Source organism: Ursus maritimus, unplaced genomic scaffold (genome assembly GCF_017311325.1).
Source record: "Ursus maritimus isolate PB19 unplaced genomic scaffold, ASM1731132v1 scaffold_16, whole genome shotgun sequence".
Classification (NCBI taxonomy): domain Eukaryota; kingdom Metazoa; phylum Chordata; class Mammalia; order Carnivora; family Ursidae; genus Ursus; species Ursus maritimus.
Window position 1 is genome coordinate 8,819,134 of NW_024424008.1, and position 70,578 is coordinate 8,889,711.

General features: G+C 42.2%; 4 protein-coding genes and 2 pseudogenes across 12 annotated transcripts in view; 4 read left to right on the top strand and 2 right to left on the bottom strand.

Annotated features, from left to right (window-relative positions):
* Positions 1-1,794, top strand: part of MRPL48 (mitochondrial ribosomal protein L48) — a 53,838-nt gene extending 52,044 nt beyond the window's left edge. The window contains exons 7-8 of the mRNA XM_008707323.2: positions 411-500; positions 1,483-1,794. Of these exons, the coding sequence (XP_008705545.1) occupies positions 411-500; positions 1,483-1,557 (165 nt within the window). The 3' untranslated portion in view covers positions 1,558-1,794. The remainder of the gene's footprint in view (positions 1-410; positions 501-1,482) is intronic.
* Positions 1,795-10,612: 8,818 nt separating this feature from the next.
* Positions 10,613-13,242, bottom strand: LOC103678040 (cytochrome c oxidase assembly factor 4 homolog, mitochondrial). Of its 3 annotated transcripts, none has more exons than XM_008707327.2 (2): positions 13,086-13,242; positions 10,613-11,165 (listed from the first exon to the last, which is right to left on the bottom strand). In XM_008707327.2, exon 2 carries the CDS (start codon positions 11,151-11,153, stop codon positions 10,899-10,901), a length of 255 nt encoding a protein of 84 aa, XP_008705549.2. In that variant the 5' UTR covers positions 11,154-11,165; positions 13,086-13,242; the 3' UTR covers positions 10,613-10,898. The 3 variants fall into 3 exon arrangements, with proteins under 3 accessions (XP_008705549.2, XP_008705551.1, XP_008705550.1); XM_008707329.2 differs by having other exon boundaries at positions 13,057-13,215; XM_008707328.2 differs by having other exon boundaries at positions 12,883-13,213.
* Positions 13,243-13,295: 53 nt separating this feature from the next.
* PAAF1 (proteasomal ATPase associated factor 1) lies at positions 13,296-51,056 on the top strand. 4 transcript variants are annotated; one of them, XR_005834981.1, is made up of 13 exons: positions 13,296-13,397; positions 15,159-15,200; positions 15,994-16,096; positions 19,884-19,973; positions 31,092-31,190; positions 31,853-32,003; positions 36,921-37,115; positions 41,383-41,474; positions 42,816-42,931; positions 43,058-43,113; positions 44,635-44,717; positions 47,506-47,588; positions 50,629-50,733. XR_005834981.1 is itself a non-coding variant. In XM_040630835.1 (12 exons), exons 1-12 carry the CDS (start codon positions 13,351-13,353, stop codon positions 50,704-50,706), a joined length of 1,179 nt encoding a protein of 392 aa, XP_040486769.1. In that variant the 5' UTR covers positions 13,297-13,350; the 3' UTR covers positions 50,707-51,056. The 4 variants fall into 4 exon arrangements, 3 of the variants coding, with proteins under 3 accessions (XP_008705547.2, XP_040486769.1, XP_040486770.1); XM_040630835.1 differs by lacking the exon at positions 43,058-43,113 and having other exon boundaries at positions 13,297-13,397; positions 50,629-51,056; XM_040630836.1 differs by lacking the exon at positions 43,058-43,113 and having other exon boundaries at positions 13,333-13,430; positions 50,629-51,056.
* On the top strand, positions 24,870-26,573 carry LOC121102880 (annotated as a pseudogene).
* LOC121102879 lies at positions 48,206-50,622 on the bottom strand (annotated as a pseudogene).
* Positions 51,057-61,194: 10,138 nt separating the features above from the next.
* DNAJB13 (DnaJ heat shock protein family (Hsp40) member B13) overlaps positions 61,195-70,578 on the top strand; it is a 12,961-nt gene continuing 3,577 nt past the window's right edge. Inside the window, exons 1-4 of one of the 4 annotated variants that reach the window (XM_008707330.2) lie at positions 61,195-61,310; positions 66,205-66,308; positions 67,307-67,468; positions 69,735-69,892. In XM_008707330.2, the coding sequence (XP_008705552.1) occupies positions 61,243-61,310; positions 66,205-66,308; positions 67,307-67,468; positions 69,735-69,892 (492 nt within the window). In that variant the 5' untranslated portion in view covers positions 61,195-61,242. Of the gene's footprint in view, positions 61,321-66,204; positions 66,309-67,306; positions 67,469-69,734; positions 69,893-70,578 lie in introns of all 4 variants that reach the window. The other 3 variants (XM_008707333.2, XM_008707332.2, XM_008707331.2) reach the window with 3 other exon arrangements.

Genomic DNA, 70,578 nt, shown 5'->3' on the forward strand with positions numbered 1-70,578 from the left:
CTTTGACCCCCCCAGGTAGTGATTTCTCTCGTGGGTTCCTGCAGAGCCCCCTGCATGCCCCCTTCTACCACACATCTGATTCACCTCTGGATTCTCCACACAGGGTCTGACACTAGTCAGGTCTATGTGGGTAAATCCGAGTTGAATCAGAAAGTCATCCTGGACTTGATAACCTCTTGGTCCAGTTATGACATCCATTGTCTACAGGGGCAGATATTGGCCACGACTATGTCGGCATGCAGACACCTTGACTGATGGCAAGAGGAATCCTGTAGAGGCTGGGCCCTGAAGCCAGCTCTGTACGTTAGGCCCTGTAGCTCTGCGGAAGCTGACGTTTGAGCCCATGCCAAATCTGCCCAGTCACCTGGTTTCCAGTACCCTCTCTCAGAGCATCTTCTTTCCTTTTGCAGATCAGCGGTTTGAGTGCTACATTTGCAGAGATATTCTTGGAAATAATCCAAAGCAATCTTCCCGAAGGAGTCAGATTGTCAGTGAAGGAGGTAGGTGCTAGTTTGAGAAGAGGCCCTCTGGTGGCCCACCGGTGCTCAAAATATGGATAAGAGCATCTGGCTTTAGAAACAAGACAGAAATGTGGGTAATAAACAGGAAAGCTGTGCAGACCGGTATTACGGTGATCATTTTCCTGGCCCTTCCAGTGCATCATGGCTGATGCCGTATGGACCACAGGAGCTGAACTCCATCACAGTATCCTGATGTTAGGGGTGAGCTCATAATTGTGTATAGAAAGAACATGATTTAAGATTACATACAGTATAATTCATCAGAACACAAATACGGAAATGTACTTTAAAGAGGAGTTTCCCGGATTTTCAAGGCTTGACTGTAGCCTGACTGAGAAAAGAATGCCAATCAGAAGGAAGTTTGGCATAGAAAACTTGGAAAACATTAAGAACCTCAGCCTAAATACTGAGTATTTGGGTCCATTTGCTAAGGTAAGCCTTGTTATGACAGATCCATCGGGTCGTTTTAGACTGACGCCATTTGTTTCATCCGGCTCTCCTTGTTCTGAGCCCACGCTTATTAATCCTCTTCTTGTTGTTTGGGTTTCACGTAGATCTGTATACAGGAGAAAATGTGCTCGTCATGCTGACTTAAATATTCCAGACCCTGGGTCTGTTATTTCCGATTGCAGACGGAAAATTTGGGCGTTCTCTCTCTTTAAGTGCTTCTAATGAGATACTCATAGCATTTGACATTCGTTCTTTATATGTCCATGTTCTCTCACCAGACTCTAAGTTCACTTAAGGCAGGGAGGAAGTCCGATTCAGAATCCTTGGTACCTATTACAAGTCTGGTGTATAGTAGATACTCAATAGAAGTCAAATCTGAATCATTCTCTGCAGAGCTGTCTGGATTTTATTTATTTGTTTATTTATTTAAAATAATTTTTTATGCTGTGTATGTTTGAGTAACTGAAAGCTCTGCAGTGATTCCCCCTTACTTTCTTTTTCTTCTCCCCAGCACACCGAAGAAGACTTCAAGGGACGGTTCAAAGCTCGGCCAGAACTGGAAGAACTGTTGGCCAAGTTGAACTAGCTCATTGCAGACCCTTTCATGTCAGGATGGGTGATAATTGAGTGCCAAGGGGAAGATCTTGGGTGGTCAAGTTAAGCAGAAGACCCTGATCCTATTTAGGGTCTTCATAACTACCCATCCCCATTAGCCAGGAATGCCTCCTCTCTTGTATGGAGGAGTGCTTGCCAATTGTCACCACTTTCCTTCGAGCCAACCTAAGACATCCTCCATCTAATAAAAATCTGCAGCTGGTGGGCATGTGTGTGTATGTGAGAAGTCAGTCCATCCTGTGGGAGGTCTTTTATTTTAAGATTTTATTTTTGAGTAATCTCTACATCCATTGTGTGGCTTGAACTCACAACCCCGAGATCAAGAGTCATGTTTCACCAGCTGAGTCAGCCACGCACCCCTGTGGAGTATCTTTAAGGGATTATATTTTCTCTTTAGCACAGAAGCATGTTTCCCTTCAGTATTTCCCCAATTAGAGTGATCCCATCCTTTCAAGCAATCTGGCATTGAGTCTTTTAGTGAAACAGAGGATCATAACATAAGTAAACCCCCTCTGGATAGAAGGCATAGGGATGGAGATTTTGGCTTTGATTATGAAAAAAACTCCAGATAGAATCAGGGTCTGTCCATAGTGAAAAAATATTGCTTTGTGGGTAGTGAGTGACTCGTCATATTGAGGCAGATGTTACATAACTGCTAATTAGGGTTACCTGGAATGAGTTTAAGCAAAGAATTAAGGTTGATCTTGGCCAGAGGTCAGAAAACTCCTGCTTGTGAGCCAAGTCCCACTGACTGCCTGCTTGTTTTTTTTAAAAGTAATGTACTGGGGTAAAATTCACAAACTACAAAAGTAACCATTTTAAAGCAGACAATTCAGTGGTATTTAATACATTCACAGTGTTATACAACTACCACCTATATTTAGTTCTAAGACCCCATTGCCTGTTTATTGGAATAGAGCCATGGTTGTTCATTTACATATGGTCTGTGGCTGTTTTCACACTGGCGGAGTAGTTGTGACACAGACTGTAAAACCAAAACATGCGTTATGCATCCTTTATAAAAATAGTTTGTCAAACCCCTGATCTAAGTCACTGGTTCTCAGCTTAAGTGTGCATCAGAATCACCTGGGGGAGCTTTTTAAACACAAATTGTTGGACTCTGCCCCCATTTTTTCTGATTTAGTAGATCTTGAATGGGGGCCTAGAATTTGCGTTTCTTACACGTTCCCAGGTGATGCTGATTTCATGCGACTGGTCCAAGGTTACCTCTTTGAGAACCACTAGTCTAAGTGACCGCTAATGTTTTTCCTATTTCAAGCATTGGTGAGTTCATACTTTTGCACGTAATAGCGATCATTTATTGAGCGAGACCCTGTGCAAGGTACTATGTGAGCTCTAATCTTTACACCAGTCTTTTAGGGTGTATATATGAGTGTGCCTGTGGATGGGTATCTGTGTGTGTGAAAAGGTTATGTGTGAGTGTGTTATCGGAGTATGTATGTCACATTTACTGAGCCCTCATTATGCTATGTACTTTATAAAAATTATCCTTGAGGTTGATGGTATTATCCCAGTTTTATGATGGAAAAACTGAGGTTTGGAGAGATAAAATGACTTCCTTCTCCCGAACGGTTACATAACTAATAAGTGGCAGATCTTTCTCTCCTGTACTCCACTGCTGCTGTGGGGTACCCCTAGAGGTCTGTGGGAGCCCAGAGCATTCTTAGCATTGCATGTGCTTTTCTAAAACTCAGCAGTTTCAGTCCCGAAGTTATTTTGGTTTCTTTGCCTCAGTCTCTAAAGGCAACAAGAAATCAGATTTCCTTCTAAGGTGTAACACTAAGGGAGAGCTGTCAAGATAGCAGGAACCTTCAATTAAAATACTTCTCTCAATTGACACGGAAGGTTCAGCAGGCCACTACTTCCAAGTGAAGTCCAATGGGAGCGTGGGCAGAATTTTTCAGGTGAGGACTGGTATTTTGGTTGTAGAATTACTCATTGCTGAGTCTCCTTTGGGGAAGATAAAAGAGATGTTGCTAATGGATGTGTGTGATTTGGGGGCATGTATAGTGACAGACAGATAAAGATGAATAAACAGATGTTTACAAATACATATACATGGCCCCCATACCATATGGACTCTATTTAGAAACCGGGAAAATAACATTCTTTTCATTTCTCACTTCTCCTTGTTAGTGATTTGTGGAAGTAGGACACAGGATTTCATAAATTGACAAGACACTAGAGCTGAAGGACATTAAGACCCAGCCAGCCTAACCCTCTCTTTTAGCAAGTATAGGTTAAGGGCCCAGGAAAGGGAGTGCTTTTACCCAAGGTCACGGCACACCTCATTGGCGCAGCTGGGAGCAGGATTCAGATCTCTTGATTCCCAGTCCATCCCTTTCCATTACATCACTGTGGGATGAGTCAGGTTTAGCTCTTAAATAGGAGGCAGCTGGGTTCTGTCACCTTGGAGCTCTTGTGTCACTGACCTAGTTGATGATTTATCCTCTTGCCAGAGTCAAAGAGCTTTTGTTACTCCTCAGTCTGCCCTGAGATAAATGGAAATTGCCTCTAATGCCGTATCCTGGCAAGAAGGATGGGAGATATTCTGATTGCTAGAACCTCAGAGTTACAAAACAATTATGAGCTTCATCTGACTCTCTAGAGTGAGATCCAGAAGGAAATGGACTTTCCTAGAATCATATGGCAGTGAAATCAAATGGAGTGCAAGTCTTCTTGCACAAAGTTGAAAATAACTTTCCACCCTCCCTGAGACAACTTACTATAAAGAGTCAGACAAAACTGGGCTATTCCTAGTTTCTACACTTACTGGTCTTAAGGCTTCAGGTGAGTTATTTGAACCTCATAAACCTCAGTTTTCTGATCTGTAAAATGGGAATAATCCCTTTTTAGGAATTTGAGATGGAGATAATGTATATAAATGGGCTAGCCGGTGTTCAGTAAATGTTGGATTACCTTCCCTTCTAAACTTCTTCAGCATACTTCTTAAAAAGTTTTTTTTTAATTGAGATATAATTTATATTTATAGTGAAACAACAGATCTTAAGTGTATATTTGATCAATTTTAAAAATGCTCAGGGCACCTGGGTGGCTCAGTCAAATGTCCAACTCTTTTTTTTTTTTTTTTTTAGATTGTATTTATTTGACAGAGAGTACAAACCAGGGGAGCTGCAGGCAGAGGGAAAGGGAGAAGTAGGCTCCCTGCTAAGCAGGGAGCCCGATATGGGGCTCAATGTGGGGCTTGATCCCACGACCCTGGGATCATGACCTGAGCTGTAGGCAGACGCTTAACCCACTGAGCCACCAAGGCACCCCAAGTGTCCAAACTCTTGATTTCTGCTCAGGTCATGATCTCAGGTCTTGGGATTGAGCCCCGCATCAGGCTCTGCACTCAGCCCAGGTCTGCTTGTCCCTCTCCCTCTGCTTCCCACCCCCACCCCTTAAAATAAATAAATAAATAAATAAATAAATAAATAAATAAATAAAATCTTAAAAAAAGTGCAGTCACCCATGAAACCTATACTTCTATCAATATAATACTTCCATAACCCCAGAAAGTTCCTTTACATTCTTTCAGTCATTCTTCTTCAGAAGCAACCTTTTTTTTTTCCCCCAAAGATTTTATTTATTTATTTGACAGAGAGAGAGACAGCCAGTGAGAGAGGGAACACAGGCAGGGGGAGTGGGAGAGGAAGAAGCAGGCTCCCAGCGGAGGAGCCCGACGTGGGGCTCGATCCCAGGACTCTGGGATCACACCCTGAGCCTAAGGCAGATGCTCAATGACTGAGCCACCCAGGCACCCTTAGAAGCAGCCATTAATCTCATTTCTAGTGCCACAGATTAGTTTTGCCCTCCTAGTACTGCATATAAATATCATACGATACGTGCCCTTTTGTGTCTGACTTCATTTACCCTGTTTTACCCATGTTGTTGTGCCTGTCAGTGGTTCATTCCTTCAGTGTACTTAGTTTTGAATGTTCCCGTTACGGTTAAACTGTGCCTAGAATCGCTGTGATAACACGAGGGGTAGGCAGGAGAGACGAGAGCGAAGTTCAGTGGATTGGGATTCAGAACAACTGGGTGCTAGTTTTGGCTCCATCAATGCACAACCTTTGGGATAAATTATCTGTTTTGGTCTTCATTTTACAGCTGAGATCATTGGCCTAGGAGGGAAACAGACCTGTCCAAGGTTAGCCAGTGACAGCCAGGGATTGCTCCAGTTCACTCAGTTCCTGGGTTAGTGCACGTTACTGAGACTTTGAGGAATGACTTTATGTAGATCAGTAACTTCCAAGAAGACTGAATGTCTGGGTTGAATGGACAGTCTTCCTAGTTAAGGCCAACAGATTCCTCGGCTTCATGTTTTAGTTCCCCTCCTCTGGCTAAGGATGCCTTGTTCTGCCACCATCCATGGTAGAAATTGGAAATTTCTGGAAATTGCCAGCTGTGGACTCTGAAAGGGTAAGTTTTAGCTGCAAAGGAAGAAGTGAAATCTGGACATTTTGGCCACTGAGACACTGTAGCAATGCCCTGAGACCCCTGTTTCTAGGGTGTAAATTGTACTTACGGAAGGGAAGCTCTCTGAGCATGCATTGGGTGTGTCTAGAACTAGACCTGCTGGCAAGGCACTGCAGACAGAGGTGGCCAACGTGTCTTGTGCTGGTTTAATCTGTACTTTGATCTCTTTGTGCCATTTTTGTCTTCAAAAGTGTGATCTCCCTGGAGAATCTTAAATGATTCATTTAATTCTTATAAATCCCCCTGGAATAACTTTCATTCCCAGTCATTTCAGGTTTAGCTCACCATTTAGACAGAATGCCCAGGCTCTGAAAGATGCCCAAGGTCCAAAGAATGAAAACTCTTCAGAAGATAGCTGCTAAAGAAGTAAAGAATCCCTCCCATTTCTGCCTGCTTTAAGTCCCTGCTGGAGCAGAGTAGGAAGCCCTATCATTCTATACAGTGGAAAGTATACTGGCTCCAACCTGGACTGGCTCCAGTTCTCTTTGGATTTCTAGTCAGCAGCCCAAGGACTTAGCCTGGCAACTTTACCTGAGGGAGGGAGAGTGGAAGGCGTCTCTTATTACTCATCTAGTAAAACACATTACCATGCAACTTTGTACGGAGCACAGGTCAAGTCCCCAGCCAAGGACCTTGCAGGGAAGGGCCAACTCAGGAGCCACAGGAGGCACCCAGCCAAGAGGTCTCTCCACTCATCCCTGGCACCAAGCCTCTGTACAGAGGTAGGTATAGATTGTTCCAGACAAGCATGGACCACCTTAAATTACAGCTCCATGGCTGTGGGCTCCAGAGCTGAGAGACTAAAAGACATGCCAATCTAGAACACTGTGGGCAATGTGCACTGTTAACCTCCTTTTTGTAAAACACTAAAAAAACCAACCAACCAAACAAACCCGTAATATTTACATAGTAAATGTAGTTACTTACTATTTGTTAAGCATCATACTAGGCAGTGGAAGATTACGAGAGCACAGAACAGAGAACAGCATAGACTTCAGAATAAGACACACTTGCAAGTCTAATCCCCAATCTAACCTTTATTTCCTCCTCTGTAAAGGGGAGTTAATGGAGTTAATGAGAGGAGTTAATGAGAAAACGTAACTCAGAAGAGTGCCTAGCACACAATAATAACCACATTAAGAGGCAACATGTAGTGAATGCTTACTATGTACCAGACACTGTTTCTAAGCTCTTGACCAAGGTTAATTCAACAAGTCTATGAGGAAGGTCTACATTTATTAGTTTTAAGGCCTATGAGAAAGGATTTATATGCATTTTTACAGAAGAAAAAACAGATCCTGAGATGTTAAGTAATTTGCCCCAAACCAAACAGCTAGTAAGTGGCATAGTGGGATTTGAAAGCAGTACGTCATAGAGATTGAGAGCAAACTTTGGAACCAAACAGCCTGAGTTAAATGCTTCATAAATATTGTATAACAATACTTATTATATACATACATTATATATAAATATTGTAATAGTTGTAATAGTTCAAGAATGCTAATAATCTTTATTATTTGCTATTTATATATTACCCCTCATTTAATTCTCTATGCCAAAAAAATAGTTCTCTATGCCTATTAAATAGGAATTATCCCCATTTACTTGAGGAAACAGGTTTGAGTGGCAACAGAGCCCTCTTTGCCCAAATGCATTCTGTGACCCACCCAGTGTTAGCTCCCTGTTAGAGTCCTACAAAGTTTGCATTTAGCTAATTTGAAAGCTATTCCTCCTGCTGGGAAGGTCCTTCTGCCCTTCCTCTCTGCAAGAATCCCACCCACTCTCCCCACAGACTATTATTTCTATTTTAATGACACAAATCAATGCACAGATACATTCCTGTTGTAAAAGATTTGAATATATAAGCAAATATAGTCCTTATTGATGGAGTTTTATATTGTGACCATTTATTCTCTGTATAAACAATGTTGCAGTGAACATAATAGTATATACATCTTATAAAAATATATTCAGGAGGGCTCCTAAAAGAATTGCTGTTGAAATATGTATTTTTAATTTTTTAAGTTTTTAAGTAATTGCTAAACCCTATGTGGGGCTCAAACTCATGACCCCGAGATCAAGAGTTGCATACTCTTCCGACTGACCCAGCCAGTAAATATATAAATATTTAAAATATTTGTAGATCCTGGGGCACCTGGATGGCTCAGTCAGTTAAGTGACCGACTCATGATTTCAGCTCAAGTCGTGAGATCAAACCCCACATGGGGCTCCACGCCGAGCAGAGTCTGCTTCTCTCCTACTCCCTCTGCCCCTCCCCCCATGCATGTGCGCACATTCCCTCTTTCAAATAAACAAATCTTTAAAAAAAAGACAAAGTATTTATAGATCCCACCAAATTGTCCTCCAATAGCTTTATTAATTTATTATCCCTCCAATAGTATGATTGTGCCTGTTCTTCATCCCCACCAATATTAGTTGTTATAAATACTTTTGATTTTTGTTAATAGAAATAGCTAATACTACTTTATTTAACTTTGTTCAGTTTTCAGTTGGGCTGTTTGCTTCTTACTGACTTCTAGGTACTGTCTTTTTTTTTTTTTTTTGAGATAGATGAGAGAGAGAGAGCAAGCTGGGGAGAGGCAGAGGAGAGAGAGAATCTTAAGCAGGCTCCACGCCCAGCGTGAGATCATGACCTGAGCTAAAATCAAGAGTTGGATGCTTAACTGACTGAGCCATCCAGGCACCCCTGATTTCTAGGTACTTTTTACTTGTTGTAGATGGTATTCCTTTCTGTTACACGTACGTTACAAAGAGGTTGTTTCCTTCATCATTACAGGTTCAACTCAACTAACTCCCTTCTTTGAGATTCTTGCTGACAGCTGCGGTCCACACTGCTCTCTCTGATGACCCACAGCACTGAGCAGACAGGGCCCCACAGAGTCATCCCATTCTAATAGGATTTCTTGTTCTTTAAACTGGTACTCCTCTCACCTTCTCCCCTTTTCTCTCTCTCCTCCCCAGTCACCAACACAAAGACTCAAAGTAGTTTTAGGGCCTACTATACTTCAGATTTGTGCTTCTAATACATAGATGTTCAAGAAATGTTACTGATGGGGCGCCTGGGTGGCACAGTGGTTGAGCGGCTGCCTTTGGCTCAGGGCGTGATCCCGGCGTTGTGGGATCGAGCCCCACATCGGGCTCCTCCGCTATGAGCCTGCTTCTTCCTCTCCCACTCCCCCTGCTTGTGTTCCCTCTCTTGCTGGCTGTCTCTATCTCTGTTGAATAAATAAATAAAATCTTAAAAAAAAAAAATGTTACTGATGATGATGAGAGCATATGCCCCTTTGCATTCCAGCTTCTATGGCAGGAGTTACTCTTCCAACTCCTTTCCCACTCCCAAATGCCTTACAGGGCTAGACAGAAAACAGAACGGGCAATGTAGTTCCATGGAAGAAAAATAAGAAGTGATGGCAACTGTTATTTAACTGGAGAATACAATCACCTAAAAGAGGAACTGTTACTCAGTTCCAGCAAATTGTTAAGTAGGAATATAAGCTCCATGATGATAGCTTCTCCATTTTTTAAGAGCTGAAAAATCTGTATTTTATGTTAAACGTGACTTTTATTTTTTTTTTTTTTACGGCATAAATGGGATTCAGCCACTTTTTTTTTTAAGATTTTATTTGTTTATTTAACAGAGAGAGAGTACAAATACGCAGAGTGGCACGCAGAGGGAAGGTGAGAAGCAGGCTCCCTGCTGAGCAGAGAACCCGATATGGGGCTCGATCCCAGGACTCTGGGATCATGACCTGAACTGACCGAGCCACCCAGGCACCCTGTTAAACACGCCAACACTGTGTGTGTGCTGGGTTGTGAGCATGCTGACGTCAGACTCTGCATCTGTCTGGCATATAAGAGGCACTCAATGTTTATTTTCCCATTTGTTTTCTTTCTTTTCCTTTCTTTTTTGTTTCCTTCCTTCCTTTTTTTTTTTTTTTAAAGATTTTATTTATTTATTTGACAGAGAGACAGCCAGAGAGAGCAAGGGAACACAAGCAGGGGGAGTGGGAGAGGAAGAAGCAGGCTCCCAGCAGATCATGGAGCCCGATGTTGGGCTTGATCCCAGGACGCTGGGATCACGCCCTGAACTGAAGGCAGATGCTTAACGACTGAGCCACACAGGCGCCCCTGCCATTTGTTTTCTTCCTTCCTCTAGACTGAATGAAACATCCAGATCAACTAATGAAAGATAAAGGCACTTAAACAATGGCTAGTAATTAGTTGTTCTAATGTTGTTTTATTTCTACCCCTCAAGCCAGACTAAATAACATGAAGGAAGAGATTCTATTATCACATCAGATCATATTATTCATTCACACAGTACCTAGCACATGAAAAAGTCTTAGAAAAACTTGTCAGTCATGTATTGAACGACTGAATAAATGAAGACCTGATTAGGTAACCAATTTACATTTAGATTGTGAATTTATTTTTAAAATTAAACATCCATGTAATCAGTTCAGTACTTGGCACACTGACCCAAGACGTAGGACAGAAGAACATCCTTAACTCCACACTTTATTTGGCAAATGACAGTCAATATTTAATATTGGTGGAACATAATGGGTAAGGATGTGTGGCATCTCACCATGAAAATATCACAGCTCTTTACAGCAGTCATATCCAAATCCATGGCTGCCTGGCTCTCAACATCAGTCTTAGCCAAAAAGATAATCCCCGAGTTTTATATCTCTTGGCCACACTTCCGACGTTCGGAATTTCTTCCCATGATCTCTCTGGGTGCTAGTTTCTGCAGGGCCATTCTCTGGGGATAGGTGGTTTGGGGTCTCAGCGGTGGGCACTGCCTTGCTCTTTCCTCCTCTGCAGCTCCTCCCGCCGCCTTGCCTGCTGTTCACTCATGCAGTCCCTGAAGGCCTGTACCTGTGGCTGACACTGTCGCCAGTCCTGGTGTTGGGCCATGCACTCCTGTACTGCATAATGGGAAGCAGCACAGCCAGAACGGGAGATCAGCTGGTCCAGCGGGTCCTCTTCCTCACCTTCCTTCTTCACCTGTCGGGCCCAGGTATGGCCTTGAGTTGACATCTTTGGGAGTCTCTAGAACATCAATGGAGGCAAGGTTAGAGTAGGGATGTGATTATGAGGTTCCACTATTATAAATAACACTGACCAAACTGCACTGTTATAGCCTATTTATGCACTGTGTCCCTTGGAGACTGTAAGCTTATTTGAGAACAGATACTGGGCCTGATTCACCTTGGTGCCATCAGCACTAGGCCTGGCAAGAGAACAGATCTGCAAAATGGTTTGAACTCAGTGGAATGACATAAAGTATATGAGAATGTTTAGCACAGCACTAAATAAGCTTGAATGGATTCTGCTAATGGAATTTGAATTAGGTGAAATGTCACCTTTTTGGAGCAGCTGTCTTGGATCCACCCCAAAAGAATTAATCTCTCTTCTTTTCTCCTATTAGCCTTTAACTATGATTGGAAAAGAACACAGCTTAATACTTGTACCCAAATATGGGTACCCAAATATGTCCAGGGTTTGACATACAGGAGAAATGGAGAGTTCAGTGTGGCTGTAGCTTAGAGTGTGCACGGGCCAGGGCAAGAGATGGGTCTGTGAGGTGAGAGTGCTTAAAGTGAGGTGGATTTGCCCAGACTGTCTTCCCAAGATCATCTGCTTCAGAGCACTTGGCAGAAAGTAGCCCACAGAAAGAACTTGAGAAAGGTTTGAAGGGAAATAACCTCAGCCTTTACACACATTTCACCATGACAGGCTTTAAAGGAACTAGCACTCTTTAATGCCTTTCCTGTGTCTCTCTGATTGATTCAACAAAGGATCATTGAGTACCTATCATGTATGAGGCACTATGCTAGAGGATACAGGAGTGACGATTTAGTTCTTGCTTTAATGGTGTACAGTCTAGATAATAAACAGATTACAACGCAGTGTGCACAGATATCTAAGACTGGGAACACATTGGAAGAATACCTAATCCAGGCCTGCCAGGAACAGGCATGGAAGGCTTCCTGGAGGAAGTGATTTCTAAACTGAGACTTGAAGGATGAATAGGAGTTAGCCAGAGATAGGGAGAAGGAATATTCCCAGTCAATGGAAGAGAAGGGTCACAGGATTTGACACAGGAAAGGAACTTAAAGTTCCGTATGACTGGAGACTTCGGGTATGAAGAGAACTGAAAAACAAATGAAATTGGCGCTATGAGAAAGTATCTAATCATAGCAAGGTCTTGTTGGCCATGTTAAGCAATGCATAAGTTGCAAGGATTTAAAGACTCCATAGCCTTACCCAAAACTCATTTGCTTTGGAGGCAGTATAACCTAAGGAAGGAAGGGGGAAATAGGCTTTTGAAAACAGACTGAGATTGGAAACCTAGTTTTGTCACCGACTCACTGGGTGTCCTTAAGAAAATCACTTCATAATCTCTCTTGAAAAACAGAGATAGCGTCTACCTCACAGGATTGTTGAAGGCTGAATGAGATAATGCACGTTAAGCCTGGCACGTCCGAAGTGTTCAATAAATGAGTTTTTATTACTGTACAGAAAAAGTGCCCTGGATTCTAAGCTAAGAGATCCAGATTCGAATCCCAGCACCACGTCTTACCATACAATCTTTTTAGCTTCCTCCTTAATATTTAACTCACAGAATTAATGTAAGGATTAATATGATAATGAACAAGAAGTGCATTGACGACAACAGGGCTCAGTTATCAGTAAATGCCACGGTACTCTTTCCCCACCACATCCCGGCTTCACTCTTCCCTGGAGTAAAAAGAGGAAGACCCACACTTGGCGATCAGGGCAGGCTACACGGTGGACAGCTGGCCTGGACTGGGAAGGCACGGGAAAGCAGAGAAATTCAACTGTCCAAGTCACCGGCAGCTTCTCCCTCACTTTAACGAAAGGACGCATGCGCGCACGCTGCAGCCAGCCGCAGCCCGCTGTGCCCGCTACGCCTTACCGCGCAAGGACGCGGTAAGCAGTGCTCACCGAACACGTCGGACACGAGAAACCGGACGCGCGTTCCAGCACGTCAGCGTCCGTTTTGCAGGCAATTGGAACTCTTCCGACCCTAAGGCCGAAAACCGTTCTCCGGTGCGGAGCCTGAGCGCGGAAGTGGGAGGAGAGGAACCCGCCACGCGTATTCATTGGTGGCCTCTCAGTATAGATCCCGCCCCCAGACCTTGTCGCGCCCATTTTGCGACCCACTTCCGGCAAAGAGCGGAAGAGGCGGGCAGGTGGAGGCGGGGTTAAGATGGCGGCGCCTTTGAGGATTCAGAGCGACTGGGCTCAAGCCCTGAGGTGAATGAAGGCCCAGAACCGGGACGGAGGAGGGTAACGCATGTTGTCTTTGCGTTAAGGAGAGCTGTACCCAGTCCAGGATAGGGATTACCGTCATCATTTGTTGAGGGATCACTGGATGTTGCAAACCCACATGGGCCTCTGTTTTCATTCTCAGCACAGCTGTCCTGAGGCCAAGGCAACATGTATGTGCTGCGATTCCAGTATCAAAACTAGGATCAATGAGTTGGAGAAAGACAGGAAGACTGGGAGGCAGGAAGACTCTTGGCCGAGAAGTCATAGTCATTTAGCAAATATTTACTGATCGTCAGGTATTTGCAAAGGTCGTAGTACTCAACCACCTCCACGTTGTCTTTGAGTTTTATGATGAAATCTTTGTATTCTCCTTGGACCCCTAGTGCTGTTAGACATATTGGACAATTCTATTCAGGAAACAGTGTAACACCCACTATGTCCAGGCTCTATGCGTATGGAGTTTAGATGAGTAATCTAAATGTGAAGGGTGGCTCTTGCCTTCAAGAAGCTGACAGCTTAATTGGGGATACACAGCAGATCATTAATTTAGCCTATTTATTGATCTTATACTGTGCAAGTTATTACTCTGCACCAGGATGAGTATAGCAGTGCCATGAATGGCAACTCTTACTACTAATAAGGGCTTTTCAAATTGAAACCATGGTGTAGATGAAAACATTGCTTTCTGCGATAAAGAAGATTACACTTTACTGTGTGAGCTAAAATAAGATACGCATTACTTACTACCACACAGAATGTGTGATAAGTAATAAAGGAAGAACACTGACGTTTACTGAGGGCTGCCAGGTGCCTAGGAGAGAATGCAGGAGAGGAATCAGAGGAAATAACTTGTCCAAGATTTTGCAGCCAATAAGTGATAGAGTGTTACTATCAACCTAAATCTCTCTCTCTCTCTCTCTCTCTCTCGTTAAAGATTTTATTTATTTATTTGAGAGAGAGAGAACATGAGCAGGGGGAGAGGGAGAGGGAGAAGCAGACACCCCACTGAGCAGGGAGCCCGATGCGGGGATCGATGCCAGGACCCCGGGATCATGACCTGAGCTGAAGGCAGATGCTTAACTGACTGAGCCACCCAGGTGCCCCTAAATCTTTCTGTCTTAAAAGTGTAGGTCTTTTTCACTATACCCTAAAAATGTTAGAGTGATGAGATAAGGATTTGGTTGATTGGGGAGGTGCATTCTAAAACATGTAAAAAGTCATTGTGAGCTGGTAGAATGCAGACATTGTGTACTAGTCCCATGTTTCAGTTCCTGCTTTCCAAATAGCTAGGTGACCTTGGGCAGGTCACTTTTTTCTGAGCTTCAGTTTTATCTTTAACATGGGGATAATAAAAGGCATTTTGTTAAATCGTGAAGATTAATGATATTGTTTGCAAAGTGTCTAGCACAGGGCTTGGCTTACAATAATCCTAATAAATATCTAAATATAAAGTATTCGTGATTTTTCAAAGCTGTGTAGCTTATAAATGAATCGTGAGCTCCCTTTTGTTGAAATATTTGAATATTCATTTGACCAATAGACATGTGTGCATTAAACACTTAATCCATGAATATTTCTTTAATAAATAAAGCTTGTCTTAAAATAATCTATGCCTGGATGAGATATTAGACTAGATCATACCTAAGTACTGTCCAAACTAAAAATTATATGATCTTCTTTCTCTCTTGTACCAGTGGCATCCTTTTCAACATTGAATGAGCCTAATTCGTCTTTTGTCTCTCTTAGGAAGGATGAAGGGGAAGCCTGGCTGAGTTGTCACCCACCAGGTAATAGCCATATGCCCAAATTGATATGCCTTCCCTTTAGAGATAGGGGATTTACTATCCTTAGAAGAGAGCTTCATACTTTCTCTTGGCTCGAACTCCTTGCACAGTGCTCATAGTCTTCAAATGTTTTTGACCAGTTTATGTGTAGGATATCTTATTTAGCTTCTATCACTGCAAAAGCAGTGTTCTCCTTAAGCATGTTTTCTAGATTACCGAAGCTTAACTCTTTGCTATGTATTATGTGTATGTACCGTGGATAAATGCATACATGCATGTCGATCTTCATTTTTCATCCTGTAGGCATTCCATTTCACAGTCAGTAAAACTGAGTTCGAGATCACTTTTTTTTTAAAAGATTTATTTATTTATCTTAGAGAGAGTGGGGGGCAGGAGCAGAGGGAAATGGAGAGAAACTCAAGCAGACTGCGCTGAGTACGGAGCACGACGTGGGGCTCGATCTCATGACCCTGAGATCACGACCTGAGCCAAAATCAAGAGTCTGGTGCTTAACTGACTGCGTCACCCATGCACCCCTCTAGTAGCTTTCTCACAAATGCTATAACTTTAAATCTTTGTACCGAGTTTTTAGCTCTTGAGCATATTCCCTCCCAAATAAGGTTCACCCAGGCTAGGGCTTTTTCCACTTCACCTTACTTTACACAAGTACCTTCTTTTCTTTCATGAACCAGTTTCCTGCCATCTATACCATCTCATCTTGAATTGAGTCTTCAAGTAGAACAATGTTAAATTCTTACTATTTTCTTGAGACATGCTTCTTTTGTGCTATGTAGNNNGAAACCAACTTTGTATGGCAGCCTAACTTGTCAAGGAATTGGCCAGGATGGCATTCCAGAAGTTACAGCTTCAGAAGGATTTATTGTGAATGAGATAAACAAGGTAGGTTTTTATGTCTTCTAAATGACACTGGGTCCAAAACTGGGGTAGTACCCATATATCTACTTTAAATATTTATACTATTATTTGTATATCTGTGTCATCTTTATTTTATTTGTATAGTAATCACAATTTTTACTGCCTTTGGATGTCAAGAGTTTTTTTTTCTTTTGTAGTTACATATACTTTGAGATACTTTTAGTTGCATATACTTGTTCTTCCCTTATATCAGCACTGTCCAATAGATAAATAAAGTAAGCCGCATACGTAATTTAAGATTTTCCAAGAGCCACATAAAAAAAAAGAAACAGGTGAAATTAATTTTAATAATATATTTTTTTAATCCAATAAATCTAAAATATTATTTCAACTTGTAATTAATATTAAAAATTATTAGTGAGATATTGTACATTCCTTTTTTTCTTATTGAGTTTTTGAGATCCTGTCTGTATTTTACATTTACCACACGTCTCAATTCAGACTCTAATTTTTTACCGCAAATATTTGATAAATGTATTTAGGTTGTATAAATTTACGGTTGAGAACATAGATTTACATAACAAAGTAGTTCCAAATATACTTTAAAAGTTTTCCAAAAACGGAGGGAAGTATCCGTTTTTAAATTAAGCTTTAAATAAAATAAAAAATGCAGTTCTTCGTATGCACTGGCTGTATTTTAAATGCTCAATAACCTCATGTGGCCAGTATTTACCATATTGGACAGCATAGCCTTTATAATGTATCTGGCTAGGCCTTGATGAAGACCTACATTGATAGTACTTAATAGTTTTTCTCCTTGGTCTTTGAGGTGAGTGGATAGCCAGACTAAGTATTGCAGAACCCATGACCTGATTTTCCTTGCTCATTCTGCAGTCAGTATGCTCTGTGTAATTAAATTTATTTTAGTTTCAGGTGTACTGATAAGAATAGGTAATACTTTGTTTTTTACATAAGACTTTATTTATTTATTTAGATTTTTATTTATTTATTTGACATGGAGACAGCCAGCGAGAGAGGGAGCACAAGCAGGGGGAGTAGGAGAGGAAGAAGCAGGCTCCCAGCGGAGGAGCCTGATGCGGGGCTCGATCCCAGAACGCCGGGATCACGCCCTGAGCCAAAGGCAGACACTTAACGACTGAGCCACCCAGGCGCCCCTTTACATAAGACTTTAAATGTTCATTTATTTCCCTCTGTGCAAGGTAATAGCCTATATGTTATTATATATATTTTGCATTTGTTTTTCATAAACAGCTGTGGTATAATAGAAACTGTCAGAAGAGCTGAGTTCAAGTTTTAGTTAACTCTGATACTTAGTAGTAATATGATTTTTTAAAAAGATTTTATTTATTTATTTGAGATAGAGAGAGAGAGCGTGCATGTGGGGGGGTGGGTCAGAGGGAGAAGCAGACTCCCCACTGAGCAGGGAGCCTGATGCAGGACTCGATCCCGGGGCTGCAGGATTGTGACCTGAGCCGAAGGCAGTCACTTAACCAACTGAGCCACTCAGGTGCCCCAAGTAATATGATTTTGGACAAATAACTTAGTTCTCTGAACCTCAGTTTCCTCATCTGTAAAATGGAGATGATATTCTACCTATAGACTGATTAACAGGGAGTGAGACTGCGTATGTGGAAACTGTAAAATCTTACAAGTGAGTTGTTGTTCATCATAATAATCCTGTGGGGTTGGCGTTTTAAATTTCCATTTTGCATATAAGCAAACAGACTCAGAGAGGTTAATTAACCCTAATAATCAAAGCTGGTTAGACTGTGTGCCAGAATTGAAACCACTTCTATAAACTTCCAAGTAGGAACACTACCTTGCAAGCCTACATTTTTCCCAGGTGTTTTGCCAGTATCCGTCTATAGCCTTGGTGCTGACTTCCTTTCTTCCCTTCATACTTAGGCCCTAATACAGTCCTTATCTCTTAACATCATTGCTAATTTCTGCCTTTTACCTGCTGAGTCAGACAATAAGTGCTCATGGTTGAGCAATCATTTGTTTCCTAATTGCCACGAGTCACTTTGCTATTTGATGTTGCTGCATTGTTCTGTTGAACAGTAGATTATACTTAAATACCTAATCCTGGAGGATAAAAAAGTTTGACTTTGAATTTTATCTTTGTGTGGAATGCCCACACTCCTCCTCCGACCCCCACCCACGCCCTGAATTTTATGTTTTGATATCTCCTGCAGCTTTTCATTAAAATATATTCATTAACAGCGTGATTCTCTACCGCTGATATTGGAAGGTAGTTCAACATTTCTGTTCCTTCATAATTTGTTTATGGATTAAAGGTTGATTTGCTCAATTGATAAGCAGGAGAAAACTACTAATTCTTGAAATCTTTTACATAATTAGTCCCAAGGAAATGAAGTCTTCTGAGAACAGACTGACTTTTTACAGATGCTTGAACACTAAGTTCTTAGAGTTCCTTGAATCCTTGCTGGTAGGAATATTTAAGCCAGGACAGTTTAGCTGACACTTTAGTTCTGGGTATAGGAGGCAATTCCAAATCCAGGTCAACTCTCTTGCAGCTGTATGGGCTTTCTCATGGGGTTAGAAGCAAAAACTCATTTAATGAAAAGCCTGCAGGCAGCCACATATGGATATGCTGGCTAAGAAAGTGCTGTTTATAAAGACAGATATTCTAATTGTCTTTTTAAAGGAGTAGAAGACTTTAATAAGAGCATTTTGGTTTTTAGTGATGAGAATGTTATTACTTTGAAATTGTTATTTCTAAAGAACTGTGAGGACCTGTGTTTGCTGTGTATATCGATTAGTCTTAGAAAGAGGTTTAGAAAATCTTGACTTTTGAAGACATTTTCATTGTTCAGCAGAAGAGGTAACAGGTTAGGGGCCGTTTGGTGATTGTAGCTCCTCAGTTCCCCTGTAGGAGATACACACTTAGGTGGTGGTGTTCGTATTCAGCCAGTTAGATTAGAGGACTCTCATATTGCAAGAATCCCTGAAGGGTTTACCAAGCCTTTTATGCCTCTATACATGCTACCTTGAAACACCAACATACTTAATCTTACATGGTTTCAAAGGCTGCCTTGTGCAAGTCATGTCAGCTGAACCTGACATCTTTTTCTAGGTATAATTCGAATGTCCCCATTCAACTATGTCACCAGTGCTTCTTGCTACAGTGGTTGAAAGATATGTTTTAATAACTAGCAAAACACGTGGGGAATTAATACAGCTGTGGGGTTAAGAGCAGCCTATGAACATGGATGGTCAGTTTAAGTCCTAGGTAGGCATGGGCACTGCAAGCCTGACCAGGGCCTACAGATTGTATAAGGGTACCATAATTTACCACTTTTCTCTGGTAAGTGTAGATGTCAGTAGTCTTAACATTTTTTCTAAAAGTTCTATAGGCAGTAAGTTAACTTTTAGACTAGTCTTTTAGGTGCTAGACTTGCAGTCTGGTGCTGTTTCCTCTGTCTGTTAATCCTGTTCCTTGCCCCGCTGCTAATTGAGAGTACTGGTATTAGATTTTCTTTTAAAAATTAATGCTCTCATATTTGGCATTACTGTTGGTTTATCTTCTGTGGGAGTTTACTTCAATATAAAAAGAAAAGGGCAGCTAAGCAATACCAAATTACATTGCAGCCCTCTGCGGTGAAAGGGCTGCTAATCTGTAGGGGAGTGTTGTGAGCTGGCAAAGGAGGATTAGAGAGGGTACATTTAAAAAATGAGAATTTCTTATCATCCTAATGTTTTCTTTAAGAGTCTTTCATTCCACTGGAGTAACTTTACTGATGAATTCCATCTTTCTCTCTCTATTTAGAAAAGCATTCATATTTCTTGTCCAAAGGAGAATGCATCCTCAAAGTTTTTGGCACCATACACTACCTTTTCCAGAATTCATTCAAAGAGTGTAAGTATTTTGATAAAATGAGGAGAGACTATAATAGCGTGTTAATTTTTCATTTTATCTGCTTGAGTGCTATAAACATATTCATATAATGTGTCTTTCATTTACTCTGTATTGTTAAGGTACCATAGCTGAAGTGTGATATGTTTGAGAAAACTGGTGTTTGGATCCACATAGAATATGTGTGCAAATCCACTCGCTGGTAATCTTGAGAATGGAATTGTCTGAAGTTTACCTATTTGTGTTTTAGCAGAGCTGCTTAGTGGCTTTTGGATAATGATAGTAGCTGTGTTTGCATAATTTGTCATTGCTCATATTTCTGTCTCATTGCCTACAGGACAGGGATGTTTTCTCAAAATTCCAAGTACAGCATATTGAGGAATAATTTTTAGAGGTCTCTGTGATGATGCCCTTTCTACTACCATGATCTTTTTGGAAGCATAAATGAGAAATATATGGATAAACTGATTATATTAAAGCCTTCCATTTTATTGTGTGGTACATTTTATAAAATAGCCATTTTTTAATCCTTATTATAAAACAGACATAGTTTTAGTGATAAAAATTTAGGAAATATAAAAAGGTAGAAAATCACTCACATTCTACAACCTAAAGATAACAATGTGAACTTTTGTTACAAAGTCTATATTAATAATTGTAGTAGTAATAGCTAGCATTTATTGATTGCCTACTAGGTGTCTGCACCATGCTAAGCTTATGTATTATTTCACTTGATTCTCCCTTCCTTCCTTCCTTCCTTCCTTCCTTTCTTTCTTTCTTTCTTTCTTTCTTTCTCTCTCTCTCTCTCTTTCTCTCTTTCTCTCTTTCCCTTTCTTTTCTTTCTTTTCTTTCTCTCTCTCTTTCTTTCTTTCTTTCTTTCTTTCTTTCTTTCTTTCTTTCTTTCCTTCCTTCCTTCCTTCCTTCCTTCCTTCCTTCCTTCCTTCCTTCCTTCTTAAGATTTTATTTATGTGAGAGAGAGAGCGCATGAGCAAGGGGGAAGGGCAGGGAGAGAGGGAGAAGCAGACTCCATGCTGAGCAGGGAGCCTAATGATGGACTTGATCCCAGAACCCTGGGATCATGACCTGAGTCAAAGGCAGACCCTTAACCGACTGAGACACCCAGGCACCCTGCTCTGTCTTTTTTCTTTAACTATTTTACCAAATAGGTTTTTATAGCACATGCTGTTTATAACTTGCTTTTTATTCCTTATAATATATAATGTACATCATTGTATGTCATCTTTCTGCATATTCTTTTAAGAGCTGCATAGTATTCCTACTGTATGATTTTACTACAGTTCATTTTTCCAATCTTGTATTACTGGACTTTCAGGTATTTTTGATTTCCTGATTTTATACTTTGATGATTTGGCTAACCCTTTATTCACAAAGATAGGAAGAAATTAGAATACATTTATAAAATAGAGTTGCTGAGTCACAGGGAATGCAAGTTATAAGGCTTTTGGTATGTTCTAACTGACTTCCACTTAATATCTATTGAGTTAACTGTTGCTCTGCATTTCCTGTGTAGAACGTACTGACTGATGTTCACAGCACATTCACAGCTTGTAAGCTCTTCTCTCAGATCTGCATACTGCGACACTACTGGTTGAGTTGAATGCTTACCAAGGATAAGTTACAGTATCAGTTATATTGTTTTGAAGTTTTGTTAATTTAAATACAGTAAACCAATGTAATATGAATATTAAAAGACAGAGTGATTATGTCTTTGAAAACTAAATTAATTGCTTTGTGAAGACTTGATAAAGAAGAGGTTTTTTTAAAAAATTGCTGTAATAGAGGCAGCTGGGTGGCTCAGTTTGTTCAGCGTCCGGCTCTTGATTTCGGCTCAGGTCATAATCTCAGGGTCTTGGAATTGAGCCCCATGTTGGGTTCCTGACTCAGCAGGGAGTCCTCTTGAGATTCTCTCTCTCCCTCTGCCCCTCCCCCTGCTAATGCTGTCTCTAAAATAAATAAAATTTTAAAAAACTGCTACAATAGTATGTGTGGGCAAGATAAATGCAAACTGTTAGGGAAAATATTTTTTTATAAAAAAATCCTAGGTGAATTTTGCTCTTAGATTGCTTTATAAATGTGAATAAAGATTTGCCTTGCTTTAAAGAAATCAAGTTATGAATTGTGCCTTTTGATTAATAGTTTATTACAGGAACGTCAAGGTGAAACTTCCTTTTTTTTTTTGACTTTAAAATATTTTAATAATACTTTGTTTTTAAAATTTTTGAAATTTAAATTCAATTAATTAACATATAATGTATTATTAGTTTCAGAGGTAGAGTTCAGTGATTCATCAGTCTTATATACTACCCAGTGCTCATTACATCGTGCCCTCCTTAATGTCCATCACCCAATTACCCCATCCCTCCATCCCCTCCTCTCCAGCAAGCCTCAGTTTGTTTCCTGTGATTAAGAGTCTCTTATGGTTTGTCTCACTGATTTCGTCTTGTTCTGTTTATCCCTCTCTTCCCCTATAATCCTCTGTTTTGTTTCTTAAATTCCACTTATGAGTAAGATTATTTGATAATTGTGGACATGGCTGCTGTAAACATTGGGGTGCATGTGCCCCTTCGAATCAGCATTTTTGCATCCTTTGGATAAATACCTAGTAGTGCAGTTGCTGCGTCGTAGGCTATCTCTATTTTTAACTTTTTGAGGAACCACCATAGTGTTTTCCAGAATGTCTGTACCAGCTTGCATTCCTACCAACAGTGTAGGAGGGTTCCCCTTTCTCCACATCCTCACCAACATCTGTTGTTTCCTGACTTGTTAGTTTTAGCCATTCTGACCAGTGTGAAGTGGTACCTCACTGTGGTTTTAATTTGTATTTCCCTGATCCTGAGTGATGTTGAGCAATTTTTCATGTGTTTGTTGGCCATTTGTATGTCTTCTTTGGAGAATGTCTGTTCATGTCTTCTGCCTGTTTCTTGACTGGATTATTTGTTCTTAGGGTATTGAGTTTGATTAAATTCTTTATAGATTTTGGAGACTATCCCTTTATCTGATATGTCATTTGCAAATATCTTCTCCCATTCTGTCGGTTGTCTTTTGGTTTTGTCAACTGTTTCCTTTGCTGTGCAAAAGCTTTTTATCTTGATGAAGTCCCAACAGTTCATTGTTGCCTTTGTTTCCCTTGCCTTTGGAGACGTGTCTAGCAAGAAGTAGCTGTCGCCAAGTTTACAGAGGTTGCTGCCTGTGTTCTTCTCTAGGATTTTGATGGATTCCTGTCTCACATTTAGATCTTCGATCCATTTTGATTTTATTTTTGTGTATGGTGTAGGGAAATGGTCCAGTTTCATTCTCCTGCATGTGGCTGTCCAATTTTCTCAACACCATTTGTTAAAGAGACTCTTTTTTTTTTCCATTGGATAATCTTTGCTGCTTTGTCAAAGATGAGTTGAACATAGAGTTGAGGATCCATTTCTGGGTTCTCTATTCTGTTCCATTGATCTGTGTGTCTGTTTTTGTGCCAGCACCATACTGTCTTGATGACTACAACTTTGTAGTAGAGGTTGAAGTCTGGAATTGTGATGCCACCAGCTTTAGTTTTCTTTTTCAACATTCCTTTGTCTATTCGGGGTCTTTTCTGGTTTCATACAAATTTTAAGATTATTTGTTCCAGCTCTGTGAAAATATGGTGTTTTGATAGGGATTATATTGAATATGTAAACTGCTGTAGGTAGCATAGACATTTTAACAATATTTCTTCCAATCCATGAGCATGTGGAATGTTTTTTCATTTCTTTGTGTCTTCCTCAATTTCTTTCATGAGTGTTCAATGGTTTTCTGAGTACAGATCCTTTGCCTCTTTGGTTAGGTTTATTCCTAGGTATGTTATGGTTTTTGGCACAATTGTAAATGGGGTCAACTCCTTAATTTCTCTTTCTTCTGTGTAATTGTTAGTGTATAGAAATGCAGCTGATTGATGTGCATTGATTTTCTATCCTCCACTTTGCTGAATTCCTGTATGAGTACTTCTAGCAATTTGAGGTGGAGTATTTTGGGTTTTCCACATAGAGTATTATGTCATCTGCAAAGAGTGAGAGTTTGATTTCTTCTTTCGTGATTAGGATGCCTTTTATTTTTTTGTTGTCTGATTGCTGAGGCTAGGACTTCTAGAACTGTGTTTTAATGTTTCTACCCTTGTACGTTACAGACATCTTGTCCCCTAGCTGCTTTCAGGATTTTCTCTTTGTTTCTTAGATATGCAAGTTTCATTATTATATGTCGGGGTGTTGACCTATTTTTATTGATTTTGAAGGGGGTTCTCTGTGCCTCCTAGACTGAATGCCTGTTTCCTTCTCCAGATTAGGGAAGTTCTCTGCTGTAATATGCTCCAGTATACCTTCTGCCCTGTCTTTCTGTCTTTCCTCTTCTTCTGGGATTCCCAATTATTCTAATATTGTTTCACTTTATGGTATCACTTATCTCTCGAATTCCCCCCCATCCAGTAGTTGTTTTTCTCTTTTTCTCAACTTCTTTATTCTCCATCGTTTCGTCTTCTATATCACTGATTCTCTCTTCTGCCTCATTTATCCTAGCAGTTAGAGCCTCCATTTTTTATTGCATCTCATTAATAGCCTTTTTTTTTTTAGACGTGATTAGATTTTAGTTCTTTTATTTCTCCAGAAAGGGATTCTCTTGTGTCTTCTGTGCTTTTTACAAGCCCAGCTAGGATCTTTATAATTGTTATTCTGAACTCTAATTCTGACATCTTACTTATGTCCATACTGATTAGGTCCCTGGTAGTCAGTACTGCCTCTTATTCTCTTTTTTGAGGTGAGTTTTTCCCTCTTTTCCCTCTTTCCCTTTCCATTCTTTTCAGAGAAGAATAGATGAATGAGAGAATGAAATACTAAAAAGGCAACAAAGACCCCAGAGAAATATACACTAAACAAATCAGAGGAGACCTGAAACTGAAAAACAAAACAAAACAATATAATCAGACAGGTGAACAGAATGGAGTAATATACTGGATCCGGCATGTATTTTGTTTGTTTGTTAGAAAGCTAGATCCCAAAATTGTAAAGAAAGAAAAACTTTTATATGTACAAAACTAAAATTAAATACAATGAAAGGTTAGAATGTACTGTAAAAATGAAAATTAAAAGCCAAAAAAAAAAAAAAAGAGGCAATATAAGCAGACAGGTGAACAGAGCAGAGCAATACATTATATTCTGGGTGTGTTTTGGTCTGTTTGTTGGAAGAAACTATATCCCAAATCGTAAAGAAAGAAAAACTTAACTGCTGCCGCTATTGCCATGAATAGCGTAGGGCAGGCCTGCACTGACATGAAGCGCGAGTATGACCAAGCGCTTCAATTGCTTGTTTGCCGAGAAGTTCCTCAAGGGGGACAGCTCCCAAGACCCATGCACCAGCCTCTTCAAGCAGTATCAGCAGTGTGTTCAGAAAGCAATAGAGGAGAAGGAGATTCCCATTAAAGGACTGGAATTCATGGGCCATGGCAAAAAAAGCCTGAAAGCTCTTCTTGACCTTGACAGTCACCCTGAAAAGAGACTCCTTCAATCAGGATATTTAGGACACTGGATTTTGTCAGTTAAGGCTGTGAAAATAGCCATTGATTTGATGAGTTTAGAAGGGAGGATTTTTCTTTCTCCTTGATTTCCTCTCATTGGGAAAAGATGCATCACTCTTTGCTTTGAGATGATTTTTCACTTGCTCTGGCATCTTGCAGGAGCTCCATTTGCTAAAACTGAAAGATTTCTTGGGATTATGGTTGCAATACCTAGTCTGGGATCAGTTTTAAATATCCTTTGGATGTAAATACTGATAACCTTGTCAGGATGATCAGGGTTGCCTGACCTCTTGAGTTTTGCTGCGAAGGACATTAGGTACATTGTACTAGGGTTATTATTCATGGAAGCAATTGGTTAGGATCTCTTTTCACCCAAGGAGCTCAGACTCTGAAAAGGGATCCCAGCACAACAGTTTCAATCAATGCTTGGGAGAACAGTTTTATTTTCATATGAAAATTTTTAGGATTGCTAGTGGACTGGGTTAGCCAAGAGGAAGACAGCTTTAAGAGTTCCCTCCCTTAAGAAGAGGTGTCAGATTCTGATTAAGATGTGAGAGCTTGAAGAATGTTACAGTATACACCATTTCAGAGCTAATAGTGTAGTTTAGGAATTAAGATCCTTGGAGTAACAATGGAGGAAGATCCTAAGTGGCAAACATTTGCCATTGCCAGCTTTCAGCCTGAGTCAATTAATGAAGCCAGCCTGTATTATCATAAAACTGCCAAAGTGCTGCATCTGGCTAAATGGGAGAAGAGTTTGTTTTCCTTGCCTTGTGTACCCACCCTGCCCTGTAGTGTCTTTACCCATGAAGATGGAATAAATTTTAAATTTAGTTTCAAAAAGGAGAAAAGAAAGAAAAAGAAAAACTCATATGTATACAAAAATAAAATTAAATATATTGAAAGGATAGAATATAACTGTAACAATGAAAATTTTAAAAAACTTGAACAAAAAAAGAAGAAAAAAAAAGAATGTGATCAGACAGATGAAGAGAACAGAGGAATACACTAGACTCGGGGTGTATTTTGGTCCATTTGTAGATAATAAAGCCCATCGATTTATTCCTTTATGGTAACTACTTTTGGGGTCCTGCTTAGGGTAGTCCATGATTTTATATATATTCGCCTTTTTTTTTTTTTTTAAGAGAGGGAGATAGGTGGGGGGAGGGGCACAGGGAGAGAGAAAATCTTAAGCAGGCTCCATGCCCAGCGCGGAGCCTGATGTGGGGCTCAGTCTCAGAGCCCTGAGATCATGGCCTGAGCCAAAATCAAGAGTCAGTTACTTGACTGAGCCACCCAGGTGCCCTTATATTATATTTACTTTTAATTGTACAGCTTAATAGGTGAGAGCACGGACTCAAGTGATAGACTCATTGGATTTGACTCTTTGGATTTGAATTTTGGTTTGGCCTCTTACTGTGACCTAAGGCAGGTGCTTACCCTCCGTGTCACAGGTTCTTTATTTGTAAAACAGGGGTAAAGGTAATATGTCATGGGGTTGTTACAAGGATTGAAACAGAATTTGGTCTAAAACATAATAAGCATGATACAGGTGTTAAGTAAAATTATAAATATAGTATTTTCTTTGAATTTTTATGTTTAATTTTTTTTTACATTTCAAACTTTATTTTTGTACTTAGTTTAAAATAGGGATCTAACTTAATTCTTTTTGAAATGATTAGCATATCAAGGTACTATAAAGTAATCCATCCTTTATCTCACTCTCTTGAATTGTCAAATTTATCTTATAATTAGGATTATCTCGTTGATCTGTTTTTTGCTGGAACTAAGAAATGGATCTTTAGCTTTAAACTCTACCTAGGTTTGCATCCTGGCTCTGTTGTGTCACCTTGGGGATATTACTTAATCACTTCTTAAACCTCAGATTTCTCAACTGACAAATAGAAAGAATACCTATCTTAATAGATTTTTGAGGGTATTATATGAGGGTAGTGTCTGTTACTTGTCTGATATATAATAGCTATTCAATAACTGTTAGTTTTCTTTCCTCTTTAATACAAGTTTGGAGAAACGAGATAGCTGGTATGACCTATAATCTACTCTTCAGTGTTCTGTCACTTTGAAAGAACTGGATAGTTCAGATTTAATTATTTTTTAGACCTAGAAACTAGGGCTCCAAAGATATGTAAAACAGATAAGGTAACAATATCTCTGTCCCCTCCAGGGACACTATATTAACTGAGAGGATACAACAGAATATATCAGAGTTTCCCAATCATGGCACTACTGGCATTTTGAGCTGGGTAATTCTTTATTGTAGGGGGCTCTTCCCCAGTTGTGACAACTAAAAATGTTTCCACATCATCAAATGTGATGAGCTAATTTGCCCCCGGTTGACAAACACTACAATATATGAATATAGTGCTGAAGACTACTAGGAAGTAGGGAGGAAGTGATGAACTTTTTGGCAGAATTGGGAAAACCTTTTGAGAAATAGGTCATTTTTTTTTTCTTTTCTCCAGCTTACTTTATTGTAAGAATACAGTATATAATACATATAACATAAAACATTTTTAAGTTAAATTAAATTATTAATATTTTTTTAAGTAAGCTCTATGCCCAAAGTGGAGCTTGAACTCACAACCCTGAGGTCAAGAGTCACTTGCTCTATTTTTTTTTTTTAAGATTTTATTTATTTATTTGACAGAGATAGAGACAGCCAGCGAGGGAGGGAACACAAGCAGGGGGAGTGGGAGAGGAAGAAGCAGGCTTCCAGCGGAGGAGCCTGATGTGGGGTTCGATCCCAGAATGTCGGGATCACGCCCTGAGCTGAAGGCAGACGCTTAACGACTGAGCCACCCAGGCACCCCAGGGGTCACTTGCTCTATTGACAGAGCCAGCCAGGTGCCCCAAATTTACTTATTTGAGTATAGATGAGAGAAGTAGGTCATTTAAAAAATTATTAATTGTGCCTTTTTTAAAAAAAATTTATTTATTCAAGAGATAGAGTGAGAGACAGCATAAGCAGGTGGGAGGGTCAGAGGGAGAAGCAGACTTCCCTCTGAGCAGGGAGCCTGACACAAGGCTTGATCCCAGGACTCTGGGATCATGACCTGAGCCGAAGGCAGATGCTTAACTGACTTGGCCACGCAGGCGCCCTAATTGTGCCCTTTTTCTATTTCTTATTCTCCTTTCCTCTTATTTCAGTTCATTATTAGGTGATTTATCCATTTATTAATCACCTACTATAATCCACGTACTCTGGGTACTGGGACTATAGCAATGAGTAAAACTGTTGTGTAGCGCCTACATTCTTGGGGGTGTGGGACCAGACGGGATTTGCTAATGACTTGGATGTGAAATGTGAGAGGAAATGAGGAGTTGGGATCATTCCAGAATTTTCCAAAGAAGTGGGTAAATTGTGGTGCCATTTACTGATTGAGGTCAAGTAGTTGTATTGGTGTGAAGCTGAGGGAAATGAGAGTTCTGTTCTGAACATGTCAAGTTTGAGGTGACCACTATAAAGCCAAAGGTAGATGCCTAGCTAGCAGTTGAATAGATCGCACCCGAGTCAGGAGAGGAGTTGAGCTATGTTGCTTTAGGGATTAAATCTGTTTCAGAGTGAGTGTTTCAGGAAGCGTTTCAATGTCTTGTTTCTGGGGTCCTGCAAATGGGGACATCAGTTGCTCTTATTGCTGTGGGTCAGATGGCTTTATTCACCTACCTAGTATTGTTAAGGTACTTCATCCTAATTACCAAACTGCTGTCATTTGGTATTTGTTGAGTAGTTACTATGTACGTCGTCTGTGGTTGTGTTAAGAAAGTGCTGGACAGGGATGCCTAGCTGGCTCAGTCGGTAGAGCATGCAACTCTTGATCTTGGGGTTGTAAGTTTGAGCCCTGTATTGGGTGTAGAGATTACTTAAAAACAGATCTTTAAAAAAAAAAAAAAAGTGCTGGACATTTTTCTGACACTTGCAGAGCTTGTTATGTAGTTGGGGAGCCAGACAGAATTAAAAAGTTAATTGGTGATACTAGTATTCAAGCTTAAGGCCCCAGGATTAAGGGTGGTAGCAGTGGTTTGGAGAAGAGAGATAGATCTGAGAAATGGGTACTCCTGTATTAGAATGTGCAGGCAGGGCTATGTCACATTTACCGCCGTGTTTCCAGTACCTAGCAATGGGAAGCTAGGAGCAGAATGGGATTAATACGAAAATCAAATGACATAATGTATTTGAAAATGTTTTATAAGTGATAAAACATGATATAAAGGTTAATTGTTGTCCTAATCCTTAAAACTAAAGGATCCACAGTTAAATTAATAGTACTTTTAGTCTGGGACACCTGGGTGGCTCAGTTGCCTAAACATCCGACTCTTGATTGTGGCTCAGGTCATGATTTCAGGGTGGTGAGATCAAGCTCACATTAGGCTCCAGGCTCAGCAGGGAGTCTTCTTAAGGATTCTCTCTCTCCCTTTGCCTGTCCCCTTGCTCACGCACATGCTCTCTCTCTCTCTCTCTAAAATAAATAAATAAATCTTAAAAAAAAAAAGACAGTACTTTTATTCTGAGGAACCAAAATAAGGAAGAAAAAGTCTTAGAAGTATTAAAGGTGACAGATATATCCCTTTAGTTCTTGCCAAACTTACTCATTATGGCTCAACTGGCGTAAAACAAAGAAAAATGGAAGGTTGGGTAATTAAAGCCTACCCTACTTTTCCCTTAATAATTTAGGTCTTATGGGAATCATTGTTGCTGGGAGTATGTCTGGGATTATATATCTCAGTCCTACATTTCTGGAATATTTGCAGCTGGGTGTTTTCTAATAAAAAGGGTATGTATGTATGCATGCGTATGATCATTGCTTATGCATGAAGTGATTGCTAATGTTGAAACTGCATACGTGAATCAGAATTTTTTGTTACTTATTCTGAAATACACACATACACACAATTAGGATTTTATAGAGGGAATGTGAAGTAGTAAATTGGAAGTATCTTTGCTTTTTCTTGAAACTTTCTGGTACATTTTAGTTGACTGTCTTTTGTGTACATGGGTTCCTAAGAATCAGTATCTTAATTTTAAAATAGCAAAAGAGGGGTGCCTGGGTGGCTCAGTCGATTAAGTGTCTGCCTTTAGCTTGGGTTATGATCCCAGGGTCCTGGGATCAAGCCCCGCACGGAGCTCCCTCCTCCACCATAGGGAGCCTGCTTCTCCCTCTCCCTCTGCTTGCCGCTCCCCCCCCCCCCGCTTGTGCTCTCTCTCTCTGTCAAATAAATAAATAAAATCTTAAAGAATTAAAAAAAATAGCAAAAGATAGAAACGATGGACATGATATGGGGATAGTAAAAACTTTTTAGTTGAAGTAGGAGACTATAGATGATTACAACAACATCTTTTTGTTTTGAGAAGTAAAAGGTGTTGGTGCTAGCCTTGTTAGGAGATAGGTGATGACACCTCAGTCTTCATGTGCAAACACATGTCCCTGGAGCTGGGAAGCCTAGACTTGAAGAAGTCTTGGAGGAGTGTGAAATGGGAGATCTTTAACATATTTCAGGGGAAGAAGAGCATTTCATTATTTATAACATTAGTTATTTTGTCTTTTGAACAGATAACATGCCTCGACATTTCCAGTGGAGGCGGCCTTGGTGTGTCTTCTAGTACTGACGGGAGCATGAAGATCTGGCAGGCTTCCAATGGCGAGCTCAGAGTAAAGGCTTTGGATATGCTTTTAGGGTCTTATACATGAAGGGTGGTCTGAGAAGCCTTAGACTGGGTCACAGAAAGAAGAGTGGTGCATTCTAAACTTATAGGACCACCACACTTCAATTGATCTTTGTTCTCCCATTTGTTAATCTTAGAACTATCCTCAGTCTTGGTGATTTGCCAGAACAGATTGGGGCTGGAACAGTGGAGAAGCCAGGCCAGTGAATGTCTAAGTGGGTGGTCCCTTGGTATGAACTGCCTTCAGCGATAAGCTTCTAAGACAGATTAGCTAGGCTGTTATACTCATTATATGGCTGAGCCCCTCTCACCTATACAGAGGATTTTAAGAAGAGGTGAGTAAAAGAGTCCTCAAGCCTCCTCAGCTCCTTATAAGTAGAACTAGACTTAAGGATGGCTGTGAGAACCTTGGAGTTCAAATCCAAACATCTGTAGCCAGAGCTATAGGAAAGGGAGTCAGTAGCTCTTCGAACACTACCTGGTATACAGATGAGCTAAAGAGATCCTTTTGGACCTCCATAGTTTTAAAACCCGACATGTAGGGGTAGTATGTAGATATTTCATTTAAGGGACCAAGGATGTGAGAGGTAAGAGAATATCAGGGGATGGACAAGAGAACTAGCATGGAATTTTCTTTTGTTTTTCCAGAGAGTATTGGAAGGACATGTGTTTGATGTGAATTGTTGCAGGTTTTTCCCATCAGGCCTTGTGGTTCTGAGTGGGGGAATGGATGCCCAGCTGAAGATCTGGTCAGCTGAAGATGCTAGCTGTGTGGTGACCTTCAAAGGTCACAAAGGAGGTATGAAGGGTGATTTCTCCAAAAGGCTTCTCTAATGATCCCCAGAGACAAATCACCAAAAAGGTAGAAACAGAAGCGAGTATCTATTAAAAGCACAAATAATTCCTCTAACTGGCCATTTAAATGAGCTGTTTCCTCAAGGATTAGAAATTCCTTTGACACTGAGTCTTGTTATTGCTATCTAGAACTAACTTCCTTACACAGATAGTTGTTTTCCACAATTGATAAATGAAAAAAAAAGTCCTCCCCAGGAGGTTATCTGCTTGTGTGCCAGGAGAGAGAGAGAGATGTGTACCAACATTTTCTCATGATTAGTCCTTTGACTGAGGTGATAGTAAAAGCTGGGTGGCAAATGGCTGTATCACTAGATATCAAAGATAGAGCTTGGTACTGACTGTGAGTTCTTATGGATTTAAGTTCAGATTTTAAAAATGGAATAGCCATATAGGCAGTTGATATCAGGTTATAGAGACAGAATGAGAACATTTTCCCTTTGTAACTGGTTGGTTTGTGAGAAAAATTATAATTTAGAGATGTTTTATCTTTAATCAGAAGGTTTAAAAGGTGATAAATGTTATTCATATTTTACAGGTTTGGATATTTTTGAAAAAGTATTAACATCCCCAAATAATTCCTTACCTTGTTCCCTCCTTTGGAACCATAGTACACATCATAGTATACTCATTTGACAATTAATTATGCATTGCCGTATACTTACGGTTTAAGCTAGTCTTTTGCTTTGTGTACCTGACTATATTACAAATAACTTGTGGTTGAGTTTTAAGTTTTAATATTTCTTTATAATGATTTGTTAGGTTACATGCAGATCACCTAGCAAATATATGTTAACCTTAGCAAGGTTATTCCTAACACTGCCGGTACATAGGTGCATTGAGAAGGAATAGTAAAGATATTTGGAGCCTTCCTCACAGTCACCCTGAAGAACTGACTGGTCTAAGGAGTCAGAGTGGCCTGCATAGATGGGGAGTCCAGGAGCCAAATAGGTCTAGAGGAACCCTGAGGTACTCACCTCACACCTGTCCATCCTTCTGAATTTGTGAGGCACGGGGAAGTTTTCAGTGGATCAAGACATGATTGTTCATGAACTTAACAAAATGCATATGTGTCAACGCACACGCAACTTAGGAATTCCTTTGGGCGACTGCAGCTGAGTGTGCCCACCACGGGAGTCCTCAATTGCCCAGTGTTCTTCATTTCTTCCTAAGAATACACGGGTGTCACGTAGCTTAGAATGAATTACATAATGTTTGTTAATCTGATTAAATCTTTTATTCATTCTTTGGCCTTATGAGAAAGTCCTGGGATGGGGTGGGAGCTTCTCTGGATATAACAACTCTCACGTTTTTTGTTTGTTTTTTTAATTGAGAGGAGGAATTTTATTACGTTGAATAGAAGTGATAAACTGTGGGAGAAATGACATGAAGTCAGATCCAGGCTAATGTCTGTCGGGTCTTGAATGCTCCTCCCCAGGTAGTTCTGTAAAGTAGGGCCAGATTTGGTGTTGCCCGTTCTTCCACAGTACAGAAAATCAAAAGTAATCTCTGGTAGTTTAGCAGCGTATGGGTCACTGTCTCCACAACCACATGAATTCCAGTTGTGTTGTACGGCTCCTTTTTAAATCTCTTTAGTTACAAGATTTTGAAGCATGCTTATTAGCAGAGGCCATGAACAACATAAAAAACAGAATAAAGAATTATTACCTGCATGTGTGATCTTTAGTGGTTTCACAAGTGGTGACTAAATAAGAGAAACCTCGAAGATAGTGAGTGTCGGGCAACCCTCTGGGGTCCCCTCCCTCTTCGGGAGCTTTGTATGATCACTTTGCTATCACTCAATAAACCTTGCTTTGCTGCCCACCCCCCCAAAAGAAGATAGTGAGTGTTGAAAGTGAACATGGTCTTTTATTGCCTAGGTTAAGTCTTGGCAAGCGAAACATTAAAGAAACCACCAGGAACACTGGACTGAACATAGCCTGATGCTTATTGCAAAGAACCATTAGGACACTGACAAAGTAGTTCTGTATAAAGATCTTGTGTAAAGGATAAACTTTTGTTAGTTTAAATAAGTACCTGGCTTGCTTATTGCTTCTAGTATATGAAAATAGATAGTAAGTGAGGCAGTATGTAGAGTATTTAAACATGGGATTTGGAGACGTATAAATCTTGGTTTAAATCTTAATTCTTCCACCTATATATAACCTGTGTGACCTCAGAAAGTTGCTTAACTATTCTGAGCCTTAGTTTCCTCATGTGAAATGGGAATAGCAATATTAAATGAGATGGTACATATGAAGGATTTAGCATAATCCCTGGTATTATAAAAATGCACAATAAATGTATAAAATATAAAGCTAAATCCCTGCCAGGGAGGGTGAGCTTTGTGATGTTTTAACATACTCGTTATATGTGAAAAGCAGAAATTGTTATTTCTAATAGAATAGACTCATTCTAATTGAATTTTTCCAGTAGCAACAAATATGATCCTAGTTGATATGTAATTGGTTTTCCCTTACATTTTTAGATACATATTTTATATATAAATAAAGGATTAGCGTGTTCTTTAACAAGCGGAGATGAGATTTGTGTATGTTTTTAAATCTTTCTGATGAAAGATAAACCGAAAGTAGTTTTGTCTTTGTAATATAGTAGTCCCCCTTCATCCATGGAGGATACGTTCCAAGACCTCCAGTGGATGCCTGAAACTGCGGCTAGTACCGAAGTGTTTATATACTATCTTTTCCTGTATGTACAAACCTATGATATGTGACAGGCAAATGGATACCGCGTCGGTATGCTGGGTAAAGTGATGTGATTTACGTCCTGGGCATGATGGTGTGGGATAGTGCAAGTCTCTCATCATCACGCTACTCAGAACAGCTTGCAATTTAAAACCTATGATTATTTCTGGAATTTTCCATTTAATATTTTCAGACCGTGTCTGACCACAGAAAGTGACACTTAAGGGGAGACTATTGTATGTGAGTCTTCTACGTAGTTCTAAGGTATACTTTAGTTTGAGGTTTTTAAACTGCCCAGGCCGTTTAATTAAGGTTGGTGAATTTGGAGGTATATATAATACAATCCTTTGAATAATAATAACTTAATAATCACAATTCTTTCTAATAAGCACCAGATCATTCATAATCTATGAAAACGTTGAGGCCAAATAAAACACCATGGTAGTTGACTGGTCGAGTTTTTTGCTCGCCATGGTAGGAAAGCTGCTTACATTTGTGGAATAATTTTAGGAGGTCAGGTTGCATTTTCAGCACTTGGGCCATTATTTTCAACTTCTCCAAATTTTCTTTGAAATAGGATATGCTGCCTTCAAGTAATAGTAGGTGCTTCAGAGCTCATTTTTTCTGAGATCTGAATCGCAGCCATTACTTTCCATGTACACAGACACACACAAGTGTGTGTGTACACGCGTACATTTCCCCTTCCCTCATATGTGTGTGTTTGCTTCCTACCAACATTAAACCAGCTCAATATAATAGTAAAACGAGATAATTTTAATAGAGTAAACTTGTTAAAAACATGCCTAGATGTATGAGTGTTGCTCTACTTCTTACTAATGCTAATTTTGGTCATAGTTTCACTTAGCATTCTTATTTCCCAGACATTGGCTAGGATGTTTATATGTGATTCAGCTGAATCTTTTCTTGAAGGCAAATGCTTTTTCATCTTGGTTTATGTTGAGGACTCTATCAGTTTGGTTTGATATCTAAAGCCTTTGTGGCTTCTGGTAGGTCTTTGCTCTGGCTGCTTCTCTTTCAAGGGCTGCCTGCTATTTTCATAGCTTCTTTCTAGAGTAATTTGTCATAGGTTCCAGCTCCTGTAGGGTTCCTCTTTCTTTTATTTTTGTTATCTAAGAGTGAAGAGACCCATACTAGTTGCCACCATATTGTGAGGGGGGTTGGGGGAAAGTAGAGTGCTGTTTCCCATAACTTCGTTTTTCCTCTTTCCACTTGTTGCCAGGTCAGGGTAGAGGCTCAGCTCACCACTGGCCCCTGCTGGCAGTACCCTGCTGGGCCTGGTCACTGTCAAGGGTCAAGGGAATTGGACTGCTGCCTCCTGCTTCAGTGGGAGTAGGGTAGAAGATCACTCCCTGTTTAGCCTCACTGACCTTGGGGAAGGGGAAGTAGCAGTTTTTCTCTTACTATTTGAGTAAATTGCCAAAATTTTCTGTTAGGCCACCCCTTTCCCAGTCTTTTGCAACAGACATTTCTTGGAGTTGGGTTGTTTTGTTTTTGTTTTTTTAAATTTGTGCACTTTTTTAAAAAAAATCAATTCCTTGATGGAGACTTCTGCAGTATCCTATCCAGGATGTATGGGAAGCAGTAAGGAAATCCAGGGAATTTGTTACCCTGTTGTTCTTAAGTCCTCAGATCCCTGGGTGACCTTCTTTCCATCTTTCCAGTCTTCTTATACTTTCTGTCTTATGTCCAGATTTTTTTCATGTATAAGGGGAAGGACCTGGGAGAAATGGGGCTACTGTCTCTTGGCCAAACAGGAAGATTAATCCTTTCAGTTCTCAGTGGAAACAATAAGACAGTGATTTTCAAACTGCACTAAGATGTCTTCTTAATTATTATTTAAAAAACATGTCTTAAAGCCAGAATTAAAACTTGAAAACCACTGTTCTAGGACACTCCACTAGGAATTAAGTCCAAACCTTTTCCATGTCTGTCTCTAAGGGCTAGTCTTTGAACCATTGGGAAGCAAGGACTCTGTTCTATTTCTGTTTTTCTAGCACTTGAACTTGCCCAGCATGTAGTACATATCCAGTACATGTTTGTGAGGCAATGGAGTCATTGATGCAGATCCATCTTCTCTGCTCCTGTAGTTCCTTTACGACCCACTCCATCTTAGGATCTTTTTTTTTTGCTCTTGCTAGGTATTCTGGATACAGCCATTGTTGATCGGGGGAGGAATGTGGTGTCTGGTTCTCGAGATGGGACAGTACGACTTTGGGATTGTGGGCGCTCAGCCTGCCTGGGGGTCATTGCAGACTGTGGTTCTTCCATCAATGGAGTGGCTGTGGGAGCTGCTGACAACTCCATAAACCTCGGCTCCCCTGAGCAGACGCCCAGTAAGTTGATAATGATATATTGAGCTTGTTTTGTTTCCTTAGGCACCTTCAGTGTTTGCCTTAGCTTCTCCTTTTCTTCCTCATCTTTCCCTGCTTTTTAGCTGGTATTTGTATTTTCACCATAATTGTATACCTACTATGTTTCTTTTGCTTTGGAATCTATAAAAGAAGTATATGTCATTGTTAATTACGTTTGAGTAAGTACAATCTAGTTTAGCAGATGAAACTGATGCCTATAAAACAACAAGAAAAATTTAGCTGAAACAACTTAATGATTCTTAATATAAATAAAATAGTTTTTTGGAAGAAGAGAGTATTTTATATTTTTAGGTTAGTATAGATGAGAAAGGTGTCACAAAGAAGTTGACTTGAACCTTGGAGGATGAATTTGAGTTGAATAGACAAGAATGGGAAGGATGGGAGAATGGGAGCTGGGGGTAAGGCTGGGGCAGTTCACATTAAAATAGTTTGAAGGTGAAATTGACTGTTGGGTAGAAAGATATGTTTGGCTGGGTCAGAGGTTGGATTAAAGAGTAGTTAGTAGTGGGGGGCACCTGGCTGGCTCAGTTGGTAGAGTATGTGACTCTTGATCTCAGAGTTATAAGTTTGAGCCCCATGTTGGGTGTAGAGATTACTTTAAAAAAATCCTTAGGGGCAGGGGCGCCTGGGTGGCTCAGATGGTTAAGTGTCTGCCTTCGGCTCTGGTCATGATCTCCAGGTCCTGAGTTCGAGCCCCACGTCAGTTTCCCAGCTTAGCAGGGAGTCTGCTTCTCCCTCTCCCTCTGCCTCTCTCCCTGCTTGTGCTCTCTTGGTGTCTCTCTCTCTCTTTCTCTCAAATGAATAAATAAAATCTTTAAAAAAAATCTTTAGGGGGCACCTGGCTGGCTCGGTCAGTGGAATATGTGACTCTTGATATTGGGGTTGTGGATTCAAGCCGCATATTGGGTGTAAGGATTACTTAAAAATAAAATCTTCAAGAAAACACTTCATTTTTTAGAGCAATTTTAGCAAATTTGAGCAGAAAGTGCAGTTTTTGGGGTGCGTGGATGGCTCAGTTGGTTAAGTATCCACCTCTTAGTTTTGGGTTGGTTTGTGATCTCAGGGTCATGAGATTGAGCCCCATGTCGGGCTCCACGCTCAGTGCAGTCTGCTTAAGAATTCTCTGTCTCCCTCTCCCCCTTCCCCTCCTCCCACCCACACTTGCACACACACACTCTCTCTCTCAAATAAATAAATAAATAAATAATCTAAAAAAAAGAAAGAAAGTACAGTTTTTGTACGCCCTCTGCCCCAGACATCCTCCCTGGTTATCATTTTATCAACATCCCTCACCAGAGTGGTATATTTGTTACAAATGATAAACCTACATTGACATATCATTATCACTCAAATAATTTATATTAGGTTCATTCTTGGTGTTGTATATTTTATGGATTTGGACAAATGTATAATGACACGTATCTATTATAGTATCGTACAGAAGATTCACTGCCTGAAAAATCCTTTGTGTTCCACCAGTTCATCCCTTCCTCTCCTATAACCCTTGGCAACCACTGATATTTTTACTGTGTCCATGATTTTGCCTTTTCCAGAATGTCACAGTTGGAATCATAAACTATGTAGTAGTCTTTTCAGATTGGTTTCTTTCATTTAGTAATAAACATTTAAGGTTCCTCCATATCTTTTTATGGCTTTTTAGCACTGAATAATATTCCATCGTCTGGATGTACCTCAGTTTATTTCTCCATTCACCTACTAAAGGACATCTTGGTTGCTTCCAAGTTTCGGCAAATATGAACAAAGCTGCTATAAATATCTGTGTGCATGTTTTTATGTGGACATATGTTTTCAACTGATTTGGGTTAATTTTGCCCTTCACTTTGGACACACTGTAGATACTCTCCTGTCTTAAACTTCCCATGTAGATGTACTGTGGTCCAAGACTAAAACTACTGCGGGACCACCAGATGTTCCCTGAAGTCTCTTTGGAATTAATAGGATGAGTCTTTTTTCCAAAGTGTGACACGTGCCATTAGTGATAAACAAGATTATTTCAGGCAGTACACATCTTTAATAGTTATATATTTAATACACACACATTTTACTTCAAACCTAAGATATTTATCCATGAATATTACTTAAAATAAGGTTAAGATTTTTAAAATTTGTTGATTTAAAGTAATTTTTTTAAAAGATTGTATTTATTTGTCAGAGAGAGAGCACAAGCAGGGGGATCAGCAGGCAGAGGGAGAAGCAGGCTCCCTGCTGAGCAAGGAGCCCTATGCGGGGCTCGATCCCCGGACCCTGGGATCACAACCGGAGCTGAAGGCAGACACTCAACCAACTGAGCCACCCAGGCATCCCGATTTAAAGTAATTTAAATGAGGGGCGCCTGGGTGGCGCAGTCGTTAAGCGTCTGCCTTCAGCTCAGGGCGTGATCCCGGTGTTGTGGGATCAAGCCCCATGTTGGGCTCCTCCGCTAGGAGCCTGCTTCTTCCTCTCCCACTCCCCCTGCTTGTGTTCCATCTCTCGAAGGCTGTCTCTCTCTCTTCAAATAAATAAAAATAAAATCTTTAAAAAAAAATTAAAAGAAATAATTTAAATGAAAAAAAAATTTTTAAAGATTTTATTTATTTATTTGAGAGAGAGAGAACATAGAGTGAGGGGGAGAAGCAGACTTCCTGCTGAGCAGAGAGCCTGACTTGGGGCCTGATCCCAGGACCCCGAGATCATGACCCAAGCCGAAGGCAGATGCTTAACTGACTGAGCAACCCAGGTGCCCCTGTATTAGCTCCTATAATCCATTCTCCTCAGCAATTATTTGTGCTCATTTAAAAAAACACAAATCAAGTCATGTTGCTCTCCTTTGTCCCTACTTTCCTCCAGTGACCTCCTTTTATACATATATTAAAATCCTATCCCCTTCACTTGGCTTATCACAAACACACTCTCTGACCTCCACATTCCTTTCCAGCCTCCTGTCATACTGCCCATACTTTGCAAAGCTTTTTGCATGACTAGTTTCTGGTTACCATTCAGGTCTCAGTTGAAAGGTGGCCTCCGTGGGGTTTTTTAAAAGATTTATTTATTTATTTTAGAGAGGCTGGGCAGGGTGGGGCGGGAAGAGAGAGAGAGAATCTTAAGCAGACTACATGCTGAGTGCAGAGCTGACTCGGGGCACAATCTCATGACCCTGAGATCACCACCTAAGCTGAAACCAAGAGTCAGATGCTTAACTGACTGCACCACCCAGGTGCCCGTCCATGGAGTTTTTTTTACAGTTGAAGTTTAAATTTAAAATTGCCTTTCCTCAACCTTCCACCATCTACTCACTATTGATTAGATTTTCCTGTTCTATTTCCTTTGTGGAATTCATCACTATCTGAGAATATCCTATTTGTTTATTTACCTATTCCACGATTTCCTATTTCCACTAGAATTCTTGAGAGTAAGGACCTTGTCTGTTTGTATATGACTGTTTCCTTAGTACCTAGAGTAGTGTCCAATATATAGTAGACCCTCATTAAAGATTTGTTTAGTGAATGAATAAATTTCATTTACTCCAGACCATAAGAGCCTTGAGGGCAGAGACTGTTTTGTTCAACATCGTACCCCTGCTCCTAACATGGTATCATTTCACATAGCAAAGGACTTAATATTCTTAAGTTGGGTTTATTGGCATGTATTTTACATGTATTAAAAGTTACCCGTTTTATCTTTTTTTTTTTTTTTTTAATTAACTTATTTAGGGGTGCCTGGGTGGCTCAGTCGGTTGACCATCTGACTCTTGGTTTCAGCTCAGGTCATGATCTCGAGGTCGTGGGATCAAGCCCCACGCTGGGCTCTGCAGTCAGTGTGGAGTCTGCTTCAGATTCTTTCTCCCTCTCCCTCTGCCCTTCCCCATGTGTGCTCTCTCTCTCTCTCTCTCAAATAAATAAATAAAATCTAAAAAATACAACACTTATTTTGTTAAGTAATCTTTTACCCTTAACATGGGGCTTGAACTTACAGCCCTGAGATCAAGAGTTGCATGCCCTAGCAACTGAGCCAGCCAGGTGCCCCAAAAATCACCCTTTTAAATGATCAGTTCTGTGAGTTTTGACAAATGTGTACAGTCATATAAACAATACAAGCAGTCAAGATATAGAACATAATAAAAGTTTAATCACTAACAGTAATTCAATAAACAGTCATTGGGGTCTGTGCTTTCTGGCACTGCCAGCTGATCGGCCCAGCCCATTGTTGACATGGTTTATCTGTTGTGCAGGTGAACGGGAGGTTGGAACAGAGTCGAAGATGCTGCTGTTGGCACGGGAAGATAAGAAACTTCAGTGCTTGGGACTGCAGAGCAGGCAGCCGGCAAGTGGTTCCTCTAAGACTGGAACTCTGGGGCATCTTGGATCACTCTGATTTTTGGAAAGCGGTTTTGGAAACATTTCCGCTTGCTCCCTGTGTTCAGCTTTTAAGAAAGCTGCAGGAGTAAGGGGCAATAGAGGGTAGTGATTAAGAGCATGGAATTTGGAGTAAGGGCAACATTCACGTCCTCGCTCTTCCACAATGGCTGTGACATTTAATAGGTTATGTAACCATTCTGAGCCTCAGTTTCCTCATCACTAACCTGGGAATAGTAGTACTCACCTTGTAGGGTTATATGATGAGGATTAAATGCGCTACTGCTTTGTGACCTTTGTTAAGTCACTTTCTCTCTGGGCTTTAGTGTGCTGTGTATAAAATGTTGGGGTGTAGTTTCCCTTCCATATCCAAGGTAACGTGAAGGAGTTCTGAGTCAAGGACTCATGCATTTGGGGCTCTTGATCAGTTAGTGACCAGAATGTCTTTTATGGAAGAAGTAGTTGAATTTTCTTCTGTCAGCCTCTGAGGATTTGCTGGGCACACTGTACTCTTCATTAAGCCTGGAGTTCCCTGGGATTTGATTTTTAAAATTTTTTTCCAGCTCCTGTCAACCTCACCCAGACAACTTTAATGATTTGGGTTGGCCACAGTTCATTTCTCCTTGTTAACTTCATTGTTCTAGTGATGTTTCCATCACTCTTTCTGATCGTAGTGCCTCTGCACTGCTTTTCCTCCCAAAGGGAAATCACAGGTTTTGTTTGTTTGTCCAGGTTTGGTTTTTTTTCTTTCCTTTTTAGAACATTTGAGGTAGAAATGATCAGATTGAGCTAATAGTAGAGAACAAATAAAAATCTGATAATTCCTTTCTTTTCAGGCACGTGGGGAGAATTATAATTCTTTAAATTGCCACTTTATTTGAGCTTGTTTCTTTTCCGACATAGAGTCTCCCTTCAAAAGGTGATCAGAAGCGACATGAAGCCAAATTTAAATGTGTGAATTGCAGGTGTTTCTCAAATGGAGGGTTGTAAAGAGAAGCGGGAGAAGAAAGATGTTGGGTACTGAGGGTCCTATGAGTCAGTGTGTTGAGGGGCAGTAGTCTGAAAACTGCTGCCTCTGGGGTGGTAGTACGTACACTGCTGAAGTTCGTGCGAGCCTCAGGTTCCCAAAATCCTGGTGGGGGTTCCTCCTCGGTCGTTGCCGAGTACTTTGTTTAGTTGCAGAGTGCTTAAAGACAGAAGAAAGAAAATGTCTCTAAAAATAGGAAAGTTTTCTTTTTTTTCGGTGCCTGTTTATTTCTGAGAACAAACTAATCTTCAAGCAGCAGTTTTGGCTCCTGCTTGTTCCCAGGTGTTCCTCTTTGTTGGCTCAGACGCCTTCAACTGCTGCACTTTTCTCTCTGGCTTCTTGCTGTTGGCTGGGACACAGGATGGAAACATTTACCAGCTGGACGTGAGGAGTCCAAGGTGAGTCACCCTTCATTTGCATGATGCAGGTCTTCTACAGAGTGGAAATTTTATTAGCTTTAACAGTGATTTAGCATAGCGTGTAGACGACTGTTGAATCAAGGGTATATTTTTCCATTTATAAAGGTTCTCCGGTGTGAGTTGTCTGATTGTTCTTATTATTCCTGGAATCATATTAAAAGGTAATTTGATTCATGCTGTCATGATTGTCCTACTGTAGTGATGACTTTGGAATCTAAGCTTAAATAATGAACTAACATTTCGCTTAAAATGATTGTATAGAACTTTTAATTTTGAGGAGCTCAGTAATTTCTCAGTGGTATTTAATCTGGGCTGGCCTAAGATTGATCGTTTTTAGTTCAGGTAAGCCAGCTGTGTTTCTTGGTTTGGCTTTGATCAGAATCTATCTGAAACAGGCTTTATTCTGGTCTTAAAGATACCCAGAGAGAATCACGCAACCTCCCCATCCCAGGATTTAACTGTTTCTCCAATTCTGTCCCTTCCTCCTTCCATTTCCTTCCTTTTGTTCAGCTGATATTTATTGAACGGCTTTTGTGGGGACCAAACATTGTGCAGGGCACTGAAAAACAGAAATAAAAGATACAGATTCTGCCTTTGAGGCATTTGGAGTCTAACAGTAAAGATGTCAGTGATACAGTGTGATCAGTGGGCTAACAGGGCTCTACACAGGAATTTGAAAAAGTACTGAGAAGGAGAAAGAAGAAGGTGGGACTGCTTCTCCAAGGAAATGAAGCTTTAATTGGATCTTGTCCAGTAGGAAGTTACCAAATGAAGAGAGGGGTCTGCCCTAGGTAGAAGAGTATAGAGAAGCATGAAGATGTGTGAAGTATGGCACTTTCAGGGATCCCTGAGTAGTTTAATACGACAAATATATACCCTGCAGACAGGGTAGCAGTGAGAAGTGATGCCAGATGGGAAAGCAGGAGTTTGTTTAGAAAGAACTTGCATACCATCTGAAGGAGTCTGGATTTTATTCCAAGAGCAGTAAAGAAATTCCAGTGAAAGGTGACTAGCTTAGACCTTTTCTTCCATATTTAAATTACTTTTGTTCTTGTTTTTGCCTCTGTGGAGTAGGGAATCTCTTATCACTATTAGAAAATCAGCCTTACAGGGGCACCTGGCTGGCTCAGTTGGTAGTGTGTGTGACTCTTGATCTCAGGGTCATGAGTTTGAGCCCCACATTGGGTGTGGAGCCTACTTAAGATTAAAAGAAGGAAAGAAAGAAAATCAGCTTTACATATATATTAAATTGATTCTCACCTTTCTCTTTCATTTCAAAGAGTCCTGACATTTGTAATATCTCACAACTATCTTTTTTTTTAATCTCTCACAACTGTCTTAATTCTGTCTGTAAGCAAAACAATTAACATATTGTTAACATTGTTATCTTAAACTCATGTCAGGCCTCCCCTAAAAACTGGAGTTATTGGTGGTGACTTGGTTCATTCAGCTCAATGACCTGTTAGTTAGAGACATGTTTAGATTCACTCCAAGGTGGTTTTGAGTGGATTACCTTGATCTACCATTTAAGGAGCTTGCCAGGAAAGAAACTGTATGAATGTTTAATCTCTGTCTTCATTTGTCCTGTTTGCTTTTGTGTGGTTAGTACTGTATGTTGAATATAGTTAAGTGTTGCTTTTGAAGAAAAAAAAGTACAATTGCCCTTTTTCTTTGAATTCCAGGGCTCCAGTACAAGTCATCCACAGATCCGGAGCACCAGTTCTGTCCCTGCTGAATTTCAGAGATGGGTTCATTGCTAGCCAAGGTGGGTCCAGGGGCCCCTTGAGAGAGATGGCTTCCTGTAGTTCATTTAAACATAGGTTTGGGGGGGCGCCTGGGTGGCTCAGTCAAGCGTCTGCCTTTCGCTCAGGGCGTGATCCCGGCGTTATGGGATTGAGCCCCGCATCAGGCTCTTCTGCTGGAGGCCTGCTTCTCCCTCTCCCACTCCACCTGCTTGTGTTCCATCTCTCTCTGGCTGTCTCTCTGTCAAATAAATAAATAAAATCTTTAAAAAAAAAAAAACAAAAAAAACATAGGTTTGGGGCGCCTGGGTGGCTCAGTCCATTAAGCATCTGACTCTTGATTTCTGCTCGGGTCATGATCCTTAGGGTCATGAGATTGAGCCCCGCATCAGGCTGCACGGTGTGTGGAGCCTACTTAAGATTCTGTCTTGTGGGACGCATGGGTGGCTCAGTTAGTTGAGTGTCTGACTCTTGATTTTGGCTCAGGTCATGATCTTGGGGTTGTGAGAAGGAGCCCCATGTTGGACTCCATGCTGGGCGTGGAGCCTGTTTGAGATTCTGTCTCCCTCCATCCCTCCTCTCTCTTGGCTCAGTCAGTGAAGTGTCTGCCTTTGGCTCAGGTCATGATCCCAGGGTCCTGGTATTGAGCCCTGTGTTGGGCTCCCTGCTTGGCAGGGGGCCTGCTTCTCCCTCTCCCACTCCCCCTGCTTGTGTTCCTCTCTCGCTCTTTCTCTCTCTGTCAAATAAATAAATAAAATCTTAAAAAAAAATAAAATAAATGCATGATTTATGGCGGGGCCAGGGGCATGGTCCTCCATGATTCTTTGGCATATTGTATTTATCATACTGTGTTTATCACCCTACACCGTGATTGTCTGTATCTCCCTCTACTCCGGGCTCCTTGAAAGTAGTGACTGTGCTTTATTCATCTTAATATAACTGTTTTCAGAGGACGAAACTAAGACCAAGAAAAGAAAGTTACCAGGAGCCACATTTCAGTTGAATATAAGGAAAACGTTCTATTTCTTAAGAGAGAAGCTGGCATTGTAGAAAGCACCACTGACTCTGGGGATTGGAGAAGCATAGGCTGGTTGGCTACTCTGCAAGGTGTTGTGACGGGAATTCTGTACCAGTTTAGAAGTTGAATATAGACGATCTTTGAGGTCCTTCGGGACTCTTTCACTAGAGAGGAGATTGAAATTGTCAGATTAAACAATTTTGAAACTTTTTATTATGGAAATTGTCAAAGAGATACAGAGGTAGAGAGAATAGCATAATGAACTTGATAAACCCATCATCTGGCTTCAACTCTTACCAATTTATGGCTAATCCTGTTTCATATTGTTTTACACATTCCCTTACAATCCCCAACCATTATAGTATTTTGAAACATATCACAGACATTGTATTATTTCACCTGTCAATATTTATATAAGTATCTCTAAAAAATAATAATTCTTTTATTGAAAAGATGATTTTTTGGGGTATCTGGCTGGCTCAGTTGGTAGAGCATACAACTCTTTTTTTTTTTTTTTAAATAATGATTTTTTTATTATATTATGTTAGTCACCATACAGTACATCCCCGGTTAGAGCATACAACTCTTGATCTTGGGTTGTGAGTTTGAGCCCCATGTTGCACTGATGTAGAGATTACTTAATAAAATTTACATTCAAAAAAGATGATTTTTTAATAATACAAGAAAGGATATGGTCTTCCTGTATGCTGCTAGTTGGGATATAGGTTGATTAACAGATAAATTAAAATAAAATTAATTAACAGTTGTTTTGGACAGCAGTTTTTCAAATTTTAAAAAGCTTGAAAAGATTAAATTTTTTTAAAAGTCACAATGTTGATGCAGAATAACTTTATGCAAAAGATATTCTTTTATGCAGTATGTTCTCAACCATGTAAAATAAAAATTTGCATAAAAAAATTGGAAAAATATTAAAATGTTAATGTTATCTTTGAGTTGTAGATTATGAGTGATTTTATTTACTTCTGTTTGTTTTTAAGTTTTCTTCAATTAGCATATACTAATTTTATATTAAGTAAAACAATAACCAAAAAATTTACCTTATTCAGCAGTTTATAGATCATCCCGTCTTATTTGTCCATGCTCTTTTGAGAAAATTAAGTTTAAGAATAAATATACTTTTATTTTCTTGATATAACAACTTTGCTCCTTTGCCTTGTATATCTGGTCAAGTTTATTGATTGAATAATTTGGGAGCACATTAAAACATTTATATAGACAATTCCCTGTTAAAAATCATTGTCCCGGGGCGCCTGGGTGGCTCAGTCGTTGAGCGTCTGCCTTCGGCTCAGGGCGTGATCCTGGCGTTCTGGGATCAAGGCCCACATCAGACTCCTCCGCTGGGAGCCTGCTTCTTCCTCTCCCACTCGCCCTGCCCGTGGTCCCTCTCTCGCTGGCTGTCTGTCTCTCTGTTAAATAAATAGGTAGAACCTTAAAAAAAAAAAAAAATCATTGTCCAGGGTAAGTTTGCAATCAGATGCATAAGCCTGCAGTTGCTTGCTCTGTGCCCTTGGCAGGAATTGCTAATCAAAGACAGCCCTTCTCACTGAGCTTGCACTTGTCCTTCAAATCCTCTAACCCAGCATTCCAGGCAGCCACTGTAGGTCCTCATATTTGACCCACATAATGAGACCTGTTTGCCATTCTGGGTCTTGGGATGATCTTCTTCAGGCTCGTGATGTACAGAAATAAACTAAAATACTGATTTTTTTTTTAAAGCTCCTTTGCGCACAGCTTTTTCTTTAGTTATCTAAATGTTTCTTTTTGCCTTTTAGGTGATGGAAGCTGTTTCATTGTCCAGCAAGACCTAGACTATCTCATTGAACTCACTGGGGCTGACTGTGACCCTGTGTTCAAGGTACAGGCCTGAGACGTGCTTGGGTGATTCTTACCTAGGATCTAGGGCTTTTGAGAGGACTGAATCCAGCTACTTTGTGGGCATTCTGGATGATAAAATACTTACGGATGAAATAAAAGAAAGTGAGAATTTTGAGTCAGAAGTGATTTCACCACTTATTAGCTCTAGAAACTTGAAAAATCACTTCACCTCCCCAGTCTGTCAATTCTTCTGTAAAATGAAAGTATTAATAAGATAATGTATATGAAAAATAGTTGTAAATTTTAAATCTTCTATAAATATTAGCTATCATCATTATTATTATTTAAAGTTGAAGACTTGTTATCTCATTTGGTTAGAAAGAGAAAAACAAAAGGGGAAATAATATTTATCGACTAGACATGGTGCTGGATGTTTTACATGTATCATCTTATTTTATTGTTACTATTCTTGAGGAATAGGTATTATTGTTTCTATTGTTTTTATAATTTTTTAGAAGTTATACAGTTAATACATACCTATAACAATTCAAACAATACAAAATTATACAGACTGTAAAGTCCCCTTTAAGACCTTTAGTAGTTCCACTCTTCTTTCCAGAAGTAACTAGCAGTAACAGTTCAGCCTAAATCTTTCAAGACTGTTTTTTGGAGAATTTGTACTTACATCTTTGTGTTTCTGTATTTATGCAAATAATATAGTTTTATCTTTAGTTTGTGCATAACTGAAATCATTCTATAGTCTATGACTTTTTTTATTAAGATCTTAGAGCTCTTTTCAGATAAATGCATATAGATCCACTTCATTTTTTAGATTTCCTTTGTAGTGTTCTATATTGTGAATTAGCATACCATTTTCATTTTATAAGTGAGGAAACTGGAGTCCAGAGTGGTTGAGAAAGTTGCCATAAGTCATGTAGCTACACATTAGCAAACCTGAGATTAAGTTACCTCCAGAATTCATGCTTCCTCCACTAAATTAGTGGTTCTTAACCCTTGAGTCTCGGGCTTTTTCTTTTCTTTCTTTCTTTCTTTTTTTTGAGGGATGATACAGACCTTATTGAATTAGGTTTTTCTGTTTACAACCGAGATCTCATCTACATACCATTTTACTAGTCTGTATGGGTACATTAATCCTAATGAGTTCAGATTTATGATGAGTGGGCTCAATCACGTAACAACACACACACATACACACAAATTGTTTTGAAAGAGTAGCACATATGTTATGCTCCTATAAAGCCAGTTTTGATCAAAAACCTCTAGTTTCAAAGATCAGTCTGATTTTGAAGATGAACCAGAGTACACTGTATGGTTCTAAATTCTAAAATCTGTTTTGGTCCTTTGTTACAGTGCTGTTATCGAACTACAATGTATGTTTTTTAAAAGGACACTGATAAGGGGTACCATCTGGTATTAACTTTAACCTTAGTTGGCAGCTTCCTCCTTCTTTCCCCAAAATCCCTTGGCCAAGAGTTCTCCGTTGTGAAGACTGAAAAGACCAGTGATACTTTGGCAGCAGTCCTATTACTGCGTGGAGGTAACGGAAGCAGGCCCGGGTCCTCCTCTCATTCTCCCACACTGTGCAACTCACAGATGGTTCCGAAATGAGAACAGTCACTGTCGTACCTACAGCTTAGAGACGTGGAGAGTCAGAACAACGGAAAAGAAAATCACAGGGCGGGTGCATGCAGAGCCAAGCTGCTCTGTCCAACACCTGTGTAATGTGTGGTTTTAACTAAATGTGGTTTAACTACTAAGAGTAAACCTGCTTGATTCACCTTCCAAATCAGAGTAAGACTAAAAACCTGAGACTTGCCTCTTCTACTCTGCATGGGTTCCACCAGTGGTGAGGAGCTCATAAGCAGGATCTCTACTCGTGCACAATACGATGCGTGCACGGAGCATGTCTAGCAGCTGAAGAGCTGCACGTGCCAGCACTGCCCAGATAACACGTGCCGTGATTTTCTTATAGCTTCTTCACACCGAGAGCATCACGTCCCTCAATATGGAGGTCAGAGGAGTGTGCCAACCTAGCAGTAGAGCTGCTGGCTGTCTCTCTGCTGCAGCTGAGAGGGACACTGTGGTTTTTGGTTTCTTTGAACCAGTCCCTATTTTTCCAGTCTGACTGGTTGGTTCCGTTGTAGGGTTGGTTCCACTGTAGGTCTTACACACTTTCTGAATGCTGCAACCTCCTTTTTCCACCTTTGCTCTGTAAACGTATCCCCAAACCACAACAACAGCTTCTGTGACAAAAACCAGGAGTAGGATGATGGCAAAAGTGGCAAGTCTGCAGCAGCTTTCCCTGATTGCGTCACAGTCGCCAGTCAGCCCAGAAATGAAAAGTGGGGCTCTACAGCGACGATTGTTATGGCAGGAACGAGAGGGTGCACATCTTCAGAGAAGTGGTGGTACTATCATAAGTGATGAAGTCATGCGCTCCCACATAGCCTAAAATGCCAGGGTGCCAGCTGCCCCCACCCCGAAGATTGGTTGAGAAACTCCAGAAGTCGTGGAGGAGGTGATACCGCATTGGACTGTCGTGGTGCTGGCAGCCTCCTGGCACCATGCGTTCACCAAGCGTGGTGGCAATGGCGGCGGAGCCTCCGCACTGGAAGCCTGGTGGCCGGGGTGGCACTCACCTCAGCTGCTGCAGCCACCGCTCCAGCCCCAGCCAGTGCCTCGCTCCTCCGTGCAGCTGCTGTCTCAGACAGGCGCATTTTGAGAACTTCTTTGAATATAATTTTACAAGGTTCAGGGATACGCTGGCCCATCTATGGATCATCTCCTTTCCCAGGTCCAGACCCTCTGCCCTCAACTATGCATCACGCTAGTGGGTTTGCTCTCTACTTGGCTAATTTGTTTCTCTGTCCTGTAGTCATAAGTGCCCTGGATGCTAGCCAGCTATTTTTAAAATCCCTATCATGGATCTAATTCTTCTCTTGTCTTTGGAGTCAGTAGAGCTTCTTAGACTCACTTGTACTAATGGAGATCAGTGGCTCTATCTTTTTGAAATGGAAGACTCCCAGGCTTCCTCTGAGCTGGAAACTCTTGTGTTGCAGGTAGCCACATGGGAGAAGCAGATCTACACATGCTGTCGAGATGGTCTTGTGCGACGCTATCAGCTCTCTGATCTCTGACTCCTTGGAAGAGGATTCCCAGTTAATGAAAAAAGATTGTCCCTAATCGACAAAGAGCCAAATAATCATCAGTCCTTCTCAAGGACCATGGCCCTTTATTGTTTTGGGCACCCTTTGGAAGTCACAGAAAATCAGCTGCATTGGCCCATGTGGAAGTATCATTCCATGACAAGACCTGCTGTGAACGGAGTAAGAAGCTCACATGTGCTCCCTATATACACTCACCCCAGCAGCACAGGGCAAGGATATGGATGCTTAGTTTGATCTCACACCATTGTGTTAAATGTTTACAAGGACCAGAGGACTAAAGCCTGTGCTCTGAAGGAAATAAAGAGAATGTGTTTGGAGGAGTCTGACTTTGAAAACGTTTGTTAAATATTCTTACTCCAGCAAAAAGCCATTCAGGTTGGTGGAACTCCTTTCTCAGGCCCTTTCTTTTGGCCTGGCCATAGAGAAAGACTGCTAGTTAGCAGTAACTGTCCCTTAAGCAGCAACCTGGGAAAGATTCTTACACAGGTAGGGAAGCCAACTGTCTCAGTTTTCCTTGGACTGGGGGATTTTCTGCTACATGAGACTTTCAGTCCTAGGCAAACTGATATGGTTGATCGGTCCATGTACAGGGGATGAAGTTGAATCCTATCATTATAAAGGCTGTGGCCCTCCGAGCGTGGTCCCTTAACGGCCGTATCAGTATCACCTGGGAACTTGTTAGAACTAGAAATTCCTAGGCCCCACCTCAGCCTTAAATCAGAAATTCTGTGGGTAGAGCCAGTCAGGTGATTCTGGTGCATGCTTAAGTTTGAGACCTAGAGGAAGAGATAGTAAAGGGCCCTTGAGTAATAGCTGGAACCCAGCGCTCTTTGGATGGTGAGGCTGGTCTGTAGAAGATGAGGCTGGAGAGGTTGGCAGGGCCCAAATAGTGAAGGGGATTGAGTGCCAGGTAGGAGCTTGAATTTCATTTGGTTGGTAAGAAACCCACGGAAGAGTTTTAAGCAAGGGTTTTAACATGGTCACTCTTTTTTCCCCTAAATATAGAAAGGGAGTTATAATGCATGTATTCCGTGTTTTATTTTCACTTAGAATCTCTGAGTTCTTTCTTTCTCGGTACATTTAGACCTTCATCATTCTTTTTAACACTTTCCAGAGTTTTACATTTTAGGGATTACTAGAGAAAAGGTTAGTTGGAGGATACAACACTTGAACTGAGCAATGTAGGCTAAGATCTGGATTTATTTAAGGGAAGAAGCCAATTTCTGGCTGGGGTAACAGTATGGTTCACAGCATTCTTAAAGGTATGTTCTTATGTAATGTTTATAACGTCACTATGACATGCAGGTAGTGAGACTCAGATGAATTGATTGGCCAAGGGTCACAGGGAACAGGAACTTTAACGCAGTTTATCTTAACTTTAAATCCATTTTTTTTTTTTTTTACCTGTTGTATATTGCCTAAATTGTGAAAATAAAATACTGTTAGTCATTGAATATTACTGGGCATCTACACTATACTAGGGACTATATTTATATATTTAATCCCAACAACACTCTTAAAAAGGAAATGGCATTATTTTGTTTTATAGATAAGGAAACTGAGCCTCGAGAAATTAAGTACCAGACCCTTGATTTGGACCTTGCTTAGTCTGTCTCCAAGACCTGTGCCTTCTACTCTGCCACATGGTCACGAGACCTCTGGGACTAGAGCAGTTCCATTTAAGGAGTGATTTGTGATATGGTCAGGTAGACCCAAAGGGACATATTCCAGAGCTCAGAAACATTGGATCCGAGGAGGTTGGAGGGAACCTCTAAGAAGTCAGATGAAGAAGACAGGATGGAGGATATGGCTGAGTTCACACAGCAGGTACGTCTGTGAGATCCTATTCCAGGGCTCGCTCTTCACCATCATCACATCCATAAGTCCCTTTTCATAGGTCTCCAGAGTTGATAGCCTGGTTGTAATGGATACAGTGACCCTTGACAGCTGCCCTGAAATCCAGATCCAAACAGAAGGACGGAGGCTAGCTCTCAAGTACCCCAAAGTCTTGTCCTCTGTGAGTGGAACCTCCCCAGTGTCAGCGACAAAGCTTTTTTTTCCTTTTGGGTTGAGGAGTGCATTCTGGGTAAGGAAGGGTAGACAACCCCCATCTGCAGCAGTATAGGCCCAGGCAAGCCGGACTTTGTTTCTTGGCTTTCGGACGCCCCCTTGTGACTTCTTGTGAGAAGTGCCTCTATTTCTCAGATCTGGAAAGCTGGCAGTGAGTGGCATCTGCCAGTGAGCGTATCCTCGGTGCCAGGCACAGTCCTCACAATAGTCTCGCAGAGTAAAGGTCCTTTTTCTTTTCTTTCTTTTTTTTTAAAGATTTTTTTTATTTATTTGACAGAGACAGCCAGCGAGAGAGGGAACACAAGCAGGGGGAGTGAGAGAGGAAGAAGCAGGCTCCCAGCAGAGAAGCCAGATGTGGGGCTCGATCCCAGAACGCTGGGATCATGCCCTGAGCCGAAGGCAGATGCTTAATGACTGCGCCACCCAGGCGCCCCTAGGATCCTTTTTCTTGAACACATCTCTGTGGATATATTTTATATTTTTATTAATTTACTTTTCTTTTAAGATTTTATTTTTTTATTTGAGAGAGAGTGAGCTGGAGAGGGAGCATGAGCAGGGCGAGGGGCAGAGGGAGAGAGAAGCAGACTCCCTTCTGAGCAAGGAGCCCAATGCAGAATTTGATCCCAGGATCCCTAGATCATGACCCGAGGTCAAGGCAGACGTTTAACCGACTGAGCCACCCAGGCGCCCCTAATTTACTTTTCACCTTGAAATCATTTCGCACTTGAGGAAAGTTGCAAGGATATGGTAATCATGTTTAACATTTGGAGACCGCCGCCTGTTGTCCAAGTGGCTGCTCCATTTTACATTCTGAGCAGCAGTGTATAAGCGTCCTGATTTCTCCGTGTCCTTGCCGGCCCTTGGTTTGTCCACCTTTTTTATTATAATCAGGTGAGCTTAAGTTGGTTAAAATGGTGTCTACCAGGTTTCTCCTTGGCAGAGTTAGTATTTTGCAGAGAGCTACTTTGAGACTGTATAAATATCCTTTTCCTCGTGAAACTTGCCTCATCCAGTGGCAGCCTTTGTTGATGATTTCTGTCTGAATCACTTATTCCTACTCTAACTGCCAAATGGTGATTTTATAATTCCATCATTCTCTTACATTTCTACTGTAAGGTAGAACTTTCCCTTCTCCCCCATTTATTTAATTACTAATTCACTCACTCATTCAGTATAGATATATTAGTATGGACTACACATGGATTCATATTTTATTCTATGGATTATAATCCATTATTGCTATTATTTAGTTTGGTGTTTTATTGTTTGTTGTTGTTTTAAAGATTTTATTTATTTGATAGAGTACAAGCAGGGGGAGCAGGAGGCAGAGGGAGAGGGAGAAGCAGGCTCCCCGCTGAGCAGGGAGCCCAACACAGGGCTCAGTCCCAGGACCCCAGGATCATGACCTGAAACAAATGCAGATGCTTCACCGACTGAGCCACCCAGGCGTCCGGATCCTATGTCCTTTTGACATGTTAATAGCATTCTTTTAGCGCTTCCATATTTTCTGATACAAGATTATTCAAGTTTCATCCCAGCCTGGAATAAGTCATTTGTCTAGATAGCTATGGTTCCTTTTAGTGGAGAATGGCATTTGGAAATCAAGGTCTGGGCACTATATGTATACTCTTTATTACTAGGGTATTATTGCTTCTAGGCCCTATCAGTGGACAGTACTCTGATGTAGACTCTCCATTTCTATATCCCTCATTCTGTATATATATGAAAGGTCATGAGTTCACACTGAAGTCCCCTAATTCCAAACCAACTCCACTGGGATTATTCTAGCTTTCTACATGTAAATCTCCCTCCTTCAACAGTGAGAAATTCGGCTGTCATAATTCTCAGTATTTCACTTGCTCAACATCTCAGTGAGTAAACAGTCTGGCAACCACACAGGCCATCTCCCTTTCACCCCAGCTCCTGCACACATGGTGTCCCTCAGATAGAGTGTCCTTGTTCCCGTGTTCACCTCAGCCAGTCCCAGGCTGAATAAGGCCTTCCCCAACACTCTGGGTTTAATTTTTAACATCTTTTCTCTGGAAAGCAGAGTAAAAAAAAAAAAAAAAAAAAAATGCCAATACACATGAAAAGACTTTAAATTCCAGTAGTTAAATGCAAATTAAAACCCACAAGAAAGATCAGAAATGCAAAAAATAAAAAATAATGCCATATTTTCACTTTACAAATAGGCACTGTGGCTAAGACATCATTGTTTAAGGTCATAAAACTAGTAGCTAATGGACAGAATTTGGAACTTGGGCTCTGCCTCTACTGCCTCAATGCTAAGGAAGCATTTTCTATGTGATACATGCTTTTGTATAATTGTATTTAATATTTTCACACCTGCCCTGTGGTGGAGTTTATGTTAATAATCCCATTTATTCAAGGAAACAGACTTGGGGCTATTAAGTAAACTTGCTTCAGGTCACACAAATGGGAAGTGAGCACAGCAGCATCAAGATAGAGTTGCTTTCTGACCACTCAACCTTTTTTTTTCTTTTTTAACTTTATTTAAAAAACATTCAGTGCAGTATTAAAAAGCAGTACAGCCAGCTGGAGTGACAACCAACAGAAAGAAAGGACAGTGCTAGGGAAGACACAGGGACGCCACTCCAGCTGCTCCCAGAGGCCCGAGGCCAGGGGCAGACATGGTTGGGGCATGGGTAGTGGGGGAGAGAGGAAAGGCTACCCACCAAAATGAACAGGCAGAACAAAACATATAGAAAACATCTGGCTGATAAATCGTGGAAGGAGCCGAGATGCCCTTCAACGGATGACTGGATTAAGAAGTTGTGGTCCATAGATACAATGGAATATTACTCAGCCATCAGAAAGAACGAGTTCTCAACATTTGCTACAACATGGACGGCACTGGAGGAGATAATGCTAAGTGAAATAAGTCAAGCAGAGAAAGACAACTATCATATGATTTCTCTCATCTATGGAACATAAGAACTAGGATGATCAGTAGGGGAAGAAAGGGATAAAGAAAGGGGGGGGTAATCAGAAGGGGGAATGAAACATGAGAGACTATGGACTCTGAGAAACAAACTGAGGGCTACAGAGGGGAGGGGGGTGGGGGAATGGGATAGGCCAGTGATGGGTAGTAAGGAGGGCACGTATTGCATGGTGCACTGGGTGTTATACACAACTAATGAATCATCGAGCCTTACATCGGAAACCGGGGATGTACTGTATGGTGACTAACATAATATAATAAAAAATCATTATAAAAAAAAAAACATCTGGCTGAACTGAAGAGGATCTAGGGGAGACAGGAAGCCCCTGTTTTTTCCCCAAAATGTCCTAGACTTGGGGGAGGGTTGCCTTCCTGGGGTGCAATGAGCAGGCCCTGTTCCACCCCACACTTCTCTATCTTGGAGTACAGGATGTGCTAGGGGCCAAGTGTGTGTATGCTGGGGAAACACAGGGAAGAGATGAGTAGGGAGGAATGTCCCTCACCAACAGGTGAGGGCTGAGAGTGTCCCCATCCAGCTCCTAGACTCTGGGAGTCTTGGATAGATGGAGGCTGGAATGGGTTGGGGCAGGGGGGAGTCCGGGTGCTCAGCCTAGAAAGCCATCAGGGTCGTCATCCTCAAAGTGGCCTTCCTGTAGCACCTTGATGCAGTGCTTGTAGATTTTCAGGGCTGGGCCCAGGCGGGTGGACAGGCCAGTTAGCATATCAGTGCGCTGCATGAGCAGCAGAGGCTGGCCATTGATTTCCTGCTCTTGGAAAGCTATTGCCTGCTCGGGGAAGCCAGCCTCGGTGAAATACTCAACCACGTCCATCACCGTCCACTCCACATGCAGTCCAGATCTACACCTATGCATATATGGAGACTGCCTGTGTAACACAGCAGTCAATACAGATTGGTGGGGAAACAAAGGACTGTTAAATGAATGGTTTTGGGACAATAGGATATCAAAAACGAAAATGATACTACCTTGTACCATATTTTAAAAAAATTATAGGTGGATTAAAGGTTTAAGAGTGAAATGGACTTTCATGGGGCGCCTGGGTGGCTCAGTCGTTGGGCGTCTGCCTTCGGCTCAGGACGTGATCCCAGAGTCCTGGGATCAAGCCCCGCGTCAGGCTCCCTGCTCCACTATGAGCCTGCTTCTTCCTCTCCCACTCCCCCTGCTTGTGTTCCCTCTCTCGCTGGCTGTCTCTCTATCAAATAAATAAATAAAATCTTAAAAAAAAAAGAGTGAAATGGACTTTCAGAAGAAAAGATAGGTGAAGATCTTTATGACCTCTACAGAGAATATTTCTTAAAATGGACACAAAAAGTATAACCAAAAAGGAAAAGATTGATAAGTTCTACCCCATTAAAAAAATGGTAAAAACACAAGCTCCAAAGTGAAAGGGGTTTGTATTTTATGTATTTCAACAAAGAAATAGAAAATATAAAGAGTCACACACACACAAAAAGCCCAGTAGTAAAATGGGCAAAAGAGGGGCGCCTGGGTGGCTCAGTCAGTTAAGCATCTGCCTTCAGCTCAGGTCATAATCCCGGGGTCCTGGAATTGAGTCGGTATCAGGCTCCCTGCTCAGTGGGGAGCCTGCTTCTCCCTCTCCTTCTGCCGCTCCCTCTGCTTGTGCTCAGTCTCTGGCAAATAAATAAATAAAATCTGAAAAAAGAAAAGAAAGAAAGAAAAATGGGCAAAAGACATATATAGACAGTTCACAATGAAAAGCGGACAGTAAACATGAAAAGACAGCAACAACAAATGCAAATCAAAGTTTGCAATGAGATGCTGTTTCACACCGATACTGGCAAACATTTAAAAACCTGACATCAGTGGTGCCTGGCTAGTTCGTGGGTGGAGCATGCAACCCTTGATCTCAGGGTTTTATATATATACACATACATGTACTTTAAAAGAAAATTAAAAACTTGACGGCAAGAATTGATGAGGATGTTGGGGCGCCTGCGTGGCACAGCGGTTAAGCGTCTGCCTTCGGCTCAGGGCGTGATCCCGGCGTTATGAGATCGAGCCCCACATCAGGCTCCTCCGCTAGGAGCCTGCTTCTTCCTCTCCCACTCCCCCTGCTTGTGTTCCCTCTCTCGCTGGCTGTCTCTCTCTCTGTCAAATAAATAAATAAAATCTTAAAAAAAAAAAGAATTGATGAGGATGTGAAGCAAAAGGGAACTCTGACACTGCTATTTTGCCAGTGTAAATCCGAATAACCACATCAGAAAACTGACATTACCTTGCAAAGTTGATGCATGTACCCTAATGTTCAGCATCCACAGGGAATGCTCTGTGCAAATAACCCACACACACACACACACACACACACACACACACACACAAAAATACTATACCATTGGATAAATGATTCCATTTATGTAAAGTTCACAAACATGAAAAGATAAATATGTTAGGAATACATGCAGTGGTGTGCTGGAGCTGGTTGTAACAGCTTGGAAGAAATTGGCAAATGCTACAAATCGGGGCTATTTTTTTCCCTTCCGGTGAGCTGGTTGTTAAATATTTACGAGTACACCACAGGAAATGCATAGTGGTGAAACAAAAGCAAGTGAATACTAAGCAGGTAGAGGGGGGCACACAGGGGCAACACTCCTTCAATAAGGAAAGTTCTAATGCTGCTCTTTTGTTCATATAAACTTCTTCATAAGAAAAACAGAAGTAAGGGTTAGCTTGGTGGAAGCCAGGGGCAGTGGTGTGTATGGTTTGGAGGGTTTGAAGAGAGGTAGCCCCAGAGGTGAATGTATGAGAGAGAATGGTTAGTTGGGGCAATTGCAAGCACGCTTTTCATGCTCAAGCATTCTGAGAAGCAAGGAGCAATGGGGGTTGGTGTACCCTGGGGTGAGAGATTAGGGTAGATAGGGTGAGAGCAGATCACCGAATGCCTGTGTGCCAGGGTAAGCAGTTTGGATTAACTTTGGGCAATGGACTGATCTTGGTGACTGGATGTGGGATGTGGAAAACAGGGCACTTCTGCTCTCAAGGAGGTTGAGCATAATTCCCCACTCTTTAAAGGTGGGCCATGAAATGACTTCCTTCCAAGGAGTACAATTCAGAAAGCAGGAAACAAAAGTAACCTTATAGTGCAGAGAAACCTGACAAATACTCCTCAGCAGACGAAGGTCAACGTCACCAGTGATGTGTTGATGGTAGGTACCTTTGATATGATGGGATGAGAATGGCATTTCACTTCTGTGGTCTTCCTTCCAGAAGCCCCTAACCTCAGTCTAATCATAAGAAAAACATCAGGGGCGCCTGGGTAGCGCAGTCGTTAAGCGTCTGCCTTCGGCTCAGGGCGTGATCCTGGCATTCCGGGATCGAGTCCCACATCGGGCTCCTCCGCTAGGAGCCTGCTTCTTCCTCTCCCACTCCCCCTGCTTGTGTTCCCTCTCTGCTGGCTGTCCCTGTCAAATAAATAAATAAAATCTTAAAAAAAAACAAAACATCAAACAAATCCCATCAAGAGGCTGTACAAAATATGTGACCAGAACTCCTTAAACTATCAGAGTCATCAAAAAACAAGAAAACTTTGAGAAACAGTTTTAGCCAGGAGAAGCCTAAGGAAACCTGACAACTAAATGTAATGTGGTATCCTGGTTGGGATCCTGGAACAGAAAAAAAGACATTAGGATAAAAACTAGGAAATCTGAATAAAGCATGGACTTCAATTATAAATGATGTATCTGGAGGAAATAATCAACAAAACTAAAAGGCAACCTACTGAATGGGAGCAGATACTTGCAAATGAGATATCTAATAAAGGGTTATTAATATCCAAAATACATAAAGAACTGATAAAACAATACCCAAAAACAAATACTCCAATTAAAAAATGGGCAGAAGACATGAACAGACATTTCTCCACAGAAAACCTACAGATGGCCAACAGTTACATGAAAAGGTGCTCAACATCACTCATCATCAGGGAAATGCAAATCAAACCTGCAATGAGATACCACCTCACACCTGTCAGAATGGCTAAAATTAACAACGCAAGAAACAGCAAGTGTTGGTGACGATGTGGGAAAAAAGGAACCCTTGTGCACTTTTGGTGGGAATGCAAGCTGGTGCAGCCGCTAGGAGAAACAGTATGGAGGTTCCTCAAAAAGTTAAAAATAGACCTACCTTATGATCCAGTAATTGCAGTGCTGGGTATCGACCCCAAAAATACAAAACACTAATTCAAAGAGATACATGCACCGCTATGCTGATAGCAGCATTATTTACAGTAGCTAAATTATGGAAACAGCCCAAGTGTCCATTGGTACACGAATGGGTAAGGAAGTAGTGTGTTTACGCAACAGAATATTATTCAGCCATAAAAAAGAATGAAACCTTGCCATTTGCAACAACATGGATGGAGCCAGAGAGGATTATGCTAAGCTAAATAAGCCAGTCCGAGAAAGACAAATATGGTTTCACTCATACGTAGAATTTAAGAAACAAAACAAACTAACGTGGATGGGGGGAAACGAGAGAAAAACGAAGAAACAGACACTCAACTGTAGAGAACAAACTGATGGTTACCAGAGGGGAGGTGGGGAGGGGAAAGGGTGAAACAGGTGATGGGGATTAAGGAGGGCACTTACTGTGATGAGCACCAGGTGATGTGTGGAATTGTTGAATCACTGTATTGTACACCTGAAACTAATATAACACTGTATGTTAGCTATACTGGAATTAAAATAAAAACTTAATAAATAATGTCATAAAATTGAACATTCACACCCCCCCGATGTATGAATATTGGCTTTATTTGTGACAAATATACCTTACTCATGTAAGCCATTAATAATACAGGAAACTGGGTATGGGGTATATGGGAATTCTGTACTGTCTTCCCAATTTTTCTGAAAATCTAAAGCTATTCTAAAATTTAAAACTTATTTTTAAAAAATCAGCTAAATGCATTTGTTCTGAAATGTGTGTGTGTGTTTTTTTTTTTTAAGATTTTATTTATGAGAGATAGAGTGTGTTGGGGTGGGAGTTGAGGGGCAGAGAGAGAGGGAGCGAGAGTCTCAAGCCAACTCTGACTCCACACTGAACCTGGAGCCCCATTGGGGCTCAGTCTCACGACCCTGAGATCATGACCTGAGTGGAAACCAAGAGTCAGACCCTCAACCGACTGCTCCACCCAGGCGCCCCCGTTCTGAACACTTTTAATTAAAACTAATTGCTACTTGCTTTAAAAACTGAGTTGAGAGTTTCTGAGTTGAGTGACCTTTACCAGGGTCACAGAATCAGCTCCTATTCTTCTAATTCTTCCATTGGCTCTCTGTGAGGCGGAACTGAGCCTGTGGTTTGCTTAGGCAGGAAGGACTACCACTCCCAGAGTGCCCCTGTGCGGTTGTTAGGAGCAACCAAAGAATGCAGACTAACCGCCCTCTTAGAGTCGCGATTATACGATTATACTACGACTGAGTGCCTTGCCAGCCAGCCATGGGCCAGGATTATTACGCGGTACTCCAGATCACTCGCAATTCAGAGGATGCCCAGATCAAGAAGGCGTAAGTTGGGGTGAGAGTGAGGCTTTAGGGGTGTGCCAGGAAGGCCCCACCTTTATCTCTTCCAAACTGAGCTTTCTTGCACAAGTTTAGGGCAGGCAAGGTAAACCTTATTACTTCTCTTGCTTCTTACATACCTATAGCCTGGGTTTGGGCTGGGTCAGAGTTCCCACCTCATCATCCTTTAACCGCTATGCCCTGTCTCCCCTCTGAGTCTCCTGGTTTTCCTAGCAATAAAAATCGGGACAAAGGAGACATTCGAACTTTATCCTGATTACGGAGAACCAAAGGATTGAGAACAGGAGAGTGACATGACCAGATGGATGTGTTTCAAATTCTGGCCACCAGATGGGTTTGTGATGTTGAACTGCATTTCCCAATGCTTTCATCACCCAATACTTTCATCAGGTCTTGGGGACTTTGTGGTCCATTTCTAAGAAAGTCTGGAACAGGAGTCAGCACATTTTTCTGAAAAAATGTGTTTATGGGGGGTGCCTGTGTGGCTCAGTCGGTTAAGCTTCTGACTTGATTTTGGCTGGGGTCATGATCTCGGAGTTGTGAGATTGATCCCTGAGTCAGGCTCCGTGCTGGGCATCAAGCCTGCTTGGGATTCTCTCTCTACCTCTTCTTCCCCCCCTTCCCCACCCCACCCCCATTTCCACGCATGCTCTCTCTCTCAAAAAAAAGAAATGTGGTTTTTTGATGAATGTTTATTAAGTGCCTACTGTATGGTTAGATGCAGTGGTAGCAGCTGAAGATAAAATCATGAATCAGATATACAGCTTAATTTTGTTGAATACAGATGTTGGATAAGTCATAAGTGTGATGAGTGTTGCAGAACGAGAAGTACAGAGTGCTGTGGAAGCTTATTTTAAAAGGAGAGAGACCCCTTCAGAGGCCGTCATGATAATCAAGGCAGAAAATGAAGCTTAGGGGCGCCTGGATGGCTCAGTTGGTTAAGCATCTGCTTTCAGCTCAGGTCATGATCCCAGGGTCCTGGGATCGAGCCCCACATCAGGCTCTCTGCTTGTCAGGGAGCCTACTTCTCCCTCTCCCTCTGCCCTCCTCCATGCTTGTGTGCTCTCTTACTCTCTCTCAAATAAATAAATAAAATATTTTAAAAAGGAAAAGAAAGATGAAGCTTGACGCAGGACAGTGGGCTAGAGAGAGGAGAGAGAATGGACTTGGCTCTTAATGGGATCACTGGAAGGTAAAGAAAAAGGGAGGAATCTGGGATAATACAGTCAATTAGGTTGGGTAGTGATACATTTCTTGAATGTACAGATTCTGCACTGAGAACCTTCCATCATTATTTCGTTTAATCCTCACAACAACCCTAAGAGGTAGGTGCTGTTATTATCCCAAGGCCATGTGCCTAGTAAATGGCAGAACCAGTGTCCTGACACCATGCCTACTGTGGGCCAGGTCCTGTAGGGCGTTTGTGTGGGATAAGTGGAGAGTCTACAGTGTGGCTGGAGAAACAAGACACAAACTCAAAAGACAATTACAGAACAATTCAGGACAGTGTGTGATGTCACCCACTGTTCAGAGCATCTCCTTGGCCAGGGGGAGCCATCTAAGGAGAGGTCACAAGGAGTTGGAGAGCAGAAAGATAAGACAAAGTTAAACACTGGAAGGACCCAGGTCTGAATCCAGGTTCTCCTACCTGCTAGCTATGTGACATGGACAAATGAATCTCTCTGAGCTTCAGTTTTCCCATCTCTAAAATAATAATAATTATAAGGGTTGGGGCACCTGGCTGGCTCAGTGGGTTGAGTGTCTGCCTTTGGCTCAGGTCATGATCCCTACATCCTGGGATCGAGCCCCGCATTGGGCTCTCTGTTCACTGCAGCGAGTCTGCTTCTCCCTCTCCCTCTGCTGCTCCCCCTGCTTGTGCTCTCTCGTGCACTCTCTCTCCCTCAAATAAATAAAGTTCGTTTAAAAATAATAATTATAAAGGTTGTTGTGGTATTGACATGGGATTATGTGAGATAATGAACATGAAATGCCCAGAAATCATTTGCAGCTGAAACCATGTCATACAAAGAGTGATTAAAAGAACCACGTGTATTGCAAACAATAGCTCCCAACCCTTCTCTCTTGTAACAGCTTTAAGAGACGAGTCCCATACAGGAGTACCTAGATTTTGACCTCCCCCCTCAGAATGCCGAATGTATATAATGAAGAAAAGCACCATGATGATTCCTAATTGCCTTGCTATTTACCTGCTCAGTATCTCTCATTGCGTCTAGGCTGCAGCATCTGAGCTGTGACCCGCTCCGTCCTGCCCGCTCAGGAAGACAGCGACGGCACAGCCAGGCAAATCTTACAACTACTCGAGTTTATATGAAAATGGAACTCTTCTCAAACTTCTCAACTTACTTTTACTCATTGATCGAATTTACCTGCAGTTCTCCCCATAACTGACTTTGACCTTTGTAACTGAGAAGGGCTGGTTGCAAAGTCTCAGGGAGGTCATGACCATTGTCTTCAAGTCTCTGAAGGCAGACAAAGCAGATACTCTCTGGAAGGCCTCCAGGGGCACAGTCAGGACCTTCAGCGTCACAGGACAGCAGACCTCACTCAGTTAAGATGAAATGTTGCCTGAAAGTCGGAGCGGTCCCACAGTGAGATGGGCTGCCTTGCGGGACAGTTAGTTAGGGTCATTCACATATTCCCTGCTGCTCAGTGCTGGGCACCAGGGACACAGAACTAGACACAGCAACTCAAGGAACTCACGCTAGTGGTAGAGACAAACCAGTCTGTGAACAACTGGAGCACCGAGTGCTAAGTTTAGGGATCGAAGGTGCTGGGGGACTTGGGGAAGGGGAGTCTAACCCAGAATGGAGGCTGCAGTTAGGGAAGGCATCCTGGAGGAGTTGACCCCTGAGCTGCGTGTTGAAAGATGAATGAAAACATGCCAGTGGGAGATGGGAGGGACTGGAGAGGGATGAGCGTTACAGGTGAAGCAATCGAATGTCAAAGATATGAGCAATGCAGTGTGGGGAGTTTGGAGCCTGGTCTGAAGGTCAGGAGAGGTCATGGGAATGGGGAGGGAGAGCTGTGAGTGAGAAGGCCAGAGAGAGAAGCAGAGGCTTGAATCTTAGAGAGATTCGGGTTTTATGCTGAAGACAAAGGGAACCAGTGGAGGATGTAGGCCGGAGAGTGACTCGGTCAGGGGGCAGCACAGCGAAAGGCCCGGAGAGGGGGAAGGCTAGAAGCAGGAAGCCATGGTTCTGCAGTAGTTGGAGGCATGAAGAGGCAGGAAGAGAACACTGGGGAGAAAGTAAAACTGACGTGCCCTGGTGAGGGGTGGGCTGGCGGTGGAGGGGACGAAGAACACGGGAGTTGATAACGCTCAGCATTTTGGCTGCTTTGCCTGGGCAAATGGGCAAAAAGTTGGGGACTGAAAATGTGTTTGTATTTGGGCTCATTGAGTTTGTGGGGCCTGTGGGACATTGGAAAGGAGATACCGAGGTGGCAGCTGGATACAGAAGTCTGGGGCTCTGTGGCCTGGTTTCAGATAGGGATTTGGGAGTGGTCAGTGAGTGAGTGGTACTCAAAGCCTCGGGGTAGATCAGCTTGTGCAAGGAGAGTGTGTGGGGCGCGAAGAGAAGGAACCGAAGGGGTCCCTAGCATAGAAGGCGTGAGCGGCCGGGGAGCTGCACTCTGACCCAGCGCTCTGACATGGGGTCACATGGGGTCACATTGGGACTGAGCCACTGATGTGTCCTTTGGCTCCTCCAGACCAACTCCCCACCCTCCTGCAGCCTGCTCTCTGCGCTGAAAGCTGGGCCCTGCCTCAATGGACGCCCCGGCGCTCAGACTTCCTGATGCATCTAGCTGCAGAGCGCCCACGGCAGGTGACTGGGAGGGAGGAGAGGAGAGTGGGGCTGGGGTATTTATTCCCAGCTCCCTTCCTATGAAGGCCCTTCGGGTTGGATATGTTCCTTAACTGCAGATGACAGCTCTGAGGCCGAGGCCCCCCCCTGCCCCCGACCCCGTCCACACACTCTCCTGTGGGATTTCGTTAACTTCTCCCTGCCCTCACTCCTATAGGCTCAGGGGTAGTCAGCACCATCCCCTGTGGTTATCCTCCATCTCTCCCACACTTTGGTGAGTGGTCTCTTTTTTAAACTCTCTGCAAATCACCCAGGTCATGCCAGCTCTTTCCTCCCGGACCTTGATGGTACAGATTTTCCCATGTTGTAGGCACTGCCTCCCTGAGGGGTGGGGTGGGACAGCTGCAGAAGCCGGGAGAGGAATGAGCACAGAAGTGGGAGGCGGTAAGAGGGTCTGATATGTGCTCAGTTGCCTCTCTGTACCCGGCCCTTTGATGCCTTATTTTACCTGATCTTCCCAAGAAGCCTAGGTGTCACTTCAGACATCAGGACAGGATTAGATGGGCAAGAAATGTATTGGGGGAAACACACGTGAGGGTGAAGGGGGAGCAGGAGTGTGCTGGGAGGGCCCTCAGACCCCAGTGCAGGTCTGCTACCTGTGACAGGGGAGCTGGGTGGGGAGGGCTACGGAGTGGTCTGGAGAAAAAACTCAGCTGGGCCCGTCAACAGGAGTGTGACGCAGAGGCTGCAGGTTGGAGGGGTCCTGCGTCCTGTAGGGATACACCAGCACTAACATCCCCCCTATGTTCGGGCACTGGCCGGAGCAGCTAGAGGAAGTGTAGCCTCGGCACAAACCCCCAGGGCGGGCAGCTGCGCTTTCTACCCACTGGGTTCTCTCCAAGGGCCTCTGAGCCGTGTGCCGCCTTGGCCACCACGGCCCTGATTCTATTGCTGGGACCGTCAAAGCAGTGGACGGCAGAGCCAGCTCCGAACGCTGACCCACGCCTCAGGCCTGTGTCAGCTGCTATGACACGTATGAATCGTCCCTCCTCTAGGTACCGGAAACTGGCCCTTAAGAACCATCCGCTGAAGTCCGGTGAGCCAACCGCCGCAGAGACATTCAGGCAAATAGCAGAGGCCTATGATGTGCTGAGCGACCGTGAGTGACTGCACGCATCTCCTCTGGGCCACCTCTCTTCCTTAGGTCTCTGGGTGTTGGGCTTTCTGAGGGGCCCAACAGAGTAAGCATTTCTCTTCCCTGCCTAGAGTCTGAACAAACCTAGAAAGCGATCAGCATGCAGAATTGCCTCTCTCAGTAGTCACGAGATAAGGTTGACGTGGTGTGGAGAGCCCTTGGATTCAGGGGATCTGCTCAGCCAGTCTCAGTGGGGCAGGCCTGGGGCAGTTCTCCCACATCCCCCACACCCCGCCTGTGCCCTGCAGGGGTGCATACAGTGAGATGCTTGCTGCCAAGGGAGGAAGGTTACTCTTCCCAAACTGCCAAGTAGCCACCTCTCCAACTCCCCAAGGAGAGCTTATCTATAAAGGGGCAGAGACAGGCTGGTAAAGCAGAAGTTTGAAACCAAGAGTGTAGAAAATGATTCCCCACCTCTGCCCTGGGCAGTGCCTGCATGGATACCCCCTGAAGGCTTGTCCTGGAGACTAATCACAGATCCTCTGCAGAAGAAAGGCCAGATGGCAAAGGTTTCTCTAGTCCTGAGTTCTCAGGACTTTAGAGTCCTTAGACTGTAGGATTTCAAAGCTCTAGAATTTGGCAGCTCTAGAATTCTTGGATTCTAGAATTTCAAGGTGCTAGGATTCTATCTGTCCCACATAAAACAGTAGCTGTGATGATGAATTTAGCCAAATTCCAGAACAGCCTGACCCTCAATATCTAGATCCCTCCTCCAATCCTTCCCCACCACCCCCAGCAAGTCTCCACCTTTCCCGGCTCTCCTCCTGGCTACAGGACCATGCCTAGGAGATTACATGCCTAACTTTAAGGGTCTCCCTCCAAAGAGTGCCAGACAACAGGAACTTTAGAAATAAGGTTGCTTTTGCCCCTTTTTCTCTACCCTGTGTCCACCTGCTTCCCAGCCCAGCAGCTATCTTAGTCCCCAAGGCCGGCCCTGTTCTCAAGGTGCCCCATGTCCACAGCTGTGAAGAGAGGCATCTACGACAAGTTTGGAGAGGAAGGCCTGAAGGGCGGGATTCCTCTGGAGTATGGATCCCAGACCCCATGGACAACTGGTTACGTCTTCCACGGCAGCCCTGAAAAGGTTTTCCATGAGTTCTTCGGAGGAGATAACCCCTTTGGTGGTAAGAGGCCCCACCTACCCGCTTGCCTTATGGGAAAGGACAGAGCTGTAAAAGCTTTTCTTCGAATCCTTTTGTTTTTTTTTTTTTTTTACTTTAAGAAATAGATATAGTGCATGGTAAAAAAAAAATGTATTAAAGAAGAAATAAATTCCAGTCGTTATTCCTTTTCCAGAAGCGGCCACTTACTGTTAACTATTTACGTATCCTTCCGGAAATTTTCTGTGCATTTATCAGCATATATTTATCTTTACATAAACCTTTTATCTAATTAAGGAAATAGGACCATATCGTACACACTTAATTTTTGCACTTAGTATATCTTGGAGATGATCTTATTATGTACCATACCATATATAGATCTACTTTATTTTAATGGCTGCATCAGATGTCATTGTACAAGGGTGTGTTAGATGAGTACATGGATGGGTGGGTGGGTGATCTCACATCCCAGACAAAGTGACAAGGAGCTGACTCAGGCTCGGTTTCGCTGCCTGTCCGCCTGCAGCACCTTCCCCTGCATTTCAGAAGTTCTCTCTTCCTCTTCTCCATGTTAATAAGAAGTGAGCTTCAGCTCACGGCCTGTCTATCTCAGAGACCGCTCCCACCGTGCATCGTCTTCACCTGTCTACCAGAGGAAGCTAAGTTCATAAACCCCATGTGTGACTGGACAAAGCAGGCGACTTGGGGTCGGGCCTGTTTCAAATCCATGCACTGCCACTTATGAGCTGTGTGATTCTGGGCAAATCTCTTCACCCCTCTGAAACCTCAAATTCCTTACTGTTAAATGGCTGTAGTAGTCCATTCCTCACCGTCATTATCAAATGAGATAATGGCTTTATAAAACCATTAAGAACATGGGCTTTGCAGACTGAAAGATATCATACAATGGACCCGTCTCTCCCAGGGACAGGTGCATGGAAAAGAGGCAGCTCAGAGGAGCCAACCCAGAGCTTATAGGGGCATCGCTTACAGGGTTTGGGGTCCCTCGGGTAGCGCTCAGAAGCTATACTGCCATATGTTTCACCCAAGGGATTCTTGTGTTCCGTCTCCCTGCAGGGCTGAGGGACTAGGCCTTCCTATGACCTGTCTCCTGGGGTGTCGACAACCTGGTACACCATAAGTGCAGGGTGAACAAATGAATTCAGTGGCACAAGAGGGGACCAGGTAATTCACAGGCCTCTGGATTAGTTTTCACCTCACAGCGGGGCACAGTGTGGCGCCGCCTTGCCCTCCCTAGCCTCAAGTCACTGCAGCCTTCTAGCCTGTGACCTTCATTCCTGGCACTAACTGTAAGAGGCAGAGTACAAAAAATCTTAATTATGATAGCAACCCCGGACTCTACAAAGCTTACAAAGGGCTTCACATGTAGCAATAAGCATAGTGGTTCAGGGCACAGGTTCAAGTCAAATTGCCCTGGGCTCAGATGGACTGTGGGACTGTGAGCATTTTCTTTGGCCTGTGAGAGAATAGTATGAAGAGCTGAAACCAGCATTGGATGCATGGTAAGCTCTCAGCAACGTTTAGCTCTTCTTCATCTTGTTATTTAATCCCAAGTAAATGGTAGAAGGCAGATCGGGCATTATTACTCCATCCACGGACAGAAAAACCGCAACCAAACAATGACATTGCACTTCAAGAGACAAGGGCTCTTTGCACTGGGATGGAAGGGCGGGGCAGCAAGAGGGGTTCCGGGTGTAGAGCTGGGCCGGGAGAAAAGAGATTGAGGAAAAAAGGAGTTCGGTGAACTCTCACATTTGTTAGGAACTACCCCTGCCCCAGCCCCTTGTCAGCTGCTGACTTCATAGAAACTTGAGTCTGGGGTCTCTAGTGGTCTTGGGCTGGGCTGAACAGTGAGGGAGAGTGGAACCTGGGGAAGGGTAGGAAGGACTAGAATGCTTCTGACCCTCCCAGCGGCAAGCTACCAGCAGGAGTCATTTCTGGCATACCAGAAGCTGCCACCAGAGGGCACTCCTCTCCTGAGGCAGCCAGCCTTGAGGGGCGTTTCCCCAAATTCAGGGAGAAGGGAGTCAGGAAAGGGTGGGAATATCCAAACGGGGGGATGAAGCAGTGGGAAGTGGCAAGGAATGATAATCCTTGGATCTGCAGTTGAGGACAACTTTTTGGCCTGGCCTCACAGTCTGAGTCTGCAAGGTAGGAATGGGATGCGGGGTGTTACATTTGGGGCCTGAAGAGGTGTGTGTGGAGGTGTCTACGCATTCAAGTCCCTGGAAACAGCCTCTCTTATTCCTCTCCTCAACTCCTGCAGAGTTTTTTGATGAAGAAGGCAGAGAGGTAGATTTGAACTTTGGAGGGCTCCGGGGCCGAGGGGTCAAGAAACAGGACCCCCCAATCGAAAGAGACCTCTACCTATCCCTGGAGGACTTATTCTTCGGCTGCACCAAGAAAATTAAGATCTCCCGAAGGGTGAGTACTTGTCTTGCTCCTCCTGGGAGCCACTACCTATCCCCTCCAATCTCGCAAGTAACCTCCTCCCTGTCCTCACTGGAGACCTCGGGTATGGTCTCTGTTGGAATCATGAACTCTCAGATTTGGAGACCTAGGATAATAGAATTCTAGACTCTGAAGTTGGAAGGGACAATTGAAGGTATTAGCGCATTCTTTCCTAGTGCAGGAATCTCCTCTCCAGTGTTCCTAACTGGGACAGAGTCTCTCCCTTCTCAGTTCAGCCCCATCCCTGTGGGAAGTTGGGCTCTGAATGGGCAGAGTCTCTTGTGAATTCTGCCCTCTGGGCATTACCAGACCATATCCCCAGGGCTTCATCAGTGTGTATGCCTCATGAGTAAGAGGAAACAGTGTGGACATGGAGGGTGGGCTGCGGGACAGTCCCTAAGGGGTCTGATCGAAGACCTTCAGTGCCCCCAGGTCACAGTCCTTGGGTTGGCCCAGCCATATGTCCCATAGCCCAGCCCTATGCTAGGCACACGAGCAAGGCACCTCTGCCCAGAAGAGGAGATGCCGACTATGGCCATGCTTTCCACAGAGGGCACCCATCTGGGCTTGTGGTTGGGGAACGGATGGATGACATAATATGGAATGCTCGGGTAGGCTACCTCCGTGGTCTTTCTCCCTTCCTGATTAAGAGACCTGCC

Bases quoted from the DNA above. Each gene is read 5' to 3' on its own strand.
- LOC103678040 (XM_008707327.2), bottom strand. From the start codon at position 11,153: ATGTCAACTCAAGGCCATACCTGGGCCCGACAGGTGAAGAAGGAAGGT.
- PAAF1 (XM_040630835.1), top strand. From the start codon at position 13,351: ATGGCGGCGCCTTTGAGGATTCAGAGCGACTGGGCTCAAGCCCTGAG. The intron at 31,191-31,852 runs GTAAAGGCTTTG...TTGTTTTTCCAG, and splicing joins CTTCCAATGGCGAGCTCAGA to AGAGTATTGGAAGGACATGT. The intron at 47,589-50,628 runs GTACAGGCCTGA...CTTGTGTTGCAG, and splicing joins ACTGTGACCCTGTGTTCAAG to GTAGCCACATGGGAGAAGCA.